General features: G+C 39.1%; 6 protein-coding genes across 7 annotated transcripts; 3 read left to right on the forward strand and 3 right to left on the reverse strand.

The window, feature by feature from the left end:
- Window positions 1-2226: 2226 nt before the first annotated feature.
- On the forward strand, window positions 2227-7138 carry mtcl3b (MTCL family member 3b; the record flags this gene model as incomplete). The annotated part of the gene is made up of 8 exons (XM_079255922.1): window positions 2227-3018; window positions 3557-3781; window positions 4066-4224; window positions 4586-4654; window positions 5380-5649; window positions 5737-6132; window positions 6220-6882; window positions 7028-7138. Exons 1-8 carry the CDS (start codon window positions 2272-2274, stop codon window positions 7136-7138), a joined length of 2640 nt encoding a protein of 879 aa, XP_079112048.1. The 5' UTR covers window positions 2227-2271.
- A 4455-nt stretch (window positions 7139-11593) lies between these two features.
- LOC306767301 (uncharacterized protein) lies at window positions 11594-16883 on the forward strand. Its single transcript, XM_079255234.1, has 6 exons — window positions 11594-11959; window positions 13206-13479; window positions 14216-14551; window positions 14954-15033; window positions 15135-16035; window positions 16130-16883. The coding sequence occupies exons 2-6, from the start codon at window positions 13336-13338 to the stop codon at window positions 16385-16387; spliced, it is 1719 nt and encodes a 572-aa protein (XP_079111360.1). The 5' UTR covers window positions 11594-11959; window positions 13206-13335; the 3' UTR covers window positions 16388-16883.
- An 11184-nt stretch (window positions 16884-28067) lies between these two features.
- Window positions 28068-32235, reverse strand: rnf146 (ring finger protein 146). The gene is made up of 2 exons (XM_079255367.1): window positions 32102-32235; window positions 28068-30810 (listed from the first exon to the last, which is right to left on the reverse strand). The coding sequence occupies exon 2, from the start codon at window positions 30807-30809 to the stop codon at window positions 29754-29756; it is 1056 nt and encodes a 351-aa protein (XP_079111493.1). The 5' UTR covers window position 30810; window positions 32102-32235; the 3' UTR covers window positions 28068-29753.
- A 1500-nt stretch (window positions 32236-33735) lies between these two features.
- Window positions 33736-41685, reverse strand: LOC306767210 (R-spondin-3-like; the record flags this gene model as incomplete). The annotated part of the gene is made up of 7 exons (XM_079255134.1): window positions 33736-33929; window positions 34017-34163; window positions 34262-34402; window positions 35449-35640; window positions 39095-39236; window positions 41025-41138; window positions 41599-41685. The coding sequence occupies 7 exons, from the start codon at window positions 41683-41685 to the stop codon at window positions 33736-33738; spliced, it is 1017 nt and encodes a 338-aa protein (XP_079111260.1).
- Window positions 41686-42051: 366 nt separating this feature from the next.
- On the forward strand, window positions 42052-44899 carry hddc2 (HD domain containing 2). Its single transcript, XM_079255195.1, has 6 exons — window positions 42052-42130; window positions 42738-42859; window positions 42983-43085; window positions 43185-43253; window positions 43335-43473; window positions 43576-44899. Exons 1-6 carry the CDS (start codon window positions 42056-42058, stop codon window positions 43713-43715), a joined length of 648 nt encoding a protein of 215 aa, XP_079111321.1. The 5' UTR covers window positions 42052-42055; the 3' UTR covers window positions 43716-44899.
- tpd52l1 (tpd52 like 1) lies at window positions 44896-59462 on the reverse strand. Of its 2 annotated transcripts, XM_079255196.1 has the most exons (8): window positions 59380-59462; window positions 51993-52111; window positions 51726-51874; window positions 50425-50526; window positions 48737-48769; window positions 47113-47151; window positions 46675-46735; window positions 44896-45661 (listed from the first exon to the last, which is right to left on the reverse strand). In XM_079255196.1, exons 1-8 carry the CDS (start codon window positions 59396-59398, stop codon window positions 45539-45541), a joined length of 645 nt encoding a protein of 214 aa, XP_079111322.1. In that variant the 5' UTR covers window positions 59399-59462; the 3' UTR covers window positions 44896-45538. The 2 variants fall into 2 exon arrangements, with proteins under 2 accessions (XP_079111322.1, XP_079111323.1); XM_079255197.1 differs by lacking the exons at window positions 47113-47151; window positions 48737-48769.
- Between the last annotated feature and the right edge of the window lie 1632 nt (window positions 59463-61094).

Raw genomic sequence — 61094 nt, forward strand, 5'->3', positions numbered from 1 at the left:
TGCACATGCACTAAATGGATCTTTGCCTTGGATTTGTATGGCAACGTTAGCAATTGCACAGTAATGTAGAATTTATAGAAATGTAACCCTGTGCAATGCAATCAGAAGGGATTAAATAATTTATTAAAATCCACCCATTTCCAAGCATGCAATTCTGTCCTTGTCATTAAACAGTACCACACATGTATTAAGTCCCACAGTTTGAAAGACTGCTGACGGCCTATAGACCCCAATACGCATGAGGGTGAAGGGTCAGTTCACAAGGGTTAATTCCTTACAAACTTGACCCATCATCTCATTACCAATTAAATGACTAAGAGAGACTAGCAGTGGAAACAGTCAGCGTTTTATTAGCTCTTAGTCTGTGCAACAGATTGCCTTCAGTGCATGTGCAGTATTTGTTTTGTGCATCAACAGCACCCTCTAATGGATCAGGAGGATACACTTTGAGTAGTTATTGGCTCCACACGTGGCGGGTTCCAAAGACAGCGAAATTCATCGCCACCCAGGTGAAACTCAACAAGTGAAATGTGACCCAAAAATTTTGATTGGTTATTATCAAGGCCGGATTATCCAATGGGCATTATGGGCACAGGCCCAGGGGGCCACGCCCATGTGGGCAAACACCAGCAGTTTGGACATGAAACAAAATGTACATAAAGGCCAGATAGTTACACCACAGTGTCCAGTGTATTGCTATTGGTACCACTGGCTAAGAGATGTTAGAAATGTTGTTTCACAGTGTATCATTCACAATTTTCACCATGTTGCAGTGAGGAAGGGGGGCCCCTGGAACACATTGGGCACTTTTAATCCGGCCCTGGTTATTATATTATCATTTTTAAAGCAATAAGTGACCGATAAAGCAGCAAGGATGAAGAGTCGGATTTTTCCTCGACTTGACAGAAACCTTGATGTAGACTGCAAGCTATGCTGCTTTACAAAAGAAAAAGTCAACACTGAGTCCATCATAATTTAAAAATGACAGACCTGTGTGTGTGATTGACATGAAAGTCATGAAAGTCCATGCAGAAAAAGTGCAAAGTCATATAGTCCATACTTTTTTTTTTTTTTTTTTAACCCAAAAGGGATCACTCATAAGTAAACAGAAATGAACAAATAAAATGGGCCCTGAAAACCGTTCAAAGTGATAGTGGTCTTCTCAAACAAATAGTAAGGAAACAAGCAAGGCACTGTGACTGACCCTGATAAAGCTGATGAGCTAACGAAGCACAAAAGAGGGCAGGTCACACAAAAAACTATCTGAAACCAATAGAAGTAAACCACACAGAATGATGCAGCCATCACCATGCTGCAACTATTGTATTGATGAGGTCCTCACCGTCTGCTTCCCTCCACACCAATAACGGCAGTTTTCACTGAATATCAGGTGACAGGAATTAAATTTAGCTTTTTTTATTGTCTGTAATTTTTTTTTTGGTTTTATTATTATTATTATTATTATTATTATTATTATTAGGGTTGGCATCTTCAGTCATCGAGGGCTGCAGTCTTGCAAGTTTTAGATCAGGGTTATTCAACTCGGTTCCTCAGGACCCCCCACAGATTATCTCTGCTTCAACACCCCCTGACCAAAACTAAATGGATCAAATAGTCTGAAGTTCTGCACAATGACTCATTCATTTGAGAGGGTATGTTGGTTTAGGGACACATCGAAAGCCTGTTGGGCTGCAGTCCTCGCAGGAGGACCAAGTCGTATTATTTCGTAGTTGAATGTAGGTTGTTACACCTTTTCCTGTGGTCACACACCATTCTAGGTTGTGGGGGTGCACATGGGGATGCTTGTTTACTTCCTGGTTTTTACGTCCACTTTTACGTCACGACCCTTTCCCCTGCAGTGCCTGGTGGTGCCCGGTGTTTATGTCAGCACCACGGAGCTCTTGGTAAGTCCAAATAAACATGACAATACTTTGGTTTAGATTATTTTCATATGTATTTGTGAGGTAGCGTTATGTTGTCCAGTGTGGCCGTCTATCATTGCTGGTTCGGGGAAAGGCTTGTGTGAAGTTGGTCTTTGGTTTTAAACACGAGGAGTAACTCCTGTACCTGGAGAAAAGCGACACCTAGTGGTGGATTCACTCACACCACCTACTGCAAGTTGAAACATCACATTATGATTGATGCGATATTTAAAACAAGCTACGATGTTTCGCTTTGAACCAAGTAGTTTTCTTATCTTAATTATCTTCCCTGATCTCTGTTAATGATAATAAAGCAGTGCATGTTTAATTTACTTCAGCAGAGAGGACAATGAAGCCAGCCGCCAGCGGCGCTGCAGATCCTTCATCAACATTAACATCAACAACAGACAAAACCTCAGCGAAGAGGAGGAGACAGCTCCGGGCTCCTTCACCGGCGAGAACCCAGAAAACTACCCGACACTCAAGCAGCTTAACATCCTCTTCCTGCACAGAAAGAAACAGAAACATTAAAGTGAGGGAGGCGCTGACACTGACTGACGGAAGAGAGAGGGAGCTCGAGAGCCGCGGCGGAGCAGCTGTTCACCCTGATGGTGCTGAGGCTGATGTAGTCGAAGCAAACAGGGCGGATGCTGTCGGGGAATGTCCGGCACATTCATCAGCACCGTCCCGTCGCTCCACTTTACGCATACCCTGCTTCAAAGACGGTGTCAGCAAGCGTTTGTTGTCCGGCAGAGTTTCCTCTGTGGAGGAAAAACATAGGAAATCCACCGAGGAGGAGGAGGAGGAGGAAGGCGACCAGCAGGGGAGAAGCGGCGCTCCTGTGGGCTGTGGAGCGGGCCTCGGGTTGAGTTTGTGGAGAGGAAGATGCTTACAGGCTGAGCTGATTCAGTTTCATCTGCAGAAGCGATTAAAGAGGAGCAGTGCGAAGATGGAAAGCAGAACGGACAGCGTGGGCTCGGTGGAGGCCGAGCAGGGCGAGCAGGAGCCGGCTGCAGAGGCGGGGTCCATGACACAGCAGGATCAGGCCCTCGAAGAAGAGATGGAGAGGCTGCTGGAGGAAAACGAAGATCTCAAGGTTTGATAATAAACATGTAGAATTTCTCTGGCATCTGCAATTTAAAAAAAAAAAAAACGCATAAGACATGAAAAATGAAATGCATTATAGGCCACTAAAAATGAGTAAACGTCTGACTAAGATGACAAGAAATGTTTTTCTAAGTTGTGGATCTATAAATTAATCACAGATTTGTGTGATTGCTGTGTCATTATTGACAGAGATAAACCAGTAAGGATCAGTTGATCTGTCTGATGAACATTCTCCATGTTTCAGGCGGCCTGAAGGGAAAACACACATTATAGCTGCAGAGGCTAAAGTGGTTATAGATTATCTTGGCAGTGATGTAGTCAGTAAAATTAAAGTTTTAGAAGGAAATCTGCACTATCAGAAGTTTACCCAGCATGTAGGCCGTATCAAGAAATAGTTTAAATTTAAATTAAGTTTGTTATTTGGTGTGTATTTGTTTGAAAGATGGCTCCATAATCACTCAAGTACAATGAAGTGTGTCATTCTGCAACTGAGACATATGCATGCACTTTTGCTGTGATGGAACTAGTGTGAAATAGAAGAGATGAGGACTGAGATGGAGGAGATGCGGGACACTTTCTATGAGGAAGACACTTGCCAGCTGCAAGACATGAGGCGAGAGCTGGAGAGGGCCAATAAAAACTGCCGGATCCTGCAATATCGACTGCGCAAGGCTGAGAGGAAGCGTCTGCGTTACGCCCAGACGGGAGAGATCGATGAAGAGCTGCTCAGGAGTCTTGAACAGGACCTGAAGGTAGAGAAACTGCAGAAGTGAATCTGTGATGATATTCCGTTTTTACAGGTTGATTCTCAAATCATGCTGACTTGGTATAAATTTAGACCGGAGACTCGCCCCTAATTACTTTAATTGTACATGCATTATGCTTATTACAAGTTCTGTGCCTTTGGAAAGATTTAAATAGTTCTGAGCATTTATAACATAAAGAATTACATCAGTTTGCGTTGTCGGCTTGCAGTTCTACGATTGATGGAGCATATTCCTTCTCTTGACTATAAGGCTTTTCGTGCTTGTTACAGGTGGCTAAGGATGTGTCGGTAAGGCTGCATCATGAGTTGGAAAAAGTGGAGGAAAAGCGCACAAAGACGGAAGATGAAAATGAAAAGCTGAGGCAGAAACTCATAGAGGTGGAGGTGACCAAACAAGCACTGCAGAATGAACTTGATAAAACCAAAGAGGTAAGTACCAAAGAAACTCTGATTGTTTTTCTTTATATGCATAGATAGATAGATAGATAGATAGATAGATAGATAGATAGATAGATAGATAGATAGATAGATAGATAGATAGATAGATAGATAGATAGATAGATAGATAGATAGATAGATAGGCAGGCAGGCAGGCAGGCAGGCAGGCAGGCACACACACACCAAAAAATGGCCTGTAGTCTTTATAAAAAAGACATAATGATCAATCACAACCCAATTTTAGCATCTCAGTTTAAAGAGGAAATGATAGCAACCCACATACATAGCATCACAGATGATCCTAAAATGAAAAACAAAAGAAGATAAAGATGCATTTATCCTTCTTTTTTAGTCTCAAAAGAGAAGAGGAAGCAAAGACGTTCAGAAGGTTGACAAGAAATCTGCGCAGACTCCAACTGAGGTGAGACGTTATAGCAGATATTATAATATGATGTTAGTATTTATGGACTGCAAACCAACTGGGCTCTAAGGAATAGATTTTATCCTGTGTATATATATATATATATATACATACATATATATATATATATATATATATATATATATATATATATATATATATATATATATATATATATATAGATACATACATACATACATACATACATACATACATATATATATATATATATATATATATATGTATGTATGTATGTATGTACATATATATATATATATATATATATGTATGTATATATATATATATATATATATACGTATGTATGTATGTATGTATGTATCTATATATATTTATATATATATATATATATATATATATATATATATATATATATATATATATATATATATTGTAATTTAATTTTTTTGTTTTTTTAAGCTATCTTGTCTCAATGTTTTCAATGAAAGCGTTGGCTATTTTCGTTAAGCTACTAGAACATTTTAATTTGATCTGAGAATTAAGGCTCTGGCAATTAAATGAATCTTAACATCTGTTTGACCCAATAGAGTCAACTTCTTAACTCCAGAAGGCTGCAGTCGTAAAGCTGCGCTCTGAAATCTTTCCATCTTGTTGCAGAAACCAACTTTCATGACAAAGGAGGGTTTCATCTTTTTCTTCTTGCCAACTACAGTTTTTTTTTTTTTTTATTCTCTTTCTGATTTTAGGAGGACAATGATGACCTGAAGTGCCAGCTAGCTTTCATCAAAGAGGAAGCTGTGCTTATGAGGAAGAAGATGGCCAAGATTGACAAGGAGAAAGATCGTCTGGAGCAGGAGTTGCAGAAATATCGCTCCTTTTATGGAGAGCTGGACAGCACCCATCCAAAAGGGGAGGCTGGGGGTCCGCCCACCACCCGTGAGTCAGAGCTGAAGCTACGGCTTCGGCTGGTAGAAGAAGAAGCCAACATCCTGGGGAGGAAGATAGTTGAGTTGGAGGTAAAAGCAGACAACATTATGTTTTTTTTTCTCTTTTTTGTAGAGAAGTTCATGTGATTTGAGCCATTCTCCGTCTTTTCGAAACAGGTGGAGAACCGTGGCCTGAGGGCCGAGCTCGACGACCTCCGCGGTGAGGGAGAGGGCGCTGGGAGCTCCGGGTGTGGAGCGATGGGCGGGCCGGGTGGAGGGCGAGGCCTGGGGGACGACCTGACAGAACTCCGGCAACAGCTTCAACTCGTGGAAGACGAGGCGGAGCTTCTGAGGAGAAATCTCGCCGATGCTGAGGAACAGAACAAGAGGGTGACTGCAGAGCTGAACAAGTTACGCTTCAAGGCCGGGACTCACGAGGGAGGTGCCAGGCATGGAGGAGGAGGAGGAGGAGGGGGAGGAGCAGGAGGTGCAGCAATTGATGGAGTAAAATCAGATGCTTTGCAGGAAGAACTGAAAGCTGCAAGGTCACAAATTAACGACTTGAGTGGAAAGGTATGTTATGGTCAGCTAGAAAAGCTATTTCCATCGCTAAAACAGCTCAAAGTAGTTTTAATTTTGCTTCTTTTTTTCCCCAATCAGGTAATGCAGCTGCAGTACGAGAACCGTGTGCTCCTCTCCAACATGCAGCGCTATGATCTGGCTTCCCACCTCTCCCTCCGCCCCAGCCCACGGGACAGTGACGCGGAGAGCGACGCTGGTGGAGCTACAAGCGGTCGTCGCGAGAGCGATGAGGACTCCACCTCCTCTCGCCTGCTTCCACCTCACCGCAAACGCGAGGGCCCTGTTGGCGGGGAAAGTGACTCAGATGAGGTGAGAAACAACAACGGCAGCAGCCGAAGCATGACGCCCACACGTGGCCTCTACACCCCAACTGGACCAGAGGGTGCTGCCTCCTCCACCTTGGCCCGCTTCCTGCCTGGTGGCCGCTGCGGCCTCCGTGAGAGGCAGCAGATGATCGACATCCGTGTGGAAGCGGAGAGGCTGGTTCGCACCATCGACAGGCTTATCGCGGACACAGCCACCATCATTTCAGAGGCGAGGGTCTACGTTTCAAATGGAGACTTGATGTTTGGAAGGGCAGGAGAGGAAGGTGGCGAAGAAGATGGGAGCAGGATCCGGGAACACGAACTGTTGTATCGCATAAATGCTCAGATGAAGGCCTTTAGAAAAGAACTGCAAGCTTTCATTGACAGACTGGAGGTGCCGAGGCTTGAGGACAGACAGACGGAGGAGCCGCTGTCGGTGAGAACAGGACCAATATCTTTATGTGTACTGGTGGCATCCAAACGTCCCCGAAGAGTAAACACTGATTCTGCTCCTTTCTTTTTCTCACTTGTTCTCATCTGTTATATATATTTTTTTGTCACTCCTGTTTTCCTTCACCAAGATGTTCCAGCCCATCATTTTGCTCATCCTCATACTTGTGTTGTTCTCATCCCTCTCTTATGCCACCATCTTTAAACTAGTCTTTCTTTTTACTCTCTTCTTTGTTCTGTGATATAAACCTCCCTAAGTTCACATTGTCCCTTATTTGTTTGTAGAGCTGTTGATTTTTTTTTTTGTTTTGTTTTTACATCCCACATTATTTGTTGCCAAGGTAACCAAAAGCACAGAAAAAGCTCAGCACTTGCCAAGGCCACTCAGACATTGGCTTCAGCACTGGAGTCTACATTATCACAACATGTTGCATCACTCAGAGAAGGTGAGTTATTCTGCACTCTGCTTGAAAACTGTAAATTTGACTAGAAGTGGAGTCTAATATTTGTGTTTTAGACGAATATATGTTGTTTTATCATTTAAACTGAGTAATGTAGTGCTGTATAGGACTAGCCATCATTATTCTGCAATCCATGCAAGCCAGGCTATTTGTGCAGAAAAGCTCTTCTGGTGGAAATGAAAAAGGTTACCTGAGTTGATTATTTTCCCAATATATTTAAACAAATAGAGATGCAGTTTTTCATGATTTTTGTCCAGCTGACCCAGTATCAGATCATTTTGACAACAGAAGTGTATTATTCCAGTTTGGAAGAATCACACAGTTATTCACTTTAATGCTGTGGGTTGAGAGGTTTCATCCATCCATCCATCTTCTACCGCTTATCCGGGTTTGGGTTGCGGGGGCAGCAGCCTAAACAGGGAAGCCCAGACTTCCTTCTCCCCAGCCACATCTACCAATTCTGTAGGGGGGGTTCCCAAGGTGTTCCCAGGCCAGTCGAGAGATATAATCCCTCCAGCCTGTCCTCGGTCTCCTTCGGGGTCTCCTCCCAGACACCTCACCATGGAGGCGTCCAGGAGGCATCCTCACCAGATGCCTGAGCCACCTCAACTGGCTCCTCTTGATGCAAAGGAGCAGCGGCTCTACTCTGAGCCCCTCCCGGATGACCGAGCTCCTCACCCAATCTCTAAGGGAGAGCCCGGCCACCCTGCGGAGGAAACTCATTTCAGCCGCCTGTATACGAGATCTCGTTCTTTCAGTCACGACCCACAGCTCATGACCATATAGGTGAGGGTAGGAACATAGATCGACTGGTAAATTGAGAGCTTCGCCTTCTGGCTCCGCTCCTTCTTCATCACAACAGTCCATGTTACTGCAGACGCCGCACCGATCCATCTGTTGATCTCACGCTCCATCCTTCCCTCTCTCATGAACAAGACCCCGAGATATTTAAACTCCTCCACTTGGGGCAGGACCTCACTCCCCACCCGGAGAGGGCAATCCACCCTATTCCGGCTTAGGACCATGGTCTCAGATTTGGAGGTGCTGATTCTCATCCCAGCCGCTTCACACTCGGTTGCAAATTGCTCAAGCGAGTGCTGGAGATAACGGCCTGATTAAGCCAACAGGACCACGTCATCTGCAAAAAGCAGAGACCCAATCCTGAGGCCACCAAGTCGGATCCCCTCAACACCTCGGCTGCGCCAAGAAGTTCTGTCCATATAAGTTATGAACAGAATCGGTGATAAAGGGCAGCCTTGGCGGAGTCCAACCCTCAATGGAAAAAAATCTGACATACTACCGGCAATGTGGACCAAGCTCTGACACCTGTTGTACAGGGAATGGACAGCTCGTACAAGGGGGTCCGGTACCCCATACTCCTGGAGTACCCCCCACAGGAGTCCCTGGGGTACTCGGTCAAATGCCTTCTCTAGGTCGACAAAGCACATGTAGACTGGTTGGGCAAACTCCTATGCCCCCTCCAGGACTCCAAAGAGAGTATAGAGCTGGTCCACTGTTCCACGACCAGGACAAGGTTTTATTAAGCCTTAAAACTCTGCTACATCATTGGCAGCCCGTGTACTTTTGCTTTTGCTACTCTATGGGCTAAACCATGATTGACAGCTTACCCTTTAAAGGATCTATGGATATTTCCAGACATATAACTCATCCATGATGTTTACAGTCCATCAACAAAATATAATGTTTATTTAGAGATTCTACATAGTATAGCCACAATGATAACAATATTATTTATGACATTGGTATAATAAAAAAAAAAAAATCACTATCACTACTATATAATAAATATCTAGTTTGACCCATAAAGTACAATAAGACAGCTTCCTGCCAATTGTTTTTCTCTCGAAAGCCAAGAATTGGGAAAAGAAATAGCAGATGAGAAAATATTTGCTCACTTTTTCTGTGTGTTTCTACAATTTACTGTTAGTAATAAATTCTGTTGTGTTTTTTTGTTGGTCTTTATGGCGCTATATTAATATTGACATTATTTTTAAATCATTTTAGCATTTATAATCTTGACAGTTGAGGCTGTCCTGAAACAATATAATGTCTTAATGTCAACTGTGTGTAAAAAGGGTTGAGGCTCTACGTGCATTTTCACATTAAAAAACAAACAAAAGAACAGACAAACCAAAGACAGGCTAATTTTATTGGAGTGTTTGGGTTAATATCACTATTAGGTATGTATGCTAAATACAAAAGTAAGATTGTGATATGTTAACCTTCATATTTTGCACAGACAAATGGTATCTTATCATCGACCTTTCACCCTTTCATCAGTTTAGCCTGTATTCCAAAGTGTGCATCTGGATTGGGAATCATGAGGCGAAAGTAAAAGTCTTGCAAAGCTAGAAAAAAAGCTATGGAGTGAAATTCAATAGTTCCTCTGAAGGATACACATCACGCATTTTGTTTTGATGGAAGGTTCAAGGCTTTCCTGCTACTGGAAGCAAATCTCTTCCAAATAAGATGCTACAACTGGCTGACGTGTTTAAGTTGTTATTCAGAACAGATGTTCTTCTGTGCTTGTTTTTTGTGCTAATATTGATGCAATGTATGTCTGAATATATCCATTTTATTAACAAGTGAGTGTAAAGAAGAAAAAAACAGCAAATGTTACCAGCATCCCTGCACATTCGCTGACACTTTCCACATTGTAATACTTGCTGATTAACATTGTTGTTCCCACATGCCAGCCCTCTGCAACACATAAAACATTTCACATCTCCAGCATGTGTGATAACAGCTCATGATACATTTGCAATGAAGCTTTCCTCTAGTAGATAAACTGGCACGTCTGAAAGACTGAGCAACTGCCTCAAACGTCCTCGCCAGTCTGTTCACTGGTAACAGTGAATTTGGTTCTTAAAGGTGGAGTATGTAAGATTTTCGATATTTTCAAAATAAATCAACTAAAAAAATAACTACAATTATAATTAGATAGTTTTTTTTTTAAACATGTAGGCTCCAGTCTGTCCATATTTGATGTGTTATTAAATTACAAGTTTAATTAATGACAAAGACCCTTCTTAAATGTTTGCCTAACAGTAAAAAAAAAGTGCTTTTTGTCATTTGTCATTAATTAAACATGTAATTTAATAACATATCAAATACGGACAGACTGGACCCTACATGTTCAAAAAACTTTCTAATCATGATTGTAGTTATTTTATAAATTTATTTTGAAAATATTGAAAATCTTACATACTCCACCTTTAAGGGGATTAAAAGTTAACATAAAAAGGTATAACAGCAAATGAACTCTTTTAAAGTTTCAATACATTTGTCAGACATGAACATTTTAGTGACCACTCCACTCTGCTTTACGTTCTAGTTAAATTTTGCTATTAATATTTTTGCTCATAGCAGGATCTGAACTCAATCTTCTCTTTGTTTTCCAGAACACTTGCTGTGCCATGCTGCTGTTGTTGCCTCAAGGTAAAGTAAGGACAAAGGTTTGTTTGGGCTTTAACCTCTTTCCTCAACTCTCACATGGGTTTGTGATATAATATGGAAAACAACAGGTGGAAAAATGGTAATCATGGGTCCTTTTAGACTCGGAAGTCATTTTGGTCATCACGCCAAGTGCTAAACGTTGAAGCTTCTTATGTGGGGACACCAAAATTCCCAAGAGGGCCTCTGATTATTGGACATTTGCAACTGCCTTCAGATGTCAATACAAACCAGGGAGATTAGACAAGATCCCTGGTTGAAGTTGCTCCAGGATATTTAGCTCCTTTGCACATTTGCAAAATTAAACTACAACGATTATATAAAATCTAGGCTAGTTTCCTAAATGTGTTTTGAAATACGGATCCCAGAGATCCTGCTAAGTGAATCACAAAATACATTTATGGATATAAGAATGTACAGCATGACTAAAATGTATTAGAGACATACTTGGCACCCCTATTTCGCGACTATCATCAACGAAAATATTATTGACTGCGACACATTGTTACTCACTGTGTCACCCGCACCCATTTGGCATCCCTCGGAATAATAAACAAAAAAATCGTTTGCAACACGACATGGTCACAAGACAAAATCTGCCCAAGCATCCTAAAGCAGAGTAGCAACAGACAAGCCTATTGGCCGAGAGACGGCAGCAGCTGAAATAGCTTTGTAAACACTTTCCCTGCCTCGCTCCGTGCGTCCTAGTAATTATAGCCAGGATGCTGGTGACGACAGTCGTCCCATCGAGACCTCAAATGCTGGAATAAATTTGACATTATGGAATTTGATCCCGAGTCCGAAGGCGTGCCCACGTAAAGCCCAGGGTGGATGGTATAAAATCTGGGGACCCCGGCTGGAGCAGAAGATGTTTGTCATTTCAGCTTAAACGCGCAGGACTTTACCTCAGTACAGTCAGGAGGAGAAAAGGGGGGTGGGGCCTTTAAATTGAGTCCGTGGCGCTTTACGTAACACAGCTGGGGGGGAAAGTGAGTGGAAGCAATGCAGAGAGTGTAGGCCTACTTTACAGTCTGGCGTCGTGAGGAGTGAATGTCAGCAGAGCGAAGAGCGCCTGGATTAGATTTGATTGAGGATTTTTTAAACTGGAATTTCTCCCTGTACTGGCAGGTAAGAAGACTGGATTTAATAAAAGCCTAAATAACAATATTGTTTATTTACGGGGGCCAGTGTGGAGCGATCTGATCTTTAAAAACGTCTCAGATAAAGTCTACAGAGACTTTAAAACTAATTTGACATTTGTCATTAGATTTTACTTGAGTCATGATCAGGCCATGTTTTTGCTTGTCTTTGCTTCTGGCATTGAATCCCTCCTCCCTCCCTTGTCCACAGGACATTCAGTCACTTTACTATGCATAGTTACAAGATTATTAATATCTGTACTCTTGCATCACAAGTGAGGTGGGGGGCCTGGGACATTCGGGCACCTTCGACAAGGATACTTGTCATTCTGATGGAAACAACAACAACAACAAGACTTGGATGTGTTTATTTAATTGACATTAGCTGAAGCAGTATTCTGATTATTAGTGCTCCCAGTTTCACCAGCTTTTACGGGACTGGATTGGTGGACTTGAATGCAGCATCAGAGATGTCACGGTTGAGTTTTAATGTCAAGTTCTGAGGAAAGATGAAGAGCGGAGTTTGGATTTCCGAGTCGTTTTAAGGCTTGTGCTTCTGTACAAGGAAGGGCAGATCTATAAATTGCATTAATACATCGTGCTGCATCACTGGATGTTGTACTTTTGGTTTCAAATGAGTTTAAAAGCAACGACAGGCTTACACAACTGACACCATGTGCTCACAGCTGGGTCAGGTTCCGAACCGAAGACACCCTCCCTGCATGCTTGAGATATCTTTTTTCTTCAAGTGTTGCAAGGTGTAGCAGAGGTAGGCTGGAGGTCAAAGTGACCAAGAGTCTAAATGCCTCCTCCAGTGCTGTCATGTAGTACTCATCCATGTGAGCTGCAGAGTTACTGAAGGCTAATACGCCTGTGAATTTTAGAGAAGAATGCCAAAGCAAAGGGGGGTAAATATAACCTTTGTGAGTAGAAAGCATAACAACATAAAAGTGATTTAAGCAGCTGAGACAAGTGAAGATAAACTTGGATGCATTAGGACGAAAGATAGAAGGGAAAAAAGGTTTTATTTACAGTTTGGCAGACATAAGACTTCATCGGTGCTGCAGCTTTACTGTCAGCTAAAAACCAGAATAGAATAGAATAGAATAGAGCAGAATGGTAAATTACATATGAACATGTGGAAAATAAGAAAAAATCAAGCTGTTTTCCCTCTTGCTTCGTGTGTGATGAATTAAAGGGCCCTTTTTTTTTTTCTATGTATTTGACGTTTGTAGGGTTCCCAAGCCATCAATCCTTTCTGTCCCTCGCTGGCAGCCCCGACATTGACCTCTGACAGGAAAGTGAAACAAGAGAAAGGGGAAACTGCCATCTGAAAAGGCCTTTGGGCATTGAACTGCCTGCGTCATGGCAGCCATCGATCTGGAGGTTGGGCTTGAGTGCAGTGGCCGGGGGTGGGGGCAGGAAAGGCCAGAAATGACCGACAACTTTGACTCAGAGATGCAAGAGTGGGAGGATCAGCTGCAGGACATCCAGAAGAAAATCGAAGAGGTGAGATTTTGTATACGAATGCTGGGATGTGCCACGTCAGTCTCCGTCATACTTTGCTCATGAATCTTATTGTGTCCATAAACATTTGGCCTGTAACGTGCACAACACAGTAGGTTATAAGGAAAAAGCACTGATCCATCCCTTTCACTATTAAAGCCTTCACATGACATCACACTTTGACAATATAATAAAATTTAAGTAATTATATTTTTCTAAGGAAAAATTGAAACATGATTCAGAAGTTTGTGTTCATGGCAAAGGAAGGAGTGAAAAAATTGTGACTGTTTTTGTGCTCCCTAATGACTGTTAATTGTGTAAAGTGTGTGTGTAGTCAATAATAAACTGCTGGCAGCAGGCAACCTCTTGGTCATGTTGGAGCAACAGCACAGACAAATGTTAACAAGCTAATTAAACTGGGATGTGGTGACAGTCGTGCTGGACACACACACAGTTTCTCTGTCACTCACGCACACACACACACACACACACATACTCACGCGGTCTGAAAGGGGATACTAAAGGAGGCACCAAAGGTTTGCGATGGGATACTGAGAGTCGTGTAAAATAGAATAATCACCAAAAAATGTTAGCTAGAGCAGTGATTTTGCGTTTTCAAGACTTTGCTGTGTAAACCTCACACATGGCAGAAGTATTTTTTAGCTCACAAAAGTGAAGGGATAAAGAGATGGAAAATGGAGGGAAGAACTTGATGTTTTTTACTTGTTTTGTTTTACAGCTTTACAATGAAGTTCAGGCCCGCAGAGGAGCAAACGACATCTCCAGTGACAACCAGAAAAATGGCAGCTCGTTGGAGTGTGGGCTTGGTCACCATGGCGATGCCCTTTTTGTGCCCGGCCACTGCAGTGAGAATCACCCCGGCAATATAACCAAGCCACGTCACTATAGTAACAGCTACGACTGCAGTGCTGATGGGTACGACTGCGCTGTGAGTCATCAGAATGGCTACAGTTACTGCCGCTCCAACGGGGTCTCAGAGATTGGAGATTTACTGCAGGATTATTTGGGGAAAGGGAAGCAAATAAGCCGGAAGAACAACGGATCTCGCCACGTGGTAAGTAGAGGTGGTTTCCCCTCCATGTGCCTCATTCTGTTGGCATTTGCACATCTGAAGAAACAAGATCGGTGGACATGATATGAGTCAAAGCTGTGGTTCTAGCAGGAAGATATTGATTACAGTTGCCCTCTAGTCTGCTCACACAGACAGGTTACCAGATACAAGTTCGTTTCGCATGATCGCCCAAGTCTTGCACTTTTCTGACACCTGACAGAACAGTTGAGAAGATGTTTTAACGGTTCACATGGAAGACAGCAACATGAGCGGATCAGAAAAGATTCAACTGTGCTATTTTAAGTGATGATCATGACTCAAGTTGATATTCTGTAGGGTTCAGTAAAGACAGACTCATCAGCCATCCTGAAAATGTTTTAAAATATATTTATTTATCTCTTTAAGCACTTCAGTGACACAATCAGGGTGAGCCAGGGCAACCCTGCACACCAGGATGAGAGCAGAAGACGACTGGAAAATCAAAGGTGAAATGTTTTTATTGTATGGAATATGGAATTAAAACAGAATGATGATTAAATGTATGTTTTTTTTTATCATTGGTTTTCATCTGTTTTATGTCAAACAGGCTGGGGCGAGAGCAGTTTTTGAGCAGTCCTGAGGAAACTGAAAACAGAAAGAATCGATTATGTAACATGAGGAGCTCCACCTGCAGAGATCGTTCCCCGAACAAGGAAAGCACAGTTTCAAAACCGCCTCTTGGACAAAGAGACGCTCCTGCTGCACAAGCACGCTCACAGCTCCCAGTTACAGCAGCTGAGTCTCCTTCTCAGGACAGGAAGTACTTCGGTCCAGGTGTCCTAGGAGACAAGAAATGCAGCAGCCCTTCTGTTCTGAGGAAGTTTGGAGCCATGCTGCAGGAAAATGAGGGCAAAATGCTCACCGAATCAGGGGTGGTGACCCATCAGGGCTCTGCCCCCGAGGCAAAGTGTCCCACTCCTATCTGTCAGCGCAGGGCTTTGGGAGCTGCTGGAGTTGCCAGCAGGGTGCCCGTGCGTGCGCCTAATCAAAAAAGCCAAGCAGATTCCGACGCGCTGACAGCAGAAATAGAGTCCAGCCAAGAACGGGGTTTAGTATTAGACTCCAGTCGGCTGAACTTCAAGGATCAAAGGGGATGTTACAGCAGTTCTAAAGGGTCACAGCCCAGTCCCCAGCAGGCCCAAAGGAGATCACAGGTGCCAGGGAGCCCAAAGATGAGACCCAGGGCTAATAGTGGGACAGATGGAGGGCTGGTTCAAGGGGAGAAAACAAGGAAGCCTGCAGCCCAACATGTGGACTCCAAAATGGACTACAGGGCTTCAAGTGCTTCCCCAGGAAGTCAGAGGATCAAGAGGGGGCAGGAGTTACCAGGTTGTGGCCGTTTGAGGGATGACGGACTTATTGAGCTGCTGGATATGCTTGAGATCCAACACGACTACAGCTCCAGTCCCAGGACAGGATACACAATTTACAGACAGGAGCCACAGCAGGTAAATTGTAGTCTGCTGCTTTATTTACCATCAGCTCTACAATCAGCAGATCTCTGATGCACACCTACATGTTCCTTGTGCTTCTCTCTCTAAGGTCAATCCAGCTGAGTTGTCCCCAGCCAGGCCCAAGAAGAGCTTCTCTCGCCCTGCACGGCCAGCCAACCAACGACCTCCTTCCAGATGGGCCAGTCGCGCTCCTACTGCCAGAATCACTGCCCCGTCAGGCCCAATCTACCGCCCTCCAAGCCCCCTGACTCGTACCCCAAGCCCCATGACCAGAACCCCAAGTCCTGCACCGAGGCACCGACCTCTCATTACCTATTCTCTCCAGCCCGAGACTGTCATTATGTGATAGGTTTCCATGTGAACCGCGCATGCTCCCATCCTGCCGGGCAAACTCTGTGTAAATAGGACAATTCTGTTAAACTGCTTCAAGAGTGCTGCAGAAAGATGGTTCACTAAATCAACCACAACATTCTCCAGTGTTGCTGTAGCTTTAAAGTTCCTCTGTGCCTGATCTTTGCCAACACATCAGCATAATGCATTGTTGCTTTCCTGCCTTATCCAAATTCCTATCTTTTTTTTTCTTCTTTTGTATTGAATTTAGGTGTTTTCTTTGTAATGTAATTCAGCATGCAGCCCTAGTTTGAGGGTGCATGCTCATGTGTTCGATCAGCGTTGAACTAACTTCAGCCTGGTCACCAGTGGGAGATTAAAATCGGACCTGTGCTCTTTGCAGCATTTTGCAAATTGTCAACAAGTGTGTTTGACTGTATCTTTATGTCAACATATATCCGCGATGTTCAAATAACAGCTGTGACAGATGAATCTTATACGCTTTTAATGTATTTTCATGGTAATAAATATGAAGGTTCTTTGATGTAAGACTCTGACTCTGTTTTGCAACATTGAATTGTCTTTTACCATGATGATGGCTCACATTTCAGGATGTTGATGACTTATTAGCAATGGCTATGGTCTATATCTGATAAAAGCAGACGCCTGTATGCCACAGCAGCAGCGGCTCAAGTGCTACAGTGTTAGTTGCCTCTGCAAAGTAGGCAATTAGTCACTAAACTCAATAAAATGTCATCTAGTTGAAAAGTATAAATACAAATTTTTACATAAAAACTGTCATCTTTTAGACTTGTGACATATTGCTTTGATTTGCTGGCTATAATTTCTTTGGCGTACATTAACACTGCAGTGTTCATTCAGGAGCAGTCGTGTTAACCATCATTATCAGGATATCCAATGTGCTGCACAGACAGAGATCACTTTTCACACTCTGTGTTTCACGCCTCATAAGACTGCATCAACAACCTCTGGCCTTGCCGACACCTCCTGCCCCGTGAAGGGTGAAGGAACGCACTTTCACACGCTCTCAAGTTCACACGCATGCGACACAAGGTGAAATAAAATGTCCATTGTTTAAAAGTACATTAAAAGACAAGCTGTTTTATGACTTGTATACGCACGTGCTCAGTGTGTCGCATATTGAGAACTTGGCCGTAGTGGCAAACGTGTGAAATGTCATGTAAAGACTGGATAGGTGGATTCACGGAAGTCCTTTGGCCCCATGATGCCTCGGCCCTGTCACCCAACCTCTTGGTACTATGTGGCACCTCCAACTGAAATAGCAAGCGTGACGTGTGTTTTGGTGCCAGAAATCTTAGCCTGCTGTCTTTAGAGGTATAAATAAAGAGCAGGAGGGGTGGGATGATAGTTCTCCTCACTGTCTCCTTTGCCATTTTTCTTTTATCTGGTCCATCACTATTTATACCAACCAATGAGACACGTCGTTTTCTGTTTTAAATAAACCTTTTCAAACTAAGGATTTATCTCCGTCATAAAGATATGATGTCTTTCCTTTATCTTCGGACAAAATTCCTGTAATTCCTTCTCTCACTGATATCTGGATATTACTTTGCCCACAGCTGCTTCCCAGCTTTAGTCTGTCTTCTTTTCATGTCTCTACATCCAGATTCATAGTGTGTGGAAATGATAACTGATCTTACTGGTTGCCACCTCCGCAAGCTGTGGAATTTTAACGAGGCGTCCTGTTGGCCATTACTCTGCTGTCCTCATCAGGCCCCCTACTAACTGGACCCCTGCCTGTATAAACTAACTGTGAAACTGAAGATCCCTGGTATAAAATCTGATAAAGGACTATACTTTCTTCTCCTTATTCGCTCTCCTTTCATTCCACTCCCATTGTCCCTGCCTCTGTGTGTCAATTCTCCCCCATTTGACTGACACTGCATGGCAGAACTTGGCACAGCGTGTCCTCCACTGTGCAGTCAATTCATGAGAGCAGCGACAGCCAGATGACAGAGGGAGAAAGGAGGGGAGCACAACAAGAGCGGACAGCTGAACTGTAGCTATGGCTTCTTTGACGTCAGCAAGTCAACTTAACACACCCACTTTGACCCCCCAGAGGAGGCGTGAGACCTCATCGAAATAAAGACTTTTTGGAGTTCCTGATAAGTGACACAACTGGTGTTATATGTCTATCTTATGTGTATACTCTCTCACAAACACATTTATGATCCATCTGCACAAACCTCTATAGCCATATTTACGATGTTAGTGCACCATCAGCATTTCGTGTCAAGGCTTTGATCATAGTAAAGGTGCTGATCTGCCCTTTTGAATGAGTTACTATAGTCTGTGTGTATGCATTAATGTGTTGCCGTCCTGGTACCAGCACACATGTATATAGACAGCCTGATGGTATCTGTCCTCTAAAAACCTGAACCCATGAGAGTAAAGCCTGCCTTTAAATCTGACCTCACCTCTATGAGACTAAAAAAAAAATATATAAATCAATTTGCAGCCTGAGTTTCATTGGTAGTTAATATTAACCGTATGAAAATGAAGGGATGGATGAAGAAAGACTGATAAACAGACCTAGTTCATAGATACATGTGGTATTTACAAAAATAAGTGAACATTGTTCAATGTCATCTTTTTTTAGATAATCCACAGTTACTCTAGTTGTAATTATCATATTATAACTTTAGTTTTAGCCCTGCGATGGACTGGCGAGCTGTCCAGGGTATACCCTGCCTTTGGCCCAAAGACTGCTGGGATAGGCTCCAGCTTCCCCGCGACCCTTCATCAGACTAAGTGGTTAGATAATGAATGAATGAATGAATGAATGAATGAATGAATGAACTTTAGTTTTAGCTGGTTTTTGAAAATGCTGATCAAATCCTCATTGAATAGATTCAGTCACCTTAGATGAGAACTGACCTCAGTTGTACCACATAGAACATGGAGGTATGACAGTGCCAGTCTCTCTTAGTTTCCTGCAGAACAATGTGTTAATCATGGTATTTAGATGATAAAATATTATTTGTAGTTGATGATACTGCGATTCAATTTCAGCTTATGAAGTCAAAAGATTATATCATACTATGTTAATTAAAATTGTGACTTTTTGTATAAAATAGAACCTAGTAAGTAAATTAAAAGAAAAAATAAATCAATGCAAGGTAACGTGGACCTTCCTTATTGATCTCATGATATTATTGTTTTTAAGCATGTTTTTGATCATAATAATCGTGGGCTGAAAATCGGATTTGATGACAACCCTTTTGCAGTCCCAATCTGGACAAATATCAGAAGAGGTAAAATTTCTGTTTAAACTGGCTCACAGAGCTGCACAGTAATATGATGTTTACCATCATCATGTCACAGCAAGAAGGTTGCTGGTTTGAACCTCTGCTGAGGCCTTTCTGTGCGGAGATTGCATGTTGCTGTCTGTATGTGTGGGTAGGTTCTCTCCGGGTACTCTGCAATCCTCCGGCTGTCCAAAGACAGTTGGTGATACTAAATTCTCCACAGGAGTAAGTGTTAGCCTGAGTGGTTGTTTGTTTCTGTGTGTAATAAGCGCCTACAGGAACTGAATGGATGGAAGTTGGAAAATGTTAAAGCTCTATATTTAAGATTACAGTGGAGTTTTGAAGAAACAGAAATTATTAAAATATTACATAAAACCTTTCATTGATATCAGTGGTAAATGTAGTAAGATCAAGGAAAATGGTATGGACTTTTAATAACAAAGACACAAAACTGTATTGTCAGGATGAAAACAAAAGCAATTCCAGAAAATTGTTCAAAACGATGAGGGGAAGGAGCTTCATAGTTTATTTTCACTGAGATTAGATTTAACATGTCACTTTAATACAATAAGAATTAAGATATTATTTCAAGACCAAGGTTGCTCAACTAGAAGAGAATAGAAAAGGCTGAAAAAAATGATGAATTGTTACCCTCCTATCTTCACAATAATCTAATCTTGAGCTGAATAAGTCAGGATATACAGAAAATAATAATATGGTGTCATTAACTGTGGGATAGAATTATCAATGTGTTTGTCACAAAGGATGGTCCAATGTTTTGTACACCAAAGAAGAAATTCAAGCTAATGTTGAGCTTTTTCTTTGCATCTAGTTCATCTAAACATAAAAGGGCAGCGAAGCTTAATGTTAGAGGGTCACAACACAAGTTGCATTATATCTTTATATGTACATTTTACTGCTATTTTCATTTGACCTAAAACACGTTCGTCTCTTCTAGCATATTTATTAAATAGCCTATGAGTATAACACAGCTTACCCATGATACATTTCTGTTTTTCCTGTTGAACTGTGCAAGATTGAGTAAAGTAAAAAGCATATAGTAATAATTGGTTGAACACATGAAAGTCTCAGATTCTTTCTTTTCTCCTGTCGCCCGCATCCACCTGTCCTGCACTCTCAGTCCCTGTCTTGCTTCTCTGTCCTGACATTCACCGTCATTCACCTGAGATGGGCTGAAAGATCTACAGTAAAATCCTTAGCATGTGTCAGTTGCTACTTCAGCAGACTCAAAATAGATAGGAAAGCGCCTCCTCTGTATGTGTGTGTGTGTGTGTGTGTGTGTGTGTGTGTGTGTGTTTGTGTGCATGATAAAAATGTGAATAGAGCCGAGACAGGACCACCCTGCTTCATAGGTTGAACATAAAAGAGACCAGACGACCTGAAACTTGACCTGTCTAACACGGTCTTTTTACAAGTCTCCCTCTGCATTTGTGTAACAAGTTTTCTCTTGTTAAAACTTAACAGAGAAGAGATGTTTGCATGGCTCAAACAACATATACATTAGCTTACTTTCACGCTCTACGGTGTTTGCATTTCTGTGCCTCTGCATTGGCATCCACCTGCGCTGGACATGTGAGTGCATGCTTTCATAAACGTGCTGAAGATGAACAGCTGCTTTGCGGCCTTGTCATGATAACTGCTCCTGAATGTCCCTTTACAAGCTTTCAAGACAGCTTGGATGCACACGACCCCCTTTCTTTCAACTAAAAGCATTATTAAAGTAAGTCTTTTTGTCTTTCAAGGATATTTGATGCTCGGTATATCTTTAGGATATCAAAAATAAGCAAATAAATATATAAATAAAATGTCAGTATTTCCTTAGCTCTACATCATTTGCATGCACATGAATTTCTAAGCCATTGTTCATTAAAGGCTAAAATGATGAATTCAAGGGTCAACCCCATTAGACCATAGATGTGCATTTAAATCCAATCACTCTACACAGCCATCTTTCACCCGCTTGTTCTGGTACAAAACGTCTCATTAGATAGATTGGCGTTAGTGTCACAATCTGGCTTGCTCCATCTTCGTCCACCTGTCGAAACTGTCAGTGCGTCTGCATCCATCCATTGAAACTGCCATCTCAAATGCACCCATGATGAGTGCAGCAGTGCAAGAGATGGAACCATTAAGGACAACCAGGAGGAGCTAAAGCACTGAACATTCCAGACCTCTCAATTAAAATAGAACATGGCCTAAATATCTCCTCTTTGAAAGGCGATCCACAAGGGTCGCCTTTCAAAACAAGGACTGCATGCTCTCGTGGGATTAACTGGTGTTGCTTGGCAGAGGTGACTATAGTAGTTTATTAATTGTGTGACAAATGGCAAATTTTAATTTGGCCTCAATGGAGTGGTCAGCTGGGAATGACTACATGGCCCTCAGCTGGCCTTTACCCCATTGCCTCAAAAAAATGGAGAAGCACACACACAACTACTCATATAGTTGCATCTACTGCAAAGGTGATTTAGTTCCCACAGTGTTTTTTCAACAGGAATAAGACAAACACCATTTTATTCTGGACAGTACAGAAACTCTAAATACTTTCATGATGGTAAATAAAATGAATTTACATCAGAGATCATCTCATAGATGTCAGACTGGGTTACAGTAAAAAAAAAAAAAAAAAAAAAAAAAAAAGGGGAAGTGATGGAGAAACAGGTAATGAGAAAGGAAATAGACCTTAGATGGATGAATAAATTATTCATAAGCCTGATTGCGAGATTTTCAAGTTGTTTGATTAAAACAATTCTAAATGCACAGAGTTTATTTTTATGGTCATATGTTGTGGAATTTATGAGTTACTATGTTGATGATAAATGTGTTTTAATATTGAAAGTTATTATTTTGTAGTTATTTTATGTAGTTGACAGATACGTTACAAATTTATTTCTGGGGATTATAAAATGGACTGAGAAAAGATTGTGGGGGATGATCTGACAGTTAAAGCATAGAAACATCCTGAAGTCTGCACAAGGAGAAGGCAGAGAATGGGAAGATATGGAGTTTTTACAAACTGAAGATTCACTGCGACTTTGCTTTCTGTATTCTGGTGGATTTACTTCATGTTTTTGTTTCTCGGTTACACTTTGCTACACCTGCAACTTATTTGTAATTCAATCCCTCAGTATAAATTCTCCAGGGTTACCATTGGGCAGCAGCGGATCCGCATCATCATTTTGGTTTGGTTTGGTGTCATCTCTTTTAGTCTGCCTTCAATATGTTTATAGTTTTATGTTCAGCTTTCATTTGCTTTTTCACATATCACCATTCATCACGGCCTCATTTCTAAAGATGTCGCAAACATGGTCTTGAATATGTCCCTTTCAGGTTTCAAATTAGCTGAATATCTCGGTTACTTGCAAGAGATTCCATTTCACCTGTGTGATGATTCGCTGTTCTGACCCCTTCAGAGGGACAAGCTGAAATGGAAACAACAACATGACTTCCATTTATTTAAATTAAATGAGATTTTATGAGAATACAGATTGGACCATTCTCCAGTAATACTCTGACAGCTCTGCCATACTTGTAGTAAAATATGCTAGTCACACAGACAGCTAAGATCTCTTTTTGATACTACTTAATCCTATTTGGGGTTGCTAAAGCCTATCCCATCCCAGCTACCTCTGGGTATGTGGGGTACACTCTGGGCAGGTCGCCAGTCCACCATAAGGGCAACCCAGACAACAGAGAAAAACATCCATCTCTAATCATTGTTCAGGGCCACCTATCATGCATTTTTACAGGCTGGATGGAGTTAGCCTAAGAGAATCCAAACACAAATAGAGGAGGACATGCAAACTCATCAGAGAGAGCTGAGATTCAAACCAAGAACCTTCTTGCTGAAAAGTAACAGTGCTTACTAATGCACCATCCATCCATGGCATATATTTTTCCATTAGAAGGAATATGCTGATAAAAGTTAGATTTAAGTCAATAAAATTCTTTTCTGCTGAAGATGGCATCGGTGACAATTCTGATCTCCTTCTTGATATGTTTCCCTTCCATAAACAACTTTAGATAAGTTGATAAGTTAGAGTTTGTTAACAATTATGGAAGTTGACATTAGACACATGACTACAACAGAAAGAAACATTATGTTTATCATCCATCCATTATAGTGGTCATCTGATCTAATTCTCTGCCATGTGTCAAGAAATGTCAAGCTTTTGTAATCAGAGGATATCGGTAGCAGGAGCAGAGCACATTTTTATGGTGGCAGAAGGAATGCTTCTTGGCAGTCTCCATGGCACCAGCAAGCGCCTGCATACCAAAAGTTCTAATTTAGCAAAAGGCAAATAGGATATATAGTTATTGAATACTAAATTGATCTCACATCAGTGCTGTATGACAACATAGACGGTTGTGAAAGGCACTATATTTTTAGCCTAAAAGAACGCACATGCTAAAAATGAATGAAACACAAAAAACTATACATGTTCCATTTTCTGAATCTTGCATACTGAAGACTTCATTTAAGAGCACAAAGAAACCAAAAATAAACTATGCGGTCATCAAACTGTATTTAGAAATGCAGTGTACCTTGTACTTTATGATTTTAGGCATCATAGTAATAACCTGATATGTGGCTGATATAAATGGTTCGGTAGCACCGGGCTTAGGGTGGCATGTCATTTGATAGGCTCTAATGATGTTAGGTTGATGAGAGTTACAGTAGGAGTGAAGTCATTCCTGGCTCCTGCAACAGTGAGGTACCCTGTCTGCGAATCTCTGTGTTATGCTAAGAAATACAGATGACATACTGTACATAAATGAATAGACAAAACATGCACAGCTGCAACACAGAGGTCACATAAAAAGTGCAATGGACCAATGCACAGCGTTATTAGAATATGTTGACCAATCAAAATGATCACCAATAAAACAGCTTCTTAAAAAAAAAAAAAAACCCTTGCACATAAATCATTGCACAATACCAAGCATTCACTAGATGGACACAACCAGTCTATCTTGATCAACAAAAATGAGACAACAAACAGTGCACACGTTAACATGCTCAGCTATGGACCGCAGGGTGGTGAAAGATGCGAGTGTGACAGAACTATTTGTGGAAGTGCTGGAGACAGGGTGGTATATTTTCTGTTGCGTGAAGTAGGCTACAGGAGGCATTCAGACAGAATATGTTGCACATATTTAAACATATAGTGTTGTCTCCTGTCTGTCTGTCTAGCTGAGAAACTGTTTGGCCATATCATATACAGCATTCCCAGACAAGAGGCGGTTACACCTCTTATAATGCATGCACGCATGAGACACTAAGTTGGGTTGTCTGCATCTTCAGCTCAGCATATTTCTTTGTCAGCATTATCAGCCTTGTCCTTCAAGTTGTTTTGTGTCTTATGTCCCTATGTGTCCTCACTGCACACACCAAATGCTTTGCCACACATTTTTTTATTAAATCTAAATACAGTCTCTGTTTCCATGCCACATGAAATGTGTCAGTTGCACGGTGCGAGATGCCCTACATTTTACATAACAGATTATTGATGTAACACTACATTATGTGTTGCTGACTACCATAGGAAAAAACATTTTTTATAATTGCTGCACTAGACTAAAGATAAAACTACAAAAGTTATTTAACAGGGCAGCAAGTTTATACCCAATTACATCAATCAATCTGCTAAGTTGAAGTTTCTGATTAATGACATATGCTATAAATGAATAATGTAAGCATGCTTTAGACTGCCATGATAGGTCAAATGTTTCATCTTTTATGCCCAAATCAATATCAAACAGTAGGCTAATGATGGGTTTATGTATGTCTCAAATTAGGAAGATTGTCAGTCTGATTGTTACTAGAAAGCACAACAGGACCGTGGATATTGGTTTGTGCTACACATATTCACACAGATACGTCCTCAGGCATTGCTGTGGAGGTTTAAAATAGGGCGCCATGTTCACTTATTTAATTAAATCAGCTGTAATCATTATTTTTATATAACCGTTGGAACATGAAAGGGAGTATTTGTGTGTGTGTGTGTGTGTGTGTGTGTGTGTGTGTGTGTGTGTGTGTGTGTGTGTGTGTGTGTGTGTGTGTGTGTGGTCAGAAACTAATGTTCCAAGTTTGTAGCTGAGCATTCCTGTGCCAGCACTATGTCAACAGTTTTGTCCACAGAAGAAGAAAAAAGTAAGGAAAAGCCAAATACTATTCCAGTCATGGAAGAGGAGTTAAAGGTGGTGGAGGACTGGAAATACCGGTCGATAAGAAAGGACTAGCATACTTTAAAAAAAAAACAACAAAAAAAAAAAACATTATTTACTGTTTTGCAATAAAATGTTGCATAACTTTAATGAGTGTGTGGTGAAAGGTGCCATTTTCTTTGTTACCATCTGTTGGGATTAGAGTTAACCCCTAATCCTAACCTTAACCCTAACTCCCGTGCAGGGAAAAGGGGAATGCATAACTATATTTGTTTCATTCATATGTTTGATCATCAATAGATGTTTAAATCAGTAAAAAAAAAATTCTGTGAATTATTCTAATGATGAATAAAATAATGTTTTGTCTAAATTACCCTTTAAGGTCCTTGTCCGTCATTTGGTAGAGTCAAATTTGCTGTCACTTCTACAAATTTCTTTTGGGACTAAACCTGCCCAACCCATCTCTGCTAATTGGTTTGAGTATGTAAAACCCCAAACTAAGTGTTTTGTTTTTTTGTTTTTTTTAATGACACTACTGTTTCAAATTTTAGTCATTTCTGTGTTACACTGTTCACATTATTATTAACTTCTTCTTTTTAACATCTCAACCATTTGCCAGACAACATTTTTTCTGTTTATTCTTGACCAAAACAAACAGAAAAACACAGAGAAAAAAAAAATTCTCTGGCCTTTTTGTGAGTGTGAAAGTTAAAGGGTTAAAAATAGTGTGACCAATAAACACTGGGATTTGTTAGACATAATCCTTGTGGGCTCGATAGACATTTTTGCACTTAAGTATATACATATGTAAAAACCACGGCATTCATTTTGTACAGACATTGTTTTGTAGATTCACGTACATATGTGGTGTCTTTGCTCAATGTCAAACTACAGTTGACGTTTCAGTGTTTTGTCAGGTGTTACTTAGAACAAAATCCACAATTTGTTTTGACTGTATGCTTTGACTGATTGTCATGATCGCCCAATTTTTAGACCATTTATTCAATATACTTTCTGTATTTGCCTTTCCTGCTATTGCTGCGGAGTGACTCCCCTGTAATCCTTCTACCACCATGTTTCTTCATACTTTTGTGCTTTCACAACTAATATATTTGATCACTTTTGTGCATATAATGACAAGGATCTTTAAAACAACAGAAATATTTCTAAAAACAAACCAAATTGTGTTGAGTTTAATAATTTATCAATTCAAAATATATGTCTGTGTTGGCTAAAACAGTATTTATACGTTCTAAATACATAAACTTAGAATGAAGACAGGCATTAATGAAGATTGTGGTATTTTCTAATCAAGCAAACTTTATTTATATGGCACTTTTTTATTTTAACACTGAATGTCACACAAATGCAAAAGACGAAAAAAAAAAAAAAATTAGTATAAAACAACTAACCCCACCCTGTTCCAAATCTATTGAAATGTATTTTAACTGTATCAATCACAAATTTAATTTATAGTCTGTTGAACAGGCTGCTGATGTAAATGACACCAAAAAGAGAAACACATCATTTGGTCATCATGATTACTGAATATGCTGCAAACACAGTTCTATGGAGACTCTCCAAAGAAAGTGGCTGAAGTCTGGCCCATTAAACCATGATTCCTATTCAAGTCACAGACCGACTACACACTGAGCTTGTGCTTTTCCTTAACTTGGCAAATGCAGCATGTCAACAGCTTCAGGAGTGGAGCTTTATAGCAATTCTATTTCTTGCACCACAAGAGCTGCCTTTTTTAGTTTTGCTAAAAGAAAAAACAAAACAAAACAAAACAAAAAAACTATTTACAATATAATGCACACAAAAAATATTCCACCGATCATATTTTTGTCTACAGCACATTCTACAAGAGGAAACTAAAATAAAAGGTTTAGAATGTGCTGATACGGTAACTTGGAAAAAGGCATTTGATAAATTCTTACCTTCATGTTTAAACACAGTATGGATGGATAGAAAGTGTGCTCCTGCTAAAAATGCAGCCCAACAATTTGGCAAGTTTGTGCGCAAAAAAACCCAAAAGAACTGCTTTTTTTTTTTTTTTTTTTTTACTGTTTCATCTATTGGCAGGCCTACTCAAAATAAGTGGACATTTAAATTGTTAAAGGTTCAGATCAAAAGGTGGTTTTAACAAGTAAATGTCTTAACCTGTGCAACAGCTACACCCTGTGGACTGTTAATGCACACTGCACTAATCCACAAAAGACCAGTTCTGCCCTTGCCGTCTCCTAAGGGCCAGGTAACAGAACTTTGATCATTTCACTGTCTTAATAAACAAAACTTTCAAGCACATAATGAAATAAAACACAAATCAATATGTCAGCAAGTGATTTTTAAATCATAAACAATTTTAATCATTTGACAAAACACAAAAGCAACACCACACAGAGAAAAATGAGTTCTAGGTTGTTCACACAGTGAGAGACAAACAGTGAGAAAGTGATGGCAAAAACAGCGGCTGAAGCAAAAGTGAAATACATAGCTTGTGAAAACAGTCTGAGCTCATCCACACACAGGCGTCACAGCCTTGTTGACAATACCGTGACAAGAAATAGAAATCCAAATGTGTCTCTCTACATATAAACCCATACTTTCCAGTGGATCTGCCAGTAGCTTGTCACCATTCGGTGCTACTCACGACACAAACATAAATTATCTAACAAGACTTAGACGTTAAAACTCGGGGAATACGGCGTCATTCTGCCTTCGTAAATGCACATATACTGTATATACACATAAAACACAAATTAAATAGTCACTGGTTACATCCTGATTAAGTTACTTTTAAAAAAAAAAGTGACCAGGAAGGAAAAAACAAAAGCATTAAAAACTGCATTAAATGTGCTACATTTAAGTCTGATTTTTTTTTTCTTGTTTTCTTTAAAGATGAAAAATAAGATTTGGAAAGTAACAGTCAGATCAATGAACTCAAGAGATCTGAGATCAAAGAATCTCTGAAAAAAAAGGCTGCATTACCCTGACACAGCTGATTTAAAGGCAATGACAGATGGTGGTTTTGGACATTTACCATGCAGATGTGTTTCCACACTGACGCAGGGACACAGCCACAGAGGGCCAATTTGGGGCCATAAGTAGATGTGGAAATGATGTTATCACCGGCTTGTGGTGTGTGTGAGATCAGCATTACTGAGTTAGAGTAAAGAGTAAGCCCTCATAAAAGCAAAGTCTCAGACCAGCAAGGTAACCAAAGCAACAAAAATCATTTAAAAACCACTTCACATTGCCAGTACATGCTTTGCATTTGGTAACGGCCAATGCATGGAGGAAACTCGGTTATTTTACCTTGCAGACTATAAAAGTTGCTGGTCTGCTGCTGCCCTGTTCTTTGTACAGGTTTGTGTTATTATTGAGTGGTTTCTGCTCTCCAAACTGAGGAAGCAACTTCTGACTGACTGTGACCAAAAAAAGAAATGCAATTTTATATCTGTGAACAAAGTTTAATCTACAAATTGATGCTCCAACATTTATCAATAACCTATGTGTGTGTCCTCTCTGGCAAAAATCAGATTTCACCATTTATTGTTCTTAAAACAATAATAATGGCAGTAATATTATTGCTGCTGAGAGAAGCACTGAGGTGAAACGGTTTAAATAACTAAACAGCTGTGACCACTTTTACTGCTTATGTTCTTTAAAATTGAGCGATTTAAGTTGACATGAGTAGTCTAAAAAAACAAAACTAAAGAAAAATAACAAACCCAACAGTGATGTTTGATTTATCCACCGAGACAAATTTGGCACGTGAGTGGAAATAACAACACAAGAGGTATTTTTTACTTTCAAGGGATCTTTAAGATGCACATTGGTTTCTAACTTTTTTTGCACTTCAGAAAGTTTGAGACCTGTAATCTTTACGTCCCAGTCCGGTCACACTTCTGTCACAGTACACTGGCCGTCAGGACTGCGAGAGCGGAGGTTGAGAGCAGAGCTAGCAGGCCTGCCTCTTGGAGGGATTCTGGTTGGCTGGCTCTCTCTTTGTGGTCTTTGCCTTGTTCTTCTTTGCTCCACCGATCCTTCTGTCCCTCGCTCACACTCTCTCTCCTCTTCACTCTCACTGCTTCCGGATGCAAACCCATATGTTTGCATCTCGCCATATCCTTCCACTTCTTCCCCCTCTGGCTGGCTGATCAGGAGTTGGGAGAATGACTGTTCCAAAGGCGAAGGGGATTGAGACAGAGGACTGGGGAGATGGCGTCCGAGAAGGGTTTGGGGCCTAACAGGGGGGAGAGACACCATAATCCCAAAAGGTGAAGACTGTGGCTGGCCTGCAGAGTCTGATCCATCAGCTGAGTTGATGCGTTCTGCTGTTGATGAAGGAACAGCTGGTAAAGCAGGGACGGGGACGGGTTCAGCTTCTAACCTCAGTCCTGCCACCCCCTTCTTAGGAATATCTACAACGTCCCTCTTTATCTTACGTCTGCGTCCGTGCTCATTCCTGCGATACTGCACCATGTTTTCCAGATCAGCAACGTAAAGAAACCCAGCAATGAGCATCTCTGTGCTCTTCCTGCCCTTCACAAACGCCTCTTCTAATTCTCTGCTGGTCCTCTCGTCATACTGCCACCAGCCATTGCGCCCCTCATAGTACCACGCATAGTCTCCCCGGGACTCGCTCCCACTTCGGCTCAGCCCTGCAGCTGCTGCCTTCAGTTCTTCAGGAGAAAGGAGGACGGGCCGCTCCAGGAAGTCCTCTGGGATTTCCTGTCGGCACAGAGCACAGCGCTTGCTGTGCCACGAGGCACCTTTCACACAAAGGAAACAGAAGACATGGCAACATGGGAGACGTACAGGATGAATGCAGCTCTGAAGGCAGATGGCACACTCTGGGGTGGTGGAGCTGGAAGAATCCTCTCTGGCTTCTTCTATGAGTTTGGAGGGAGCAGAGGCATTCACTGAAAAGTCCACTTCTCCACAGCCTGCCATGCTGCACACACAAAGAAACGAAGACTTAAAAGAAACAGATAGCTTAATGCACAGTTGGGCATTTATATACCAAACCACTTAGAAGGTGCAGTGACAACAACATGGGAACACAATTCGGTGTCATTAAATGTTGGTAGTCAGAAGGACCTTGTTCAGGGTTTTTTCCTAAGGCATACTTGTGTGACCCTCTACTACACTTGACTAAACATCTTAACAGTCAGCAAGACTAAAATACAACTGTGAGTGAGTTTCTTTGGCTACTTTGCTAACAATATCAGGGAATAAGTGGGAAACATATACTACAAATAAAAAAGAGATAATGAGAAACACAGTCAATTTGAACATAGAAAATGTGCTTATTCATTAGGTATGAAATATATGCCAAACATGATTAGATGCTACTACAGATAAACGTAAGAGGAATATATTGTTTACTGACTTGTTTTTGGGTTTTAAACATTAAAAACAGCCTGCATCTTATATGTTACTCTTTTTGCTCTTGTCATTAATTTACTGACTGACTTTTTCTGGACATCAGGCAGTTTGGAACATATTTAGATATACATATATGAAAATAGCTTTTTTTTTTCTATAAATAAAGTAGTGGAACAAATTCAGACACTTTGCTGCTGATATATCAGGTTTACTTATGGATAACTAATGCTGTCTTCATCATTATTATGTTTTGCATATAAAAAAGGTTAACTTTTGTTTTCCTTTGTTTCTCTCTCTCGCTGTGTCCCTTTTAATAAACGGAGTTGCTAGTTCAAGGGGCTCTTAGCTTTCTTTTCTATTTTTCGCCCCATAAAGCTAGTAGCTTGATACTGTCACATGATCTGGCAACCCAGTCACGCCCTCTTTCAAAAGCAATAATAAGTAATATGTTTGACCAAAATCAATAAATTGATTTTTTTTTTTTTTAAATCTGGTTTACCAAGTGCATATGTTAACTTTCAAGTCACGATGAGCATTTTTGGTTTTTCCTACATAACTTTATTCTTATAAAATGAAATAACAAAGGCCCTTCCCTGTTTGACTGGACCCACCTCAATTAGCTTGCTGGTAAGCTAACGTCAGCTAACTTGCAAATTGAATAAACTGTTGTTGTAAACTGTGCAACGATGCTGAATACTCATCTGCTCATTCTAAGTATCATTAAATGTAGATTAGCAACCAACTGAGGACATACACTTCCTTTATTCTATGTTAAATGGAGAAATTCCCTAGCATATTTTTAACCTCTTAGCTAGTAATGCGCCACTTAGTCATTTAGTTTCTCTGAATATGCTCACCTGCACACAGAAGGCCTCTGAAAGCGTCCTCAGCTGAAGTGGGGATGGAGATATTTATACAGCCGCTTTCATATTTGGTTGTTGAATAACATGTCCAGCAATAACTACGTTACTGCGTTATTTGAGCCCTGCTCGGAGTGGCAGTCCAACCTCAAGCTGACTTCAGAGCGCCTGGATTGACCTCAGACATGTCAGCATGTTGTGTCGATCTAACGCAGCTGCGCACTGTGGCTCTTACGTGATTCACTATCCAGCGTCTGATTTATTTTCATAAGGACTAAAATGATTATTATTTTATATTTAAATGAACTAATCCTCGTAAATCTGCTGGATAATATGTAATGTTCTGTTTTATTTGGAGAAAAAAAATCAAGATATAAAAACACAAACAAGTTTAGTGATTCTGATGCATCTCTGGTTTAATTTTACAGACGTTTTGTGTCTTCTGTTGTAGTTTAGCTTTTTGTACATTGTTTTGATTTTTTTCTTTTTTTATCATAAATTTGTATCGCTTCGTTGTCTTTGTGTTAACTTGGTTGTTTGTTTTTACATCTCTTTGAAATGTCTAATTAAAAACTGTCACATTTTCATTGTTTTTACTTCTCTTCCTTTTCATTTAGTCTCCTTGTGGTCATTTAAATTTTTTTCACTGATGTAGCATCATATTCCAACCATCTTATGTCTCACTTGGGTTGTTTAGAGCTCTTTGAGGCATTTTTGCTCATATTGTCATGTTTTAGGAATTGTTGTCTTTTTTGCAATAAAAAAATGTACATTTTTGCTGGGAATGACTGAGATCTTTTGACCTCTCAAGCCTCTTAATTACGGTATTGAGTGACTGGTAGGCATGTTGCTAACTAAATACATACATACATACAGACATACATACATACATGAATAAATAAATAGATAAATAAATAAATAAATTCCTTCAACATTGCCTGTGTGTAGAATTAAATTTCAAACCTTTGGCTCTGCTACTCAGAGGTGCATAAGAATAACATTTCAATCATTTTTGAAGTTTTATTCATACAATAATATAAAAAAAAAAAAAAACAACTCTCAAAGGGATCAACAGTATGTACAGCAGACGGGGTCCACTGACCCTCAATTTTGATAATGAAACATACCATTAGAGGGGAAAAAAAGGACATGTTAAAAAATGTTCCTGGACAGAAAGACATGAACTGGAAAATATTTTAAGAATAAACAATCAATATTAAAGAATTATATTAAACATTGTAAACGTCTTTACACAACCTCAGTGTGTCAAATTAAATCTGTACCTCCAAATCACAGCACAAGGCATCTGAGAATATTTTTATCAGAAATGAACAATATGTATTTTTCAATCTGAGGCTATAAAAAAAACTGGATTTTTAATAAGATCTTTCTAATATGACATCTCACATATATGCAGGAACCCTTTAAAGTTATAGAGAGTAATAAGCTGAAGCAACATTACATTCAAACACCAATGTATAAAATATAAAAGCAAATTTCACTCAGCTGTATTCATTTCTGTGAAACTGTCTCAGATAATCTGCTGTTTTCACTGCATATTCTTGCCATTTATATGATCAACATTTTTAAGTAACTTTTTGAAGGAGTACCGGTTTGAATGCTTCCAAACATTACAGCTTAGCTCTGTTTTTCTTTTTGATGGCACATTTCCTGATCTCAGACACATGTGGGCAGGGGTCGCCATGGACACTAGGGGACTGAAGGACTTGTCGTGTGCGCGTCTCCTCTCCTCTTCTGTAGTGTTTTGTGATGTTTTTCTGCGCACACTGACTCCAACTTGTCCACTCTCCAACCTCACAATGAACTTGAGGAGACAACAAAAAAAAAAATTTTTTTTAATGGAAATGGAACAATTAGAGACTAATCGAAAAAGTCTAGAAGGAAGTCTCACTTTGGGGGATACACTGCATTAGATCCCCATCTGGTTCAAACCCTTTTGGGCATGTGTGGTAACATTGACCATTGAGATGGTACATATCTGCTCTACATCTCTTGCACATGTTCCTCTTCACACACAGCTCACAGCCTGCAGGACACTCTAAACAGACAGACAGATATCAGCTTGTGTTGTCTTGAAAACTCAGTTATGCATGCGGGCAATATGTATCAAGTGGATGCTGGGGAATAATGTTTTACCTGTGCACTCTCGCAGAACTATATTTGCTGTCAGCCCTTTTGGACAGCTGTTTTCACATCTGCCTCTGAACAGGAAGTGGCTCGGATGACAACGTGTGCAGAAATTTTCACTGAAGCAGGAGGCGCAGTCTGTCTTGCACTCTGCAGGCCAATGGGAATGAACCTTGGTCAGTGCAGAGTGACCATGTGGTTTAGCTTATATTAAAACGTAAACAAGTTCTTCACCAGTTTCTTTTAAATCTGCATAACTTCAAACATTTTTGTATGCTTTTTCAATTCTTAACCACCAAAGCAAAAGCCCTGCCAGGAGGTGGAAGCTGCTGGAACACCAGTATCACTTTCATCATTACAGCTAGTTTTACACTGCCACAGACAGAAGCCCTGTTCCTTCTTCACATTCAGTTTATGTCTGCAGCATTTTACATCAATACTCTGTAAAAGGCCCTGTGATAGACTGTGGACCTGCCCATGCTGTACGTGCACTGCCTCTTGCCCAATGATTGCTGGGGTAGACTCCAGCTTCCCTGTGACCCTTAATTGGACGAAGTGGTTCAGAAAATGACTGACTGACTGACTCTAGAAAAGTTCTGGTCCAAATACAACATGAGTTGTTTGGCCACAATGATCAGCAGCAATGTTTAGAACAGTAAAGATGATGCATTTAGCTTTTCCAACTGCTGCTGTAACCGATGTAATGTGTCATGTTTTGGAGCCATTTTGCTACCTTTGAAATTCGATAAATGCATAAGGGGGATGATATTATGAAGGAGGAGGACGACCCTATAATTATTCAATATAACTCCAAAAAGTATAAATGTATACAAACTTATGTGTTAATCCTGCAGAAAACACACATCAATGCTTGCTGTGGAATGGATAAAGCAGTATGTGGTATTCTAAAGGGTTTTTAAGCTAAGTGGCTATATGCACATTTTTGACCCTTTGTTGGTTCCATATAAATTGAAAATCATGCACAAACTTATTGGTTGTTTTCTATTAAATATATAGATTATCTTGTACAATCATGTCCCAAAAAAGCAACTGGTAAGAGATCTCTGAAAGCCCCTGACAATCTTCATCATGAAAGCGCGTCATACAAACCTTTGACTTAATTTATTACATTCAGTCTTTCAAAATATAAAAAAATAGTCATGCTACAACTCCAACATGTATTCATTTGTACTTACTGGTGCAGGTGCTGATGTGTGGAAAGCGCACGCCATAGTGACCATGAGGACAGGAGGATAGACATGTCCCCTTCTGCCGCATCCCATCGAGCTCCAGGTGGAAAAAAAGGCGAGGTTTACAGGACAGGCAGCCATTCAGGGTTGAACATGTCACACATCCTGCCTGGCAAACAGTGCTCACTGAAGAACTACCTGTCAGGGATTTAAGGCCAATAAAGGAGTGACATTTACATATTTATGTGTGTCTGCATGAAGAACTGAAGGGGTTGTGCCTGATTGAGTCCAACTATAAAAACATTTTTTAACTTTTCGTGTTATTGCACAATATAATACAGTGTTTGGTATTCTTTGCTCCATTTAAAGCATGCTAATTTTGATGCAACTTGTGCTTTTATGAGTGAAGGTCACAGCTTTGCAATTTTTAGTGTGCAGACGTAAAAATCCAGTGGAAATCTAAGAAGTTATTCCCTGAAAGTTGAAAGGACACACTTATTGTTTCTTTATATAGTATCTGTCCACTTTCTGTTATCTTCTGAAAGAAATAAAACAACACCTTGTAGCTGTACTGAAAAATCAGGCTTGGCAAGTCATACTTGAATACTTACGTTTGTATCTTAGGATATTTGTGCTGTCTTGACTTTCTGAAAGATTCATTATATGTAGAATCCAAATTAGTGATGGTATCTGCATTTTCCTTCACCCTCAGCGTGGCATTCATCCAGTCTGCAAAGATGACTCGCTTTAAAGTCCCATGACTTACATTTTAAAATAAAGTTAATGCATTTCTCTGCAGGAGTCATTCAGAAGGACCCACATAAAGGCTCCAGCCTGGGTAACGCGGCAGCTGAGTGCAGAGATATTTACTTGAGGTAAAATCCCATGTGCATTCCATGAGGTCACTCGAGCTGCCAGAATGACAAGAAGAATGCAAACAGAGGAGAAACCATCAGATGATAATCGCAGTCTGCATGTAATATAAAGTTTGGGTAAGCTGCTGCGGACTTTTCCCCCCTCAAGTTCACACTCCCACTCTCCTCTACCTCTCTCGCTCTTTCTCTCTCTCTCTCTTAAAACCCTCCTCCTAATCCATTACCACGTCTCCAGTGTCTTTTGGTCTAAACCAGAACACAAAATGACTAATAGCAGCACGCTTTCCAAATGATGAATCAGCTCCTGTGAACATTCATCCTCATCTGTTACATACTCTCTGCTTATTTGTTTTCTCAAGTTGACATTCATTTTGTCTCCATACAAAAAAAAAAAAAAAAAAAACTGTCTCCATAGCTTGTCTTTCAGGATGGAATTTCATCAAATTCATCAGGGAATTGTATCTCTGTGACATCTAAAGTGGACGTCAATCCCTGTTACATCCACAGTACAAAACCTGATACCTCCAGCAAATAGAAGCTACTTCCACGCGTGCATTACAGCCAAGGAAATGTCTTGATATCACCCAGGAGAGGAGTAGATTTGTTTATGACCAAAACATGAAGCAGTCATATGAACGCTGCTTTGCATGATGTCCTGCATGCTCTATGCAGCACATCATTCACCTAAACCAAAATGAAATATTCACCTCAGCTCATCCATAAAGCATCTCATTTTGCCAATTTGTGCTCTACTCATAAAAAAAAGGAAACTTTTAAGGTCTTGGTTTTAAAGCAGTGGGGTTCATGTTGTAAAAATACATGTTTTAAGTCAAATCACAATGTTTTCTTTGCCTAACGGGGTAGTTTTGGCCCCCTAAAGCTAGAATTAAAATTGCAGGCTTCCCTTTGGATTTACTTTTGGTGCAGCATCCAAAGAAGAAGGAGGGAATATTATGCTAACAATCTGCCAACTTCTTCATAGTGTGTGAAGAAACTCAACAACTCAAGCTTCAAGCGTCTCCATGTTCCAATCATTGGCAGATCTTGCCTCTCATTGCAAGAATGTGACAATGAAAACAAAATATCTGCTTACTCGCTTTTATTTTAATATAAAAAAAAAAAAAATACACGACTGTGGTTTGTAAGTCATTCATCACTACATCAATACAAGCCTTTAAATTTCCTTTCCTGGAAATCAAATGACATCACAGTGCTGGAGCAAGTTTTAATTTAAGGAAAACCTAAACAAGCAAACAAACAAACGTTGACACAAGCCATAAGCTGGCATTCTGTTTTTTCCATGAAGACATGGGTTCATGAAATGAAAACCAAAGCTAAAGAATGATGTGTCTACCTCCCAGTGAGAAACCAAAATGAGAGACCTGGAGGGTTTATTAGAGGGGATTTGTTTCCCATGAAAAACACTGGATGGCAATGAAAGTGAACGTCCTTCAGGAGTTTTGTCGTTTGGCATCCCAGTGTATATTATCAACTGTTTTGAGAACGCTGTGGTTCTTCTCCCAAACAAGCACAAACTCCTCTACCATGCAGAATCACTGTCTGGGTATTTCTTTCCTTTATTCACAATTCTGTGCTTTGGCCCTTAATCTTCCCAGAGTCTGTCAGTTCTTATAGCATCATCTTTTTGCAAATGATGCCATTTCTCCAGATCATCTCAAAGAGAAATGGGAGCACGGTAAAAAACATGTGTTCTTTGTTAAAATCACAGAACAACTTTTTTACTTCTGTGCTAGTCTGGAAAAATGTCAGCAGAGGAATCAGCAAGAGATTTGCAACGGGGCTTTAAACTGGAGCTGATTTATCTTGAAAAGGGGATTTAAGAAGATGCAGCCAAAAGGAGAAGCTGGAAAGTGTTTTCTGGTCTGCCTTTAATTGGAGTCCCTTAAAGCAATAAGGGACTACATAGAACAGCAGAAAAGGCTGTCTTTTAAATTAATCAGAGGAAACCGTGATCTGTTGACATATCACCCAAGGGGATCCTCTGGGTGTGCAACCAAATGCTGCAGATTTATCATTTGTTAACCTACACCCAATGAATCTGTAGATGCAAACTGTGAATTTCAAACACGAGTGTGAAAATGTTTAAGCCAATTACTGCTAACTAATGATACTGCATGCAGAGGCAGGAGACAAAGATCATGCAGCTAAAATAGTTTGCTTTAGCTCTAAAAATCTTTGCAGATGTCTAATCAGATTAGAGACTCCATATAAAAATATTTGAATCGCCAGGAGAAAAGCAGGACAAACCAGCCCTGGAAAGGTGTAGAACGATCTGCAAATCCACCAACGCCTCCATAAATCTGACTGGGAACATAAACACAACAAGGTGATGCTCACTGGGGTGCCAGATCAGATTCTTCGGAAAAATAACCACAATAGGCCAAGGAATGTCTGAACTGCCAGAAAGAAAGAGTCAGGGAAGTATAAAGATGGACAACATCAAGCAAAGGTGGCAGAAAAACCAAGTGCAAGCTGCAGACCAATCTAAAACACATGGACTCAAACCTTGTAATCATTTTTACATTAAACCATTTTTTTCCATACAGGCGTGGTAAATGAACCTTCAGTTCTTTTTCCTGCTGTATTTAGACACACTCGGAAAAACAACCCTTTTTTTTAAGGCATAATATAAACCAGAAACTGCTTTTGGTTTACAATCTGTCGTCAAGGCTTCGGGAGAGCAGACGTCGCTATTTACAGAATAATTCAGTTCATATTTTGCAGTAGACTGCTTGATTTTTTTTTCACAACATAACTTTTGACCTCCCTTTTTGAGGCCGATGTCTGGCTGTGAAGAACCCCGTGATGATAAGGACTGAGCAGGATATCATCTGAGAGCGCAGATAATCTCTGTGGTGTGAAGAAGTGAGGAATTTGAAGAGGCTGTGAAGCATGTAGCTGAAGACAACAGACCAGAACAGACGATAGGAGAACAAAACAGGAGCTGACAGATGTTTAACTCATACAGAGAATTAGCTACAAACCCAAAGTGTAGGAAAATATTTACTTTTCACTTATATAAAAAAAAGTAGTTGATGTAAGTTTCAACAGGTTTGAGAGTTCATTCTTGCATTCAATTATTACAAATACAGCTTTAGAACATCAATTTAGACCTGGAGGCTGCTGTAACCATTGATGTGTTCATGAATTCCTATTGTTTTTGCATTTTTAACTAAGGTTATAAGACTGAAAAAAAAATTCACAAGAATTTATTGAAGAAAAAAAAAAACGTGACAGGCAATTATACAGTTTTTTTTCAATGTAAGGAAATTGCAAAACATATTTCAGAAGAAAAACAGAACATGACAAAGCAAAGGCAGCATCACTGTCTTCTGCAATAATAGTAAGCAAACAGACAGTCCTCTTTAGCTTCATCCTCTTGCCTTTTTCAGCACTTTCTGTAAAGACAAAGAAAACTGCTGTCAGCCCACGTGCAAGACAAAATGAGAAAAGAAAATGCATCCTTCAGTCTGGTCATGTCTGCATTTGACTGAATTTAAACATAATTAAATCAAATAGATCAACAGTTGAGTCTTGTTAATTCTTATTATAGGAACCAAGATGGAAGCCATGTCTAAAACTATTTCTAAAATTTCTGACATTGTTTTTCTTTGCTTTGTTTTCTAAAGAGGATGTTAATCATAGGGCATGTGAAACTGCTGGAACAGAGACAAAAGGCACAGAGCATCTGTGTTAAAACTGTGCAAGCATTCTCAATGTGAAAAACCGTCGTTGAAAGACATCCCAAGAATAAATGTAAAAAAATTGTCAGTGTTCACCTATTGAAAAATATCAATTCTCATTTTCACGTAGCTTTGTTTGTCAATAATTATGTGAAATATAAACACAATGTTCAACATGAGGAAATGGATTTCTTTGAAAATGGAAAATGCCTCATCAATCCAAGACGAATAATGTCCGGTGAGAAAGAAATAAAGATGGTGGTCCATTATTTGTAAGGCTTGTTTTTGGAAATATTTGAAATTCCCTCAGAAATGAATGCCTGTTAGCTCGATGCAGACTGAAACAGAGCATAATCTGGAAAAGAGTTGTAGGATTTATGAATCTTCCACATTTGGATGTGATCACAGCTAACAGGTTTGTAAATCACGTTTTCAGCGTTTTCTGAATTAAGAACTGCTTACAATGTTTATATTTCAGTGTTATGGACAAGCTGTTGACAGACTGAGTTGACAATTACCTGTTTTTGCTCAGTGGTCTGCTGCATTTTCACATTATCTTTATCGCACAACAAAGTAATCTTAATATAGTCGACTATAGACAAACAGGCAATTTCAGGCTAAATGGACTTGACTTGAGAAATGTCATGCTGACCATCAGTCAAGGACATTTCAATGCCATTCTCACTCGGTCATTATTAATGACCATAACTATTATTATGAGTAGTAAATGCCTCAATTTCAGAAACTACAGGAACTTAAACATGTGTTTAATCTTTGTTGATAATAAAGTGAGTCATTAAAGCTATAAACTGATGAAACAGTGGTGACAGTAATGGAAGTTTAAGGACATGACACATTTTCATAATTTGGATGATTTAATGATTATTTGGAAAAAAAAAAAAGTTTCCTACATTTGCATGTTTTGGCATTTGAGAGACTATTGTCACACAAAATGATATAAAAGTGATGGAGGGTAATAAGATTTGAGCTAAAGTGAAATTACCTTAGAAATTGCTTTGACATGCTGAGCTCTGATCGTTGTGGACTTTTCTTCAAACGCTTTGGCCCTCGCCTCTTCGGCAAGGCTGTTCAAGAACAATAGCGTTAGCAGTTCAACCTGAAAACAGAAGGAAAAATATCAGTTCAATATGAAAACAGAAGGAAAAATATCAGTTCAATCTGAAAAAAGAAGGAAAAATAGCAGTTCAATATGAAAACAGAAAGAAAAATATAAATTCAATCTGAAAACAGAAGGAAAAATATCAGTTCAATCTGAAAACAGAAGGAAAAATATCAGTTCAATATGAAAACAGAAGGAAAAATATCAGTTCAATATGAAAACAGAAGGAAAAGTATCAGTTCAATATGAAAATAGAAGGAAAATAGCAGCTTAATCTGAAAACAGAAGGAAAAATAGCTGCTTAATCTGAAAACAGAAGGAAAAATAGAAGTTTAATATGAAAACAGAAGGAAAAATAGCAGTTCAATCTGAAAACAAAGGAAAATATCACTGTTGTTAAGCAGCGAGCTAACGCTAACCACGAACATAACAAATAGACAACTAAACACCGACCTACCATCGCTTCTGACGCCCGTCCAACGTTAATGTTGTTCTTTGCTTTGGCTCTTATTGTACTTTTTAATTTTGGTGCTCTTTGCAACATTTTTGTGAATATTTGGAGTAAAACAAACACTCAACCGATCGACAAGCTTGTTTACTATTTTCAATCTCCCGCTTCCGTAACTTCCGGGAAAATGTCTTCTTCGTGGGTAAATGTTTTTTTTTTTTTAATGTCGTTTTCTGATGCGGTGTGAAGTAACGACAAATCTATATAATTATATACTTTCATTAATGGACATTAATGTATATACTTGTGTAAATTAATAGATCTAGTCACAAAGACAGTGATATCATAACACAATATTCTACAGTTGCACTTTAATCAGTGGTCCTGTCAACGCTGCCACCTAGCGGCTGTTTCAACTACGACACCAGTAAAACCCGCCTTTCTGGATCCGGTTCATGACTTAGTGATGGCAGCTACCATGGAGAAAGTAAACGGCATGAGTAATATGCTTCGGTTTTTAAAACTTATCGGACAACTCAAAGTAAGACTTCTCCACAAACCTGAAAGAACATATGCAGTGATTTATAATATACTACATTTGCACATTAAAAATCGCTCAGCCTAATCAGCACGTTGGTACTGCACAACTGATATGACCTTCTAAATGTAGTATAAATAATTATAGCGTTGAAGGAGCTAAGTAACATTGGCTGAATAGAATAATTTGCAATGATCAAACCTTTTTTTAAAAAAAAAAAAAAAAAAAAAAAAAAAAAAAAAATATATATATATATATATATATATATATATATATATATATATATATATTCCCACAAATTTATTTTTAAATTGCATTATAAATTGAACATATACTTATCTGAACGACGAATGCAGTATTACAATAAATAACTTCAAACAATAGTAAGTTTCTAGAGCTTCTAGTAATGAATTTAAATATGTCCCTTTGTAACCAGACAGCATCTTTCAGATGTTTGGTGTAGTAGATTTTTAATTTAAACATGTCTTAAAAAATTTGATGATAAACTCAATCTGTAAAGGAAATGTAATAGTGGAGGAATCTGGTAAGACATGATTCAATTTTTGGCAGATTGTATTGCTATGATGAGGCATGCGTATGTTAACTGCAGAGAGTACCACGAACTGGCTGGGTGTACAGGAAGGTGAAGGAACCTGAGAGTGTGTCAGATCACATGTACCGCATGGCTATGATGTCTCTGACCATCACTGACCCCACAGTAAACAAAGACAGGTAGGGGGAGGGGCAGAAAAAAAAGTTTGAAAGTAAATCATTCAGAAATGCTTATTTGGATCAATGACAACTTCTCATGAAAGAAAAGAAAGCATCCAAAATAATGTAAACACCTGTCCTCAGGTGCATAAAGCTTGCTCTTGTCCACGACATGGCAGAGTGCATCGTGGGAGATATTGCTCCATCAGACAACATCACTAAAGCAGAGAAACACAGGAGAGAAGAGGTGAGTGACTGGCAGCTTTCAACACATTACCTTTAGTGAAGGAAAGAAAAAGCCAGAAGATGGTTTATAGAAAGAAAGTTTCCTGTATCTCTTTTTCAGGAAGCAATGAGACATCTCTCAAGTCTTCTGCCAGATGAACTCAAACAGGAGATTTATGCACTTTGGGAGGTATTCTTTTTTTTTCCCTTTTTATATATCAACAGCAGCCATGTTCATGTCCTTTATAATTATCCTTTGGTTGTGGTGCAGGAATATGAATCTCAGAGCAGTCCAGAAGCCAGGCTGGTCAAACAGTTTGACCTTCTGGAGATGATCATGCAGGCTCACGAGTATGAAGAGCTGGAGGGAACACCTGGAAGACTTCAGGAGTTCTTCGACTCCACCACAGGTACATCTCTAGTCTCATCCCGCTCCTTGTCTCTAACATCCTTTAAATAGTCTCTTTCTCAGTTCTGTTAATTAGTCAAACCACAACTTTTCATGTCTTTAGGTCGGTTTCTCCACCCAGACGTGATCCAGCTGGTCAGCTCTTTGAATGAGGAAAGAGGAAAGCACATGACCAGCGCTGAAAGCACAAAGAAGTCTGGCGAATCACAGACTGATGGTTCAGCAACTGAGCAGACTTCCTGACTCTGTGTGACAAACTTCAGTTGGTTGATAAGATTCTGGAAGGAAACACGAGATCTATGTAAACTAATACACCAGCAGACACTGGAATTTTTTTATTATTATTATGAGTTTGCTGACAAAAAAAAAGCACAGGATCGAACTTTTGTGGATTGAACTTATTGATGGAAAGCTGGAACTTAAAGAAAAAAAACCAGCTGATTTTTATTATGACTATGGTATGCAATAATTTCATAATATAACAAGTTCCAATATGAATCTAAGTCTATAAATATTAGTATAAACTATCAAATACACTGAATAGAAATGATTCGATCTAACAGTTGATGTTACTGAGTAAATAACAGATTTTTTATTCCAGTGTTAAACAGCAGGTTACACAGTATTACAGTATAGAACAAGAGAAAATCCCTGTACTGATGATAAAATGTGAGGATGGCGTGTAGAAATATGGTTTAACTCAAAAGCATTGTTTTTTTTAGTTTTCCAGTATAGCAAAGCTTAGTCACATTTTTCAGTGTAATATAAAAAAAGAAAGAGTCATGTCATATTTAGTTTGGTTGAACAATCTTTAATCTTTATACAACAGTCATAAAAATGGTTATTAAGTAGGTGAATACAGAATAGTATATTAAACACATTCTTTTACTGTACTTGAAAGTTGCAAATGTTTGTTATAAACCTGAATGAATGAATGAATGCTTTCACCATCGAAGTGTGAAAAATCTGAATAATTTTCAGCAATGTATGTTTTACCTCAAAATTTCCTTTTTTTATTACGTTTATTTCCGATGCAACTTTTAATAAAATATTCCGAACCGGCACCTTTACATTTGTTAAGCACATGAAAGAAAACATGAAGACTATGCGATACAGATGATATGCTACAGACATAATGTTACTTTGATGGAGAAGTTATGAAGAGGACACACAGACAAAACATGATAACAGAAACGTGAAGTTGTCATAAATGAAAGTGACATCATGCAGTTTTTGTAGTATTAAAATGATTCACATTGCAGCAGGAAGAGTTAAAAATCAAGCTAAGGATTGGTTGGCAGTTAAAATGTTAATATATTAATGCTTTCTCACTACACTCCATAAATGTACAGTTGTCATGCTTCATGGTGAGAAGTTGATTCTACCATGTGATCAAATATCAACGCTATCAGCGTTACGAGGCAGGAGATGTGTATCCATGTCATCTGTGGGGTTTGACATTCAGCCAATAAATGATCATATGTATAAATTTCACCCCGTTTACATGGAATGAAATCAACTCTGCACAGCATCAAGTGTTACAATGTAAAAAAATGTAGTTTATTACTCTACAGTGTGGTAACTGTGTTGATGACTTTCTGCTGATCCAACAAGGGAGTTTCTACTTGTCATTAACAAAACAAATCTGCTCATCCTGCATCTTTTATGTTACTTATGATGCAACTGCTGGTTGGAGCACAGGCGACGTTTATCATAACGTGAAGTCCACTGAGAGTGCCTGTAAATGTAGAAAGACATGAAAGTCTCATTGCATTCATTAGTCTCCTGGTGAGATCTCATTAACCCTTGTCTGCTTTTACAAATAGCTGTGCTGATCATTTAAAAACAAAAGCCAAACAAGTTACTTTGGTCAAGCCTTCTATTGTGGAATTGCAGGGAATTTCATTAAAGTGCCATGAGACTCACACAAGATTGTCAAAAGTGATCAAATGAGAGTGTCGTGTACCATTTCAGTCAGAGCTTTGAGTAAATAAACAAAAAAGTGCTGTCATACAGCAGATATACAGTTTCTGGCTTGAGTCCTGCCTTGTGGTGCAGGCACAGCTCTAACACGGCCTCTCTGAGCTGTCCGTCAAGTTGTTGGTGGGCGTGTCCTGAGAGCTGGCATTTGCTGCGGATGAGAGGACTTCCTCAAAGCTGCCTCCTGTCCCTGCGCCTCCAACCTTGGTCTGGTAATGACAAACAAATGGAGATAAAGCATAATCTTCCTCTCTCTGCTGTGCACTATAATGTCTGTGCTACAAATCAGCCTTAAGGTGGTGCACTTTTACAAGATACCAGCGTTCAACAATAACTGCTTTTGTATTAAGTATTCAACAAGTCAAGAGGGTCTTTCTCCACAATGTAGACTTTTGCATAAACAAGCATTGCTAAACAAAGTTGGCCACAGAGTCCATGCAAAAAACTCAACACTGTCACTGCAAACAAACAACCAGGAAGTTCACTGTCAGACTGTATTATAGTAATTACATACAGATTATAGTGTTTTTTTCTTTCTCACCTGGACACAGTAGTCTGAGCTCTTTCTTTTAAAGTATCTTTTTTTATATATACACTACCAGTCAAAAGTTTGGACACACTTTTCCATTGGATTGAATGGGAAAGTGTATTCAAACTTTTGACTGGTAGTGTATAAGTGAAACTACCAAGGGACGTGTTTGAACAAATATTTGTTTTTCTTGGTTTGACAGCATGTATCAGCCTCCGAGGCTCGAAAATATCTCCTTCAGTGAGCAGTTCAGACTTGAGATACATATTGATGTTGCACATTCAGGTTAGATTAGTAAAATCCAGTGTTCATATCCTATTCTCAGAACAAAATTACAACTCTTGCTCTTGTTTTTTGTTTTGTTTCCCACAACAAATTCTTGTTAGCAGTTAATGTTGAGAAGAAATGAAATGATGACGCCCTATCAGGACTTTCTTGGATGTTTTATAGCCAGACAAGGAAATCTGGATGCAAATCGATGTTCTAAAGTTTGTACAGCTGGAATTTGGGAAATTCCTATTCTCATTTGTCAATAAATGCACCACCAACTTCTGCTGAGCTCCCACCACAGGAACAGTAATGTTTCCTACAGGATTTTCTTCTACTGAATTCAGCTCTGCGACACCCAAAGAAGCATGTGCCTGCATTTCTACAATGGACAACATGAATGAATAATACACACACAATGTTTACCTTGATACTATAAACTGTACTCTCAACTTTCTCTTCAAAAGTCTTGAAGCTGGGAGAGTTTCTGTGAAGGAAAAACATGAAATCTTGTTTACTTTTCTTAGAATATTAACAAAATTATGTTCTGCTTAACCTTCTGAAATAACGCAGTTACAGTCACTAATTAAATCAGGATATTTATGACTATTTGTACCATGAATGGGTTTTTTTTTTAATCAAATTTTTTTTGGGTGGGGGGATGCATTATTTAAACAGATTCATAAACGTTACATGACGTCAAACAGTTTTAATACTAAAAAAAAACCTTCCATTTCATCCAGGACCATCAAAATGACCTTATCACTACAAAGTCATTAATACGTAAATAATACAATAGTCAAGAGCTCATTTCTGATCACAAGCTTACACACAAACAAACAAAGAAGCACACAGGGGTGTTACCTCATGGTGGGCATGCTCATAGAGTGTTTGACAGTGTAACTATCTCCAGAGAGCGTGGTGAGAGAAAAGTCAATGATTAGCACAAAGTACACACAAGCAACACTAAGAGCTAGCAAGATGCTTACAGGGAATTAGCTGAAGATGTGTGAGACATGAAGCAGTTCCAACCTCTACACAGATAAAAAGACATTACATCTGCAGTATGATACCATGCAGAGCTGTGTTCACATGAAGCTTCATCTTTCTTAATTCATTAGATCAATAAGTTAGAAAAAAAACAAAAAACTGCGTTGTCTTCAATCAGTTTATTACTGGCCAGAATTAGCTTAATTTTATCACTGCTGGATCTCAGGACATGCGGGGATGTTTATGACATCTGTTTCACATGATTCACTGAGACAACTTTTTTTTCCCTCCTTTTTAGAGACCAAAATGAATTTGGGCTGATTGTAGGCTGAAAGAAGCACCTGACTGGATTCAGCCTTGCAGGAGCACAGCAACATTTTCTTCAGCTGACTGAGTCTGCACTGCACCACTCAGCTAGTTAGCCTCACCAGCTGATCTAACTGAGATCTAGTGATGTGACAAAATGTTTTCCTTACCCTACTGCATTGGGTCTTGGAAAGCATGTAGAGAGATGGAGAACATTTTAAATGCTTTTATAACACTTGGACAAGGCATTGTTAACATTACAGTCACAATGTGCTTGCCACAAATATTGAGACTAGTTGTATGAAGCTATTTCAGAAACAGGAAGTGTGCGAAGCAAAGTAAACAGTGTCATATTGAAAAATTTAGGAACCATTAAAGTACACAATGAAAGTTTTCTACCAACATTAAACAATATAAGCACAGAAAAATCAACCTCTTCACACCCACACAACATCATAGACATTGTAACGATGAAAAAGAGAAGTCCACTAAAAGAGAACTTGCACACAGAAACAGAGCTCATCCTAATAATAAACTGGTGTAGAAAACAAAGAACAGCTGGGTTTCTGTCATAAATAAGCTTATATCTGGGTATTATTATTCATTTATTATTCTTTATTGTTCTTTTTATAATTCTACTTAAGGACTGCACTTGTTTACTTTGTTGTATTTGTACAATGACAATAAATGATTTCTGATGTCCAGGTGTGTATTTATCATGTGGTTTCTGCACATTATAGGAAGATCCCCCCAGTATAACCAGTTAGCATTAATAACAGTGCAGTCAGGTGGATTCTATCTCTTTAAATTGATTTTTACCAGATGTCATTATCTTATTGCAAAAATGTCTATAATTATCACAGTAAAAAGTTTATCAAGTTCAAACTCCAATCGTTTTATTTTTCAAACGTGAGTTTGGTATACCTATATTGCAACACGCCTTCCTTCTGGCCATTATCTGACAATAACTGATTAGTATAAGAGGAGGACATAAAACGTAAAAATTAATAGGACAGAGAGATTGATATACAACCAGCATATCCAGTACAATAGTGCAGAAAGTTTTTTTTCTTGGAAACTGAATGTAAGAAAATATTAGTTTCCAAAAGTTTGGAAATTTACATGCAAATAAGAACAGAGCTAAAAGACTGAAACATGCTGATTTAAAGCAAAGCAAACTGTGGGAACATACCTCCGCGGCAACAGTAACTCTAGACCAGCCATGCTGTAATATAGTAATGATTGAAATACTGCATATTGTTTTCTTGTAATAATCCATATTCCAGAAACATTTTGACAAAGTGTGTGAGAATAAAATCTTCAAAAGGCATTTCATTTGGATCATTTCACACCCTAAACAGACAAATCCCCCAAAACTGAGGTAATAATCAGATTTTTTTCAAACACAGTGAACACAATTTTCAAACTTTTTATAATTATCCTTTGGTTGTGGTGTTTTCAAACTCTAAAAGTAAAAAAATCTAAAAGTTGCCTTAAATTCCAAAGCTTTAGTATACTAAAAGCACAAACTGCTTTTTTGTATCTGTAGTCAGCTTTGTTTCTTGATCTCCAAGAGTTTTTCTTTCTTTCTGTTACACGAGGTCACACAGACCCACAATCTCAAGCCTGTTGTCATTACACACACACACTCACACTCACAAAAAATGCTCTGTTCATTCCACATGAAACAATGCAGGCGCACATAGGCTTCCTCCCAGCCTTGTTTTTATTCCCAGCCTCTCAGACACAGAGCAACACAGTTTGTCAGAGGTCGACAACAAGAGGAAGAGAGTGACTGAGGGAGACAGGCTTTGCCACGAGCCTTCAGCTCCCTCAGAAAGCAGCTTAATGTTGTCTTACATAATCTCAAGCTCTTCTGAACTGGTTATAGCAAGGGTTGCAACTGTGCTCTCTGTGACACAGAGATGGACACAGATACAAGTGCAGTGCATCGGGTGGTGGATGGGTGCAACAGGTTAAACCAGGTTAGCCGTGCAGATACGTTGATAATGAATTAGTATGATGAGTAAAGTGGCAGTCGTTCACTGCTCTTCAGGTTTCTCCGAAAATCGCTGAAAAAAAAAAATCTTTGAATGTTTGAAGCAAAACGGTTTTGGACAGCTTTCAGTCTCCTCTTTGAGTGCTGAGCTTTTTTAGGAGATAAGCAGAAGGAGAAAATCCGTCACGTGCCAATGGCGCAACCAAATTCAGTGGGTGGATTCAGCTGCAAGGTTTGCATGTTTTATTGTAAACAAAAAGACCTACAGAGTACTGTTACTACGCTTGCTAGTTACGACTGCTTGGCAGCCAAGTCAAGGGAGATGCAATTTCTGACACTTGACAAAGAAAAAGCAAACAAAAAAAAAAGAACCAAAACAAAACAAAAAACTAGATAAAAACTTGGGTATACTCTGTGCTCGATCCACCACAAATGCCGCCACTAAACATGCTACTAAGAAGATGCCACAGAACGATCTGCTGAATTGTGTATTGTTTCTAGTGGTGTACACAGTTTAAAAAAAAAAAAAAAAAGAGGAAAGATTCAATGATCAATTACTATTTTCTTCAAAAAAAAACAAGCCCTAAATGCTGACATCTCCTCAAAGCTGGGATTCTTGCATCTATATGGTGATGTTCAGCTAAAAATCCCGAGAATGTCCTTACTGCTAAATCTGATCAGAAAGTATTTGATTAGATAAACCACTGCAGGCACACACTGTTCATCCACACTAATAAAACAAACCCATGTGGCTCCTTAACATTTTTACCCCAAAGGAACTTAGCGACGAAATGTAGAAACCTTTAAAGATATCCTCTTGGAAAGTCTCGGAAATTCCTAACTTGAGGAATTCCTTTTTAAAACGCAACATCATTGCTTACCTCATGTCTCCGAACTTCCTGGTGATGGCGTTGCCGAGGTTACTGAAGGCTGCTGAGGTTCTCTGTCCCGCTGTGGACAGCGTCTCTGATGTCTTCTTGTAGCTGACAAACACACCAACAGATGAGGCCATATTGTTTAGGTGCAACTCAGTATAAATGTGGAATTGTTATTGAAACACAAACACACAGACATCCAGAGATTAAAGACATAGAATGAGCTTATTAAGCCTTGATGAATTATACTAAGTTTTACCGGAATCTTTCTATTTTATGTCCCATGTTTTCCATTTGCATTGATGAGTGGGATTTGTTTACACTGTCACACGCACACGCAGCAGCTTTATGCAGTCACACAGTGCAACTTCATTATCCGGTTTCTCCAGGACCTGACTCTCCTGTGGTCACACTGGTTCATTATAGATGAGGACTGAAGCTGAGTGTAAAGTGATCTTCAGGACAAAGTGTAACTGGATAAGAAAAGCAGCCTTTAGAGACTATCTGCTTGCTCTTCTCTGTCTCCTGACGTCTGGATAAAAGCTCAGCTCTGCCCATCTGATCAAGAAATTTGATTGTTTATCTACTGTTCAGACGGAGTGACTAAAAAAAGTTAATGGGAGAGATTAACATTTTGAAGAATATGCTTGATTTTTTTTAAAAATGGGAGTCAGATGACAATACTCGTGCATGTTACTAAAGCTGACTGATTAACTACTCAAACCACCTAAAATCATGAAATTTCTGGATGATCAGAAGGCATTTTCACCAGGACAAAAAGACCCACAACGTCGTTTGAATTCAGTTAACTTTTACTAAATGGTTAAGCAGAAAAAGTTAAGTAATGAATTCAGACTACAGAACAGAGAGAGTTCATTTTGTAGAGGACTCACATTTACTACAAACTAATCATCATTTCCAGTGAATTTAGAAAACATCTGCTGCTAATGGTCAACAACAGCCTCAAGCAATGTTTTAATCAGGTTTGTTATGTCTGTTTTTAGTTGGGACAAAAGAGATTATAACTCACACACATGCTCTGCAGCAACTTGCAGAGCACTATGCTTTTAAGTGACTGCATGATGCAACTGTTTCCTAAACAAGCTCATTTTGGACTGTGAGTTCATGCTGGCTGTGAGAAACCCACAACTACTTCTGTGTATTTACTTTAAGCGTGTGTGTCCTGTGAAGGGCGTCGATATTGACAGCAAACATAAAAGCCATTTTACATGATGCTGCTGAGACACATAAATGGAAACGCTCATTCTTTCAAAGTCTCTCTGTCTCACATGCACACGTTAACTTACGCCGTGGAGCTCTGCATGTCATGCCAGCCTCTGCTGAAGTTGTTTTTTAGCTCACTTAGAGGAGTGATGCCCAGCTTCTGTTTGAGTTCCAAATGCTGCTTCTCTTTGGACAATAAAACCTGCTTCAGTGTACTGATCTCCTCTTCCAGCTGGACACACACACAGATAAACAAGGGGACTCTTACTAAGCTACATAAAACACTGAATGTTACTGGACTGATTGGGAGCACTTTGCTTGTGTGTTTGTGTGTGGGTGTGCATGCATACTTTAGCCAGCTCTTGTTGGATCTCCTCTCTCTCCTCTTCTGTCATGATGGAGTTGTTCAGATTCACTTCTGACACCAACTCTTCATCAGCCTCTCGCAGAGGTTCAGAGTCGAGAAATCCTTTAAAAAACATACACACAAAAGCCTCCATAAACACGCTTTAACATATTTGTGTACATGGAAAGTAGGTATTAGCTGACAAAGTAAACAAACTCATAAATCTATTTTTGAAAAATATACAATTTCATTTCCAACAATATGCATTTCTAGAGGAAAATAGGTGATTTCCAGTTTTAAACAGCTTCCATTTCTTAAGTCAAACACACATGTCATGCTTTTTTTTATTTCAAGCATGATGGGAAGAAACTGTTCTTCTAGATTGGTTGCCTATACTGGTGTACATTGTGTGTACATGCTGCAGGCTGCTGTACTGGCACTGTGTCTGTGTCCACATGGCCTTCTGAGTGTTTATGTCCACGTCTGACTGTGTCTCTGATTGTTATGCAATATGTGGCTGCAGCCTGTAGGGCTTTAATCTGGCTTAACTAACATGGATTATCTTGCTTTACCTCTGCTCACCAACACTACAGTGGGCACTAACACAAGCATGATGTTTTCAGTTTTCAAAGGACAGACTGAACTTTGAGCTCATGCAGAATTGAATGAAGGATTTGATTTAAGTTTATATTATAAAAGACACAAACCATAGAAACATTCATTTATCAGTCTGATATAACAAAGAAAATAAAACAGTGTAAAACAGGTTTATGACAGAAACACGATTATAGAAATTCTGCCTGTAAAACCAAACTTCATCAATCTATTTTCAGTCATCTAATCAGCGATCTGGTCACACCAGTGTGAACGCTCATTCCTTAGGCACATTGTACGTACATTGTCTCATGGGAAAATAAGGTGTTCCCAAACCAAGTGAGATATATATTCTCTCCAGTGAGTTCTTTAAGGCCTCCTTACATTGGAAACACCTGCCCTGGAGAATATCCATAAGCTATCCCTAAAGGTTGTCCAAACCACTTCATCTGGCTCCTCTTTACTCTATACAAAAGCAACTGCATTGTGGTCCTTTATCGAACGGCTGATCTCATCATATCCTTAAATCTGGAATCGCTCTGGATGAAACTCGTTGTGATCACTGCTCACATTTAAATACATCTACCTAAAAAAAAACAAAAAAACAACTAAAATTAAGACAGAATAATAAAAATAGATGAGAGCAACAGTCAGTGCAGTGACTCTTGTTTTGCTGAAGGATTCCCAACAAAATCCCGAAGCAACACAAAAACAACTGTGTACAAAAAACACAAGAAAGATGAGCTGGTGCACACTTGTAATCTGTAGATGAGTTTTATGAGTTTTGCATCACTCTGAGAGAATGTCCAGGCAGATGGCTGCCCTCTCTAAGCCGGGTTCTGCCAGAGGTTTTATTATTTCCTGGTAAAAGGAAGGTTTTCTTCTTTCCACTGTCATCTTGTGCATGCTCAGGATGGAGGACTGGGTCAAAGTAAAGATTCAATGCAATCTGTTGATTCCCTTAACTAGACTAGTTATTATGCATTGGCTTGAATTGATGTGTCTGTTAAGTGCCCTGAGATTACATTGTTTTGTCATGGTGCTATACAAATAAAGCTAAAATGAATTGAACTAACAGAATTTTATGAACAAAACCAACAAAGAAAAGCGACTGTACCTGCAGTCAGGTGTCCTCTCTCTTGATGGTGCCGCATTATAAGACATATAAGACATATGAGGAAACAGTAGGGTCAGTAAAGACTGATTTCTGTCTATGTAATTCTAAATGTTACAACAAAAACCTGTTGAAAACTAAAATTAAGGAAAGCTAAGCAGCACAAGAACACACACTCACGCACACACACAGATAAGTATCTTATAAAAACACAGCTCAAACCACTGAACTCACAGCACAGCTTGCAGCAATATAGTCGGCTTTTCTATAGCAGGAGCTGTTTTTACAAACATGACACTGCAGGAGGACAGTAGGAGTTTTAAGCAAATGTAGCTGAAATGGAAGCTTTTCATGTGAAAGTGCATCAAGTATTTGTTCCTGTTTACACAGCCATGACAAAGATGTTAAAATGCTGGAGGGATGTCCTGAATTATCGTTCCTTTTCTTCAAATAAACAAACTTACAACCCAAACAACAAACATTTCCAAAAGCATTTCCTCAGAAACGTTTATGTAATGTTCACCCTGTTTGACTTTCTCAGATGATAAAAGCTCTCATATTAGTTTAGGCTTCAGATTTTTTTGTGTAATTTTTTAACAGCTCAGCCAGGTACTGATAGGTAGGGTACAAGAACATAAGCAATACTCTAATAATTTGTTGCCTATTTTTTTCATTTTTATTAAATTATTTATTGGTTTTTACCAGTTTATTGGGATTGATTTTAAGTTTATTACATTGTATTTATTGATATTTTAGTATTGTAACATTGTTTTATTTTGTGCAGCCCTTTGGAAACTGTTTACGTTTATAAAATGTGCTGTATAAATAAAGTGGATTGAGGATTGATTGAATAATTTGTTGCCTCTTTAAGAAATTACAATCCCTTCTCATGTTGATGATGTGCATTTATTTTGAACATACAGATTTCATATTAGGTAATGTCACTTCCTTTACACACCGATCCAACTCTGTTGCTTTTCATGCTGAAATTAAGTTACTTTTTAGTCAATGCAAATGCAGTTTTTGTTTGTCTATAAACATATAATCATCCAGGTTTTCTTTAAAATAACATGGCTCTGCTTTATGCTGAAATGTCTCCTTTCAAATTTAACTAAAACAAATTTCTTATTAGCATTTAGTAAGCACTGCTTTTGTTTAAGCAGTAAGTGATATTAATTACTTGCACTTATCAAGTTAACGTCTTCTCCATCCTCATTCTTCAGAATGCCCATCTTTGCTTTAGCAGGCAAATGGCTTGCTTTAAGGTTTCAAAGATCCAAAACCTATGTTTTGGTTTTTTTTCATAAAAATGCAAGATAAATAAAATAAACAGTCAAAACATTTTACAAGATTTAGGCAAAATTAAATACATGTTACAGTAGCAGCAACAATATTGTCATAGTTAAATTAACGCTTCTTATTATCAAAAAAGGCATGCAATCATATAATTCTCAATATATATTAATAGTATAATATATAGTATAGTATTACTAATAGTAATAGTGTTAATTTAACTGACTTCCTCTTTTATAAGTTTGAAGCAAACGTCTCCTTCCAAAGGTTCGAACTGAAAGTCCAGCTGACCTGTCATGTGATCATTCACACAATTTATACTAAATGAACAAATCTAGAGGACGTAACCAATTTTTTTATTTTAGTCGGCATTAGCTGCCCAAAGCCAAAACAACACTTTTAGAGTTTCCAGAAGTTAAAAGAAACATTACTGGCAGCAGTTGTTGCCAGTGGTATGCTGGTAGGTGAAGAATGCTAAGACTTAAAATCAACTCTCCATATTGAGGCTAACGGTAAAATTAGATCAAGGATGCACAGCTTCGGCTGTCCTGAGAAAACCTGCTCTGGAAGTGTCACTTTCTATGCCACTATGCTATAGCATTGTACTAAACTGGAGAAGTGGGAGAATGGAAATATTCAGGTCATATTACATAGACTGCATCTACAGGGACATTACTATGAAGAGTTTGTTCCTCTGTTCACAAACAAACGTACAACCTCCACTACATTTAACATTGGTTGAACATCTAACATAACGTATGCATGTAAATTGAATAAACCCTGCATAAATGAATGGATTTGAATTTATTAAACCTTTATTTATTTATTTAACTGTGTTTTAGTTTTGTTTTCTGGTCTACTGTGTTCAGACCAAGTACAATATCAGGAAGAGTGCATTAAAATCTAAATGTATGCATTAGCTTTTCAGAAAAAAAAAAAAAAAAGAATTTGCCCAAAATATTATTACATTAGATTATTTACATCGTTATATTAACAACATCACATGAATAATTGTGTCTTTCCAAGTGAATAAAACCACTAATTACTAAATAACATACAAACAACATGCTACCAGTGACAGCTGTAGGTTTAGATGTTCAACCAAAGTAAAAGGTAATCTGCTCTCTGGGCTCTAGTATACATCCCTTTTCACCTGTGGTGGTCAGGTGCATGTCCCAAGTGGTGGACATAACCCAGTTGTCATCGTGGGACACTGATGAGTGACACCACTGATCCTGCCCAAGTGGTGAAGTTTTACCCCATTCGTCCAGGTTTTCCCCATTTTGCACCAATGGAGCCAAGTCCTCCCCATAAGAGCTCCTCCGAATTGCTTCCTCTCCAGAGGAACAAAACATTCCCTGATTCAAACCTGAGCAAAGTCACAGTGGAGTACATTTAAAGTGCCTTAAAGAAGTCAGGACTACTTTCACCTTCTATAGTCTGAGGCTTGTGGAAGTGTCTGTAAAACTCAATCAATCAATGTATGAAAGCACATAATACAGAGGTGAGGATCACAACTAACAACAGCCGCTTCATTTTAACAGATGCACAGTTTACCAGAGTTTCTTTCTCACTTGCTACATCAGCCAAGCCCTCTACTCAATCATATCTGTCAATAAAGTTTAAGCAGCACAACTGAACAACTTTGATGGTTTAATCAAAGAAATATAACCAAAATTTGTTTGTGATTTTGTATCAAAGACAAACTTGGCTTTGATGGTTTTAGTAGTGTGTCTCATTGTATGTGACCTGAGATCTGTTAGTCGTGGTATTCAGAGGTCATAATGTCTGTAGTGTCTGAGGAGAGAGAGAGCACTACTCATTTTCTTAAGATTTTAAAGCCTGATTTTATTTAATGGTTTTAATCGTGTCTGTTTGGCTGGTTAATAACACATTTTCCTGAAGATTGGGCCCTTTAAACTGAGCTACCAAATACAACTCGGATTTTACAAATTTACTCATATCTTATGCTCTAAAAATTAAAAAATGAACACTTAGATAAAGTAGAACTGACACTTTATTTACTCACTCAGATCACACTCTCCATATCATTTGTTAAATCAGCACTGAATCGTATTAAGTATGTTATCCATTTATTACAAGTGACAACTTTTAAGCACGCTGCTCCTTTATTGGTCAGCGAGTTTTTAATGCCAATTTCCTTTTCATTTGTTCTTGGTTTCTGATTCACTGTGGATTTAACTGTGTTTTTACTTGGAGAGTCACATCTTACCCTGCTCTCCCTCATGTGTGGCTGAATTAACCCATTCCTCTCCGGGGCCCATGTCGCCCCAGTCCACAACTGCGTCACTCAGAACACTAGAATATAATTCTTCAGTGAGGCAATACAGCAGAGTAAAAGGAAACAAGAAAGCAGGTTATATACACACAAACACAGGGATTTGATGTGCCATCTGTGTTCATTCTATACCTGCTGAGCACAGTGAGGCCTGAGCCTTTGCAGTTTTTCTGACCATGCATTTGCATGGGGACAAGAAATCTGTTTTTTCTGTCTTTGTGAAACAGATCTGAACTTCTTGATACCTTCAAACAGGATATCCCACATTCCTGCTTTTTGCTTGTTCATAGAAGAAACTAATTGATCCCTAATAATATTCTTTAAAAGATATTGTGTAACTTTAAAACAATCTACACAGCGTATCTGACATTGTTAAGCAATGGAAGTTCTCTGGTTGCAGATGAAATCTTATTACGCCACACTCAAGGGCTACAGGAGGAAACAGCCCAGCATAAAGTCAGTTTCACTGACAATCATTTCCTTCTGGTTCCACATTTTGGTCAAAAGAGCACAAAAGAAAAGTTCACTGCGTAAAGTTTAGTGTAATAACGACAAAAGTCCAGTTTGTGTGACATATATTTCCATGTGTGAAAATACTGGATGTCAAAGCATCATTTGAACAGAACAAAGCAGATGATGAGAAAATTTAACGCGTTTGCATCAACATACTCACTATGCCCTTCATTAGCTGTGGGGTCTAATTTTTAAACATCCCCGTCCTTCGAAACTCTCCATTCTCTAAGTATCTCCCCCCTGCTTTTTCTGGGGGTGAAATACCTTTGGTCACAAGATTACCATTTGGCCCAGTGGTCATGAGGCTATGCTAAATCAGAGGCCCGGGGATGGTCATATGGCTGGAAAAATCAATTAAAGCAAAACTGGAGGTCAAGTTGACAAACAGTTATACAAATGTACATACTGTGCTGTGCACTGCATATAAACTATGTAAACCCAAGATTCAACTTCATCACATGAAGATTCAACTTCATGTCACTGCAGCTGCAATATTTCATTTCACAGATTTAAATGATTGCCTTATAACGACACATGAGAGGATTATAGGCAGCAGCTTTGGAAGGTTTTTGGAGAGTTTATGTTTCCATAATGAATGAAAAACATCCTGAACAATAATTCTTTTTTTCCCCCTCGCTCTAACTTTGGACCCAGCCTCTCTGACTCCCTGTTAGCTGGAACAGATAGCTTTTTAGGCCTGGAATGCAATTACTTACCTGAGTAAACACTTTTTTTTTTATCCCTCTAAATACACATAGAGGTATAGCTCTATTCGATATATTATATTGGCTCAAAACAACATGAACATGCCCTAAGATCAGTCAGGAAACTGTTCTCTTTACCAAGCAACTCCACAAACATGACAACAGCAGATCTGACAGCATTGAAAACAAAGAAAATAAATGTCCTTTATTACCAGATAAGATAAACAGACATGGCCAGTTTTATCAAGTAAGTGCCACATATATTACTAGAAAATCATCTGCACACTTCATAAGCAGCATTTCCCGTAGAGTCAACAAAGAAGTTTAAAGATGTCAACTTGACAAAATTAAAAACCATGCAAAAAAAAACAACACAGGGAGAATTCACGGATTTCATGTTTCATTGGTAATCTGTCTGGAATTTATTCAGAAAAAGCTAAAAATGAAAAAAAAAAAAAAAACAAAAAAAAAAAAAAACAGTTTCCAGCCTAGAAGTCTGAGTGCAGCACAAAGTTCCAGTGTGTACCTGTGGACCTCTAAAGCTTCATGACTGTGCCATCACTTCTTAATCCAGTCAAAAACCACCAAAGACCTTTTTTTTCTTTTCAATTACAAATCTTTCAGCTTTAAAACGCGCTACTTTAAAGGACATGAAAATTAAGACTGTTAACATTAACTACTTAGTAAGGTGTACTTCGTAATTTGTATCAAATTTTCATTTACACCTCAAGTTGCGCAGAAGCAAACATTAAGTTCGGCTCTTTAACAGCAAGCAGAAGCAACTCCATGATTGCTGCCACGCCGCCACTTCAAAAGACACATAAAACAAAAACAATAACAACAACAAAAACCGTTATAACCGAGACGGACTCACCTTGTTGTCTAGTTTCCATTTCTATGACACAGGTGAGCTCCTCAATTACTCTTCAGGGACAGACGAGGGTTGGCAGCACGCGCAGCACCACTTAGATCAATTCCAGCCCCAGGTTTTCTTACATGTCATGCGCTGGGCCAGTTCATGGGCGGAGCTTGGGCCAGCAGCCAATAGGATCGCGCGGATGTAATTCACCAAGTCTGTTTACTGTAGGCACAGTGATCTGTATTCATTGGATACAATAAACTATGTTAAGGGGAGAAAATAACTCTTTTATGTAATGACATTTTTATAAATAGATAAATTGATTAAAAAAAAAAAAATCATTTCACAAAAATAAAGTTACTTAATATAGCAAAATTACCAGCATGTCTCAAGTAAATTTGCAAGAAATGAAAAGAAAGAAAGAAAATGTTAAAAGTAGTCTACTCAAATGCAATATGTTGGTTGATTGCTGGTCAAATACATGCTCTGCGTTTCCAATATCTTTTTTCCAATGGCTGACTTTGTGTCCTTGTATACAGTCATTATTACTATTATTTATACCTCAGTTGTATACAGAGGTGTATAAAGTAGAAGTAGAAAGTAGAAGTCCTGTTCGGCAGCTCTTTCTAACCAGTCACTAAACCAGGTGAATTTAATTAGCTCAGCTCTGCTGCAGGTAGATGAGCCTGTTAGTGAAAACACCTGTTCTAAATGCATCGGCAGATCCAAAAACATGGCCGGACTTCTACTTCATTTTTACTTCTACTTCCTCTTTATTCACCACTGGTTGTATATTTGTAATCACCCAAGTAACTTTATACAATCCCTTTAAACATTTTGACAACCTGTAATTGTACTTATATTGTTTAAACTATAAAGTGTTGTCCAGTTTTGTTACTTATGGTGCACTCATGACCCCTACTGACACAACGGTGAATATTGACAACAGAGGGGTTATTTATGTTCAGACAGCAAGCGATGACCTGCATGCTGACACATGCTTGCTCAAACTCACACAGACTGCAGTAAAAAAACAAAAAAAAACAAAAACCATTTCCGTTTGAGATTTTGTTTCAGTGGAGTTTATTCTTCATTAAATTGTCAAAGAAAACTGTGCCTGGCTACATGAGCAGTAATAACAATATCAGCAGGTATCTCTGACAGTGGCAGCAGGTGAAAGAACAGATTCTTGGTGCAAACAAACACATCAAGTTTTTTGACATTTCTTTGTAACAAGATACTTGGAAACAAAGTGGTGTGTACACATCAACATGTTGCTGTTGGTCCAACAAATCCTGGCCTACATGTGTGGAGAGGGGAAACAAAGCCTCCCGATGTGACTGACAATAACCTCTGAACTACAATACCAACACTTGGGTCATCCGACTCGATATAAACCACTCAAGCGTTATCAGACTCAAACATTAGATTTACTGAAAATGACACCATTGTTGTTGTTTACAGAGAGCCAGGGCCCAATGTTAGCCTTATACTCATGTCCATTTAATGTTGATGACAACTGCTCCATCGTTTTATTCCAAGACTTTGAATAACTTGAGCGAAAATAAAGTGACACTTCCAGATGTGCTAAAATACAAGCGCATTTGGGATGCAGCAAACAGCCTAAACATGTAAAAACAGCTTAAGGATCCCTGAAATGACTGCATATTATATTACAATGCAGTCAGTAAAGAGATCCTCAGATTATTTAACAGTAGTTTTATACAGTT

This window comes from Telmatherina bonti (genome assembly GCF_933228915.1).
Source record: "Telmatherina bonti genome assembly, chromosome: 16".
Classification (NCBI taxonomy): Eukaryota; Metazoa; Chordata; class Actinopteri; order Atheriniformes; family Telmatherinidae; genus Telmatherina; species Telmatherina bonti.

Bases quoted from the DNA above. Each gene is read 5' to 3' on its own strand.
- LOC306767301 (XM_079255234.1), top strand. From the start codon at position 13,336: ATGGCAGCCATCGATCTGGAGGTTGGGCTTGAGTGCAGTGGCCGGGGG. The intron at 14,552-14,953 runs GTAAGTAGAGGT...TATCTCTTTAAG, and splicing joins ACAACGGATCTCGCCACGTG to CACTTCAGTGACACAATCAG. The intron at 15,034-15,134 runs GTGAAATGTTTT...TATGTCAAACAG, and splicing joins AGACGACTGGAAAATCAAAG to GCTGGGGCGAGAGCAGTTTT.
- rnf146 (XM_079255367.1), bottom strand. From the start codon at position 30,809: ATGGCAGGCTGTGGAGAAGTGGACTTTTCAGTGAATGCCTCTGCTCCC.
- hddc2 (XM_079255195.1), top strand. From the start codon at position 42,056: ATGGCAGCTACCATGGAGAAAGTAAACGGCATGAGTAATATGCTTCGG. The intron at 42,131-42,737 runs GTAAGACTTCTC...TGTTAACTGCAG, and splicing joins AACTTATCGGACAACTCAAA to AGAGTACCACGAACTGGCTG. The intron at 43,086-43,184 runs GTGAGTGACTGG...TCTCTTTTTCAG, and splicing joins AGAAACACAGGAGAGAAGAG to GAAGCAATGAGACATCTCTC.
- tpd52l1 (XM_079255196.1), bottom strand. The intron at 50,527-51,725 runs GTAAGTTAACGT...TGTGTTTGTCAG, and splicing joins GACATGCAGAGCTCCACGGC to CTACAAGAAGACATCAGAGA. The intron at 45,662-46,674 runs GTAAACATTGTG...TGTCATTACCAG, and splicing joins GTACAGTTTATAGTATCAAG to ACCAAGGTTGGAGGCGCAGG.